Genomic DNA, 60000 nt, shown 5'->3' with positions numbered 1-60000 from the left:
TCCATCTCCTAAAACTTCCCAAGCTGCGGAACCGAAAAAGAGAGGAACTTTTCCTCTCCCTCCTCCCACTCTCCCACAGCAGGGCCAACAGTCAAGGCAGGGAAGCAGTACTCCGCCCCCTCATCCCAGTGTTCTGATGGTGTACAGTTCTCCACAAATCTCCTCATAGGATCCGGGAGAGAGGAAACAACCTCCTCCACCAGTCTAGTCAGCAGTCTGGAAGACCTGATCCTGGTCATCTGTCCCAAGACCTCCACAGATGTTTCCGTGGCCTTCAAGTGGCCCAGTTTCACGCAGCCTGCCTCCCGCAGGGCTGACCGCAGGCTTGCAGAGGATAAGGTCTGTGCGTCAAAGAAGCTGTTGTAGAATAGTGGCTCTTCAAAGAGCCACATTCCTGGTGTTTCCTCACGATCCCTGGTGGCCTCCAGGACCTGCCAAGCTTGAAGTACGGAGCTGTAAAACGGAGTTAGCCCGCTGAGATCTACCTCGTTAAGTCTCAATAGGAACAGCTGCTTACTGTACCCCAACCGGCCAGCTCTCCTTAGAAGCAGCTCAGCAGTCTCCAGCCATCTTGCTCCGCAGTGGTGAAGCAGCCTTTGAGCCGCCTCGAGTCTGAAGGCCAGTATCCTAGACTGAATGTCAATTAGACCTTGGCCCCCTTCCTCGACTGGGAGATATAAGGCCGCAGCACGTATCCAGTGTTGTCCGGACCTTCATCATCGTCAGTGTCAGTGTTTTTCTTTATAAGAAGAGACGACGCATTCTGGAGTTTGGACGCAAATTCTGCAGACGTGCAAATCCAGCTGACACCAAGGACAGGTACAGAAAGTTTCATGTTGGAATTGTATTTATTTTTATTTGTTTTATTTAATTATTCAGCACAGTATAAAAATCACACCTGTGTGAACTGAGTGGTGTAAGGTCTTATATAGCCTGTCTGACGTAATGAAATCATGTCTGACGTAATGAAATCACACCCGGGTGAACAGGGTGAACATAGCAACCATGCTCATTGTTTCTGCACAGAAAAAAAACCCTGTTCACCCGGGTGAACAGGGTGAACATAGCAACCATGCTCATTTTTTCTGCACGGACTAACAAAGCCAGTTGTAGGAGTGGTTTACACCACTCAAAAAAACAACACAGTGAACATATAAATATAAGAAGGGTAAAGTGCTAGGCTGAGGCAAAAAAAAAGCCCAAGGGGCTTATAGCGAGGCCTCTACCTATGTAAATCACAATGAAACATTGTACAAGAGATATAGAATATCCAGAAAACATGATATAACCATGCATAGTCCACTATAGATAGGTGAATGTGCTGTATCTGTCTGTGGGCAGGCATATGCTGTGCCTGTGTGTGTGCGGATGAGTGAGTAGAGGACTATATATATAGGCACTTTTGTTACACTGTGATACTGTTGTCTTTTAGCATCAGTGTATTTTGTAATGTATCTTTGAAATGCAATGTATTTCGTAATGTAATGTAATGTTTTAATTTATTCCTGACTGGACTCTTGGAAGATTAGCCGAAATTAAAAAAAGAAAAATAATAATAAAAATAATAATACTTAAAAAAAAATCAAATCGAAAAACAACCCAGGTCTGAAGGTCATTGATGGAGAGACAGACAGAGAGTATGAGGATGAGAGACACACGCATACACGCACGATGGTGGAAAATGTGTACAGTACGTCATAGCAGCCATTTCTTTAAGTCTTGCTGAATTGCAGCTATCCCATGTACAGTACTGTATAATGTATGTCACACCCAACATCTTGAACGTGCTAGTTTCCATTGATTCATATGCATTAATCATTAACATATTAAGTATACATTTCTACAGGTCTACATGGTTTAAGCTTCTCTGATTTCTAGAGTTGCTTCTGTCCTCTTATTTATTTTTGTGTTCCCTCCCAAAGGTCAGTACAGTATTTGAAGAAGAGACAGAAAATCACATTTTAAACAGCTTTATAGATGCAAACTATAATCAATGAGAAAATACATGATTAGGTGCTATGAATCTACATGTTTCATATACTGGAGAGAGAGAGGAGAGAGGAAGGGAAGCGTGTGTTCTGTCACGGAGCTCCTCCAAGGAAAACAAACAAATTAACGGAGCTGAACGTGAATCCCCCCCACCGCCCACCCCTTTTTTCCCCCTCACTGTATATGTTTCTTTTCCCTTTTTACCTCCTTTATGATGAATTCCTGTTCTGTCTATAGAAGTGTCTATTTGTACGTCTCTAAATGTTTTGATGATTTGAACATGGTGGACCCTATTGGAAACAAGTGTAATGCTTAATTGGGTCGTCCACTCACAGTTAACAGCCTTTGTATTGAGTTTGTGCTTGAAATGTACTGTAATTCTGCAAACTGTTAATAAATTCTTCAATCAATCAATCAATCAATAGAAAGTGGTTGTGGAGAGGAGTGTTATTATGAATGGGGTGAGTGGGAGTGTCCATGGAATGACTCAGACATTGTGCTACTGTATTGTACTGTACTGTATGTATTACTTAAGTGCCGTCTGTTATAGCAGGTGGAGTGTCACATATGTAAATACATAAAGCTCTCATAAAAAACTTTAAACAAGGGACACAAATACAGACAGATGGAGAAATGCATAGAACAAATTGCTAGAAAAGTGACAGCTGACACTACAGCATTTGAGTTCATAAAGTTACCATAAGTATAACTAAATGCATTTGAAATTAAATAAAAAATGTAACTTTTCAGGATTCCAATCTAAAAAATATATATATGAAGAAAAATAAATCTGGATTTCAATTCAAATATAGCAAAAAAATAGCAGATCTACAGGCTCAAAACGTGACGCGTTTTGAGCTTGTAGATCTGCTATTTTTGCTGCAACAATATATGCAATGTGGCCCTCTGGAGTGAATGTGGAAATATAGTGGCCCTCTCCATATTCAAAGTTTCCCACCCCATGGTGTGGACTGTAACTCGAGTGCTCAGAAATATCCAACCGGATCAAAGGGGTTAGAACTGCATGGGGTTGGAGTTGAACTGGGTGATATTCTGGTGGCAGCTAGGCCTGGGTGATTTATGACATGACATCCTGTTTATGTTTTTCACCTTCCCAAATGCCATGGTAACAGTCCAGTTACAGCACAGACAGATTAAAGACAATGATACACACGCACGCACGCACGCACGCACACACACACACACACACAGACCGTGACAATGGTGAGGAATGCAAAGCAGCCAACTTTCTCTTGTTGAAAGACGGAGGGCATAACAAATAGTTTTTATTGACTATTTGCACACTAACGCATCATATAATGACGTATTTTGCTACACTATAATGCTTTATTCCCTTACTGCATAAGAATAATAAGAACAATAACAATACAATATGTTTTAATGTAATCTTTTAAGAATAGAAAACCGTCACTAAAGGCTGTCTGAAATAACTCCTTGTTTAGGAACACTAATATTATGTATTGTATAGCCTAGTAAGCATAACATGTAATAGTTTAGCCTCATAAATCCCTACACTCAGAAGATACTTCCTGTTCCAATGAGTCAGCCACAATAGTGATGTAACCAAAAAAAAGAAAAAGAAACACGTGTTTGTTTTCTCCCTTACTTTCACAGTGGTACAGTTGTGGTCATGTGTGTGTGTTGCGTCAATGTGTACGTGAGAGAGAGAGGGAGAAGAGAGAGAGTGGGGGCAGGGGTGAGGTTGGTCAATAATTGCATTGTTTGAGCTGCAGTGATGTGCTGAGGTATACTGTATGTTACATGCGTATATATGGGACTGGCCGTGTCCTCAGGTGACCTGCTATAGCTTGCACAGTTGTCCCAGACGTAGTGTGGTGGAATGTCTGGTTTTGTCTGACTCTTATAAAGGGTGGTATGTTCAACAGGCCAGCACTGCAGAGGAGAGACAGCTATACTGTAGGTGACCCACGAATAACTTCACTTCCACACAGTGTCAATTAAAACCCTTTCAGCCCTTGTGTGTGTTTACTTTAAAATGTCACATACATACACATGTCTTTGATTTGGGCGTGTATGTGTGTAGGGCACGGGCTGCCCCGTGCCACTGTTCGTATAGCCGGGCCTTTAGCCTATATAAGTCGGGAAAACTTCCGTAATATAATGCATGTCTGAAAGCAGATGAGAAGACAGAGAAGGGGGACGGGGGACGACGACGACAAAACAACAATAATGACCCAATAATAACGCATATGTTTTATATGGGGTTAGGGTTGGAGTTAATCTGAGACCTGACATGAAAGAAATGCCTCCAACTTTCACTCCAGGCATGATTATTCATCCACTAACATACGGTATTAACCCTAGAACACTAAACATGGGTGATTTTCACCCGGGTGATTATATTTTTGCCATTTTCATACTTTTGCTGATGTCTGAGGTGGGCAGGTCTTTCAGTACCTTCATGATGCTCAGTGACATCATGATGTTGCTGATGTCTGAGGTGGGCGGGTCTTTCAGTACCTTCATGATGCTCAGTGACATCATGATGTTGCTGATGTCTGAGGTGGGCGGGTCTTTCTGTACCTTCATGATGCTCAGTGACATCATGATGTTGCTGATGTCTGAGGTGGGCGGGTCTTTCAGTACCTTCATGATGCTCAGTGACATCATAATGTTGCTGATGTCTGAGGTGGGCGGGTCTTTCAGTACCTTCAGTACCTTAGTGGCAGCGGTGGCCGAACGGATAGCGGAGCGGTCTTGATACCGGAAGGTCGCCAGTTCGAATCAGCGGTCCGACACGTTAAAATTACCACCGCTGAAGTGCCCTTGAACAAGGCATTGAACCACTACGATGAAATGTGTTCTATGAGCAGGGCCTGGCTGGAAACAAGTTCTTGAGCTTAGCCCAGATACCCTGGGTAAATATAGTAATCATTTCATTTCATTTCATGCTCAGTGACATCATAATGTTGCTGATGTCTGAGGTGGGTGGGTCTTTCAGTACCTTCATGATGCTCAGTGACATCATAATGTTGCTGATGTCTGGGGTGGGTGGGTCTTTCAGTACCTTCATGATGCTCAGTGACATCATAGAAGGTAGAAGAAGAGTACCTCAAGGTGCTATGTATTTGCTGTACTTCAATATATTTGGGTGAGAAATATTTGTTATGGAATATTTTACATTGGCTAAAATATACCGGTGTTTAGTGATGGTGTAACAAAAAATCAGACCCGTTTGAAGTGAGTGGTACTGTACTGTACTGTACTGTACTGTACAAACCCGCAAAACGGCCGACAGCCGCGCACGTCTTACGCTGGAAATTAAGCTCCACCTCCGCGGATGTCTTGCGCGGAGGAGAGCGTTTCCGGGAATCTGGCCGTCGCGCTAGTCGTCCGCGGAGGTGGAGCTTAATTTCCATCCACCAGCTGTCTAAAAACCCGGAAAAAGAAGCTGCGCACAGCCGAGAACGTGCGCGGCTCTTTAGATAGTCTGGCAGCACCTACACACACGGCCCAGACCCAGACAGACTATAGGCCTGCGGCCGTAACATGATATAAAACATAAATAATGGATGCGATTATTACCAGTATTGGAAAGTATAACTAAAGTAACTTTTAATGTAATATTATTACCTTTAGTAGGCCTACCTATAGTAATACCAGTAAGGCGCCCGAGTGTACTGGCCATATATGGAGCGTATCTTGAGTGTACATGCAGGGTGTGATGAGGTCAGATCAAGATATGGAATGTCAGAACAGGTCAGCTCCATATATGGAGATCTAAGGTTGGCAGCGGGGGTAGTGTATTGAATGTACAGGGTTTGATGAGGGCCCACGTAGGGCCGGGCCTTAATTTCCGGGCCTGTTGTTTAATGTTTTGATGTTTAATTTACGTCATATTTAGCGTAATTATCAGCTCTTATCATCATACATCATCATGCATCATCTCATACTGGCCAACATGGAATGAATTCTGTACTTCCCATATAAGGAGCATGTCTTGAGTGTGCAGGGTTTGATGAGGTCACATCAACATATGGAATGTCAGAAGAGGTCAGCTCCATACAGTATATGGAAATCTAAGGGTGGTAGCGGGGACATTCTCTTGAGTGTACAGGGTTTGATGAGGGCCCAGGTAGGGCCGGGCCTTCATTTTCGGGCAGACCCGTCTAGAGTTTAAATGGACAGGTATAAGTCAAAAGGGAGACATCGAAGAGGAAGGATGGATGAAGGATCAACATATTATGGAATGTCAGAAGAGGTCAGCTCCATATATGGAGATCTAAGGGTTTGAGGTTTTTAGGTGAGACGTAGAGTTGCTGGCCAATATTGATGACATCAGGGATCTCCATATATGGGCTTAATATTGATGACATGCATGAGTGATTGACATATCACTCAGTCACTTAGGCACATAGGCATTTAGCAGTGCCGGCCCCCTAGGTGCGTTCCTGGGGGTCTGGATGTTCCGGGGACCCCCCCGGAGACCACCACACAGAGTTGCACCACTCACTTCACACGGGTGTGATTTTCAATAACGTGTGGTTGTCTCAAAATCCCAAGTCACACCTGGACCAGTTTGACTTGAACACTTGACTTAATTTTCTGTGAAAGAAAACCTTTATGCAGAGAACTCTCGCTTCTCATGAATTATGTTTAGTGTTAATATACTTGACTTATGTTCATCCCTCGACTTTCTTTTCTTTATAATACTCCTGTGCAGTAGGCACTCAACTGGTCATTGGTCTGTTTGGCCGCTAGAGGGCAGTGTAAACCCATATAATGGTCCAAGTGTACTGGCGTGATGTAACAGGGATAATACTTGGCAGAATAGAATAGTCTTGTTTGTAATACAGCTATTATATTAGCTGAGAAGTATAGTGGCTCAATTCAACATGTCAGCTATGTAAACAATAATAAATAGATGGATGATACTACAAATATTATGTAAAGCTACCAACTGTCATTAAGACATGTGAATCCCTTGACTCCTTCAAAACCCTCTCAAAGGGCACCTACGGACGGCTGCAATTCGAAACTGGACCCAGTAAAATCTAAATCCCCCCCACCCCTTTTTCCCCCTCACTGTACAGCATATGTTTTTTTCCCATATTAACCTCATTTATGATGATTTCTTGGTTTTGACTATACAGTCATGTATTTTGTTCATCTCTAAATCTTATGATGAATTGAACATGGTGGACCCTCTTGTAAACAAGTGTAATGCTTTATGGTGTTGTCCACTTACAGTTAAGATTTTGTATTGAGTTGTGCTTGAAATGTACTGTAATTCTGCAAACTGTTAGTAAATACTTCAATCAATCAATCAAAAAAAGCATTGTGTTTTCTTTCTATTTGGAAAGAGTGGAAATGAAAGCCTACAGCCATCGTTGCCAACAGCAGAACCTTTGGTGAGCCAGCCCATTAATAAATGCCTTCTCAACCACATTCCACTATTTGAAAAATAGCAGCTCTACAAGCTCGTAGCGCGGCACCGAGTGCCGCGCTACGAGCTTTTAGAGCTGCTATTTTTCAATAGCTAAAGTATAACATAATGCCTTAAAACACCAAAAGGGGTTCCCGTCCTGAATGGGTTAATAACAGTCTGCACTGTGGCTCCCTTTATAGTTTGTGTTTCCTATACATTTAGTTTATTAATTATTATTACTTAAATTGTATTTTCAAAAAAGCTAAAATATTCATGAACTAATGATGAAATAAACGCAAAATCTAAGAAATCCCTTCAACTAGAAAACAAATGTTTAAGAAGTAGTGAAAATAGCCGATCTACAAGCTCACAACGTGGCGCAAAGCGACGCGTTGTGATCTTGTAGATCTTGTAGATCTAATTTCCCTTTTGGGTCTCGTCCTGAAAGGTTTGGGAACCACTGTGAGCTACAGCAGTGGTTCCCAAAGTGGGGTCCGGGGACCCCCAGGGGTCCTTGAGGGAGATCCAGGGGGTCCCCAGCTAAATGATAGCTAGGAACCAAATGGACCCTTATGGGTCTGGAACTCTGAGAGTGTACAAATGGAACCAAATGGACCCTTATGGGTCTGGAACTCTGAGAGTGTACAAATGGAACCAAATGGACCCTTATGGGTCTGGAACTCTGAGAGTGTACAAATGGAACCAAATGGACCCCTATGGGTCTGGAACTCTGAGAGTGTACAAATGGAACCAAATGGACCCTTATGGGTCTGGAACTCTGAGAGTGTACAAATGGAACCAAATGGACCCCTATATGGGTCTGGAGTGTACAAATGGAGTGTACAAATGGAACCAAATGGACCCGCTCTCTGAGTTAAATTGACATTAATTTTACAATATAAATTGGGGGTCACAGAGATAGAAATGCCTTTGGGCGGGAACCCCTTTTGGTAGATCTGCTATTGAAAAATAGCAGATCTACAAGCTCATAGCGCGGCACCGAGTGCCGCGCTACGAGCTTGTAGATCTGCTATTTTTGAAAAATCTCCAAAAACAAACAAACATTGTTCACCTTGTTAAATTATATTTTCATAAGCGACAAAATCAATAGTTTTTGATTAACTCTTTAATTCAATTTAGACATTGAGGAGTAATTACACCTGAGGACCACTGAAATCACCAGCTGCAGCCCACCACATTAATCACATTTGAACTGGAGACCCCACAAACTTTACTTACTTTTACTGCACTACAACTATTTGAAAACTTGAATTACTACTAGTTACTTTGTAGATTTAGATTATTATTACAAACCATACATTAACCACTTCAGCCCTACTGTATATACATTTGAATATATCCGATCTACAAGCTCACAATGAGGCATAAAAGGCTCCACAGCCTGACAGAGGGCTCTGTAGTAACATGAACAAGATAACAGACATACTGAATAACGATTGATCTGCAAAGAAATGCAATGAGCAGAACACAATCAATGGGTTGATTGATCATGATGGTGACACATCATTCTAACACATGCTTCATCTAGAAGGGAACAACTACAATCTAAATGAAGAAAACAAAGTGTTCAACTGAATATCCTCATCAGTATTCTTAACATGTCTACCATGTCTTACACAGCTCTGCTGTATCTCCATCATAGCCCCTAAGCCCTATCCCTGGATAGAGAGGTTGTGTGAACGTGGTTTGAACTGTGTGGAGGAGGGTCATTGTGTCAGAAACACTGTAGAAGGACAGAGTGCCTGCCTTGTGGTCCAGATACACCCCGACTCTGGAGGAGACAGGCCCTGACACTTTAGTGTCAACACTGTTGTGGCTGAACCAGTAGCCGTTACTATGGCACTCTAAAGACCAGGATTTATCATTGGATCCAAACCCGGCTCGTCTGTTGGTGTCTTTATAACAGACTGCTATACCAGCCCATCCAACAGTCCTCTCTACTTCCCAGTAACGACGTTCAGACAGACCCTCTGTACACAACACCTGACCGTACACATCAAATCTCTCTGCATTATCAGGGTAAGGTTGTTGTTGTCGTGTTCTAGTCACCTTCCTCTTCTCCTCTGACAGGGAGAGCTGTTTGTGTATTGTGTTGATGTCCAGAGACAGAGGACAGGAATCTGTGAGAACACACGACAAAAGAAAATCCAAACCTCATGAACCTCATTGTGTTTAGAGTTAATATTCTCTCAGATCAAACTCATTATTAGACTGAGCTTCAAATAACATTTCAGGTTGAAACGTCAACGTTCAGAAACAACACCAACATGGACTCACATTGTAAGAAGTCCTTTCTGGTCTGAGGCTCCGCTGGATCATCAACATCAACTGCACACACTGGAGACACAAGAAAACAGTAAACGTCATCATTCTGAAGGATGGATTCAACTGAAGGTCCAAAAAGTTAAAGCTATTATAGCTCGATAGTAATCATTGCTTTAGTAAATACATTTTGAGGTGGTTTACAACTTTCAACCAATCAGGAGAGAGAACTCCTGAAGATCATTAAATAACAAAAATATAATAATAACAACAATAATAATAATAATAATAATAATAATAATAGATGGTGCATTTATATAATGTACTGGGTGATATGAAACACAGGTAACACAGCACAGTCCCGCTCCTGCGAGGACACCAGGAAATAATTCCCCATTAATTTTCCCCATAGATGTTTCAAAAAGTATTTATTTAACCCATTTAGGCCCGACGTCGAAATTTTTAAAATGTCTTCAAAATCAGACAGTTTTCTGAAAAACCTTATGTTTCTGTATCAGTGGTGCTCAATATTTCATGTCAAGAACCCCACAAATTATATGTAATATGCCTCCGCCCCCCCATCTGAAAATATGTTCTTCCAGGGACCCCACAGAAGCAAAGATATGAGTTAAAATGTTCACTCTGTAAGTCTGTATATATATTGAAAGATTTGAGGCACATTTTCACAAATTTTCAAAAATAGCAGATCTACAAGTTCATAGCGCGGCACTCGGTGCCGCGCTATGAGCTTGAAGATCTGCTATTTTTCCATAGTTAAAACACCAAAAGGGGTTCCCACCCCAAAATGGGTTAAAGACCTTTAAAGCCTCGGACAAAGCCAACAGCCCAGTTGACAAATCATGACAATAAACACATTTTTTGGGCGGAACAGAACATTAGAAAGACGAAAAAAGGGCAGGGTACAACACTTTATTTGTTGTTTTTCTTCTTTCTAATTATTTGTTCGTCCCAAAAATATGTGTTTATTGTCATGATTTGTCAACTTGGCTGTTAGCTTTGTACGAGGCTTTTAAGGTTTTTAAATAAATACTTTTTGAAATGTCTATGGGGAAAATGAATGGGGAACTATTTCTGCGACGCTCTATAGACATACTTCCACCTTTATAAAATCCATTCAACCCTTAGAAATGTACTGTACAGTAGAGGGTGCTTAGAAACACTATAAACCCATTTCAATCTCATCTCTCCTTTGAGTAATATTCTTGCTTAATTCTTATTTGACTGTCCAATCTGACAGACAGCCTACTGTGTACCATCGGTCTGTTTCTAGTTCAAACATCTCCAGTTGCCTTCTGGCTTCATCCATCCATGTTTACTATGAAAAACAATAAACACTTTTAAATCTCACCTCGGTTTGATATCTGTGGCCAAGTTGTCGTCAGGAGGTTGTCTAGTTGGTCTCTCAGACCAGACATGACATCAGTCACATCTGTGAAGGACCTCAGAGGACAGACGACCACACTGGGTGAGACTGGAGATCCAGTGGAACTGGAGAGAGACTGGAAACTCTGGAGAGAGACAAGCAGAGAGACCAGTAAACCACTTTAGACAGGGATGATCAATGATGATCAATAGATCAGTGCATTGATCACAATATTGTAGAGTTGAGCTGAGCTTGTTGTTCAACCAGTTACTTAATGTACGGATTGCACGCACACACACACGCACGCACGCACGCACGCACGCACGCACGCACGCACGCACGCACGCACGCACGCACGCACAATAGTGGAAATAAGCTCACATGCTGATCATTTAGCAACTAAATGGAAAATAAAAGATGCAAGACTGGCTCAGATGCAATTTCTCATGTTTATTTGAGAACGCCGACACGTTTCGGCAGAGCCTTCTTCAGAGCAGACTAAAACGTGATGAAGAAGACTCTGCCGAAACGCGTCAGCGTTCTCAAATAAACATGAGAAATTGCATCAGTCTTGCATCTTTTATTTTGGGGTGCTGGTTTTTCCATTTAGTTGGTTTATGAGTTATAAGTTATTTTAAAACTGAGCTCCCACTGCCTTAAACAAAGGACAGTCTCCAGAGGAAGCACACGTGTTTTTTCTTTCTTTATGCTGATCATTTAGGTCTGCTAGTTTTGGAAAATAGTTTTTTTCAAAATGGAAACAATTATGCACTTATTGTGATTCTCATACATAAGAATAGTAATTAACAATATAATTTGACAAAAATTACATTTATGTTCTAATCTACGAACAACAATTGCTCAAAATTGCAATTATTTCATATAATTCTACAATGCTAACATATACAAATTTAAATGTCAATTACTGTATACTAGAACTATATTATTATTAGTAACCACCAGCATGAATAATGTAATGTTATGCCATGTCATGTAATCTACTATAATGTAATAAATTACATTACAACGTAATGTAATGGGATGAAATATGAAGCCGATTTGTTCTTTCAAAACCCAAGTGTCAAAAAGCCACGTGTGGAACCTGAATGAATGTGATGATGTCATCGGTGTTGGACAGCTCCTCCAGCTCAGCATGTCTCCTCTCCAGCTGATCCAGGGTCTGTTCCTGCTGTCTCAGGAGAGCCGCAGTCGCAGTCTTAGCACGCACGCACGCACACACACGCACGCACGCACACACGCACGCACACACACACACGCACGCACGCACACACGCACACACGCACATACACACACACACACACACACACACACACACACACACGCACACACACACACACACGCACACGCACACACACTACGTTGGATGTTTTGAAGTTCATATCATGTCACTTGGTGCCGCAATATGAGCTTGTAGATCTGCTATTTTTGAAACAATCTTGAAAATGTCTGTAAATCTTTGAATATATTTGTAAAGCAAGCTTCTGGAGGTCCCTGGAACAAAATACTTTGAAATGGGGGTCCGATCAGCGGATATAATGTAATAAATCTCATTTTAGGGTCCTTGACATTAAAGAGTTTTGAGAACCACTCACGTTCAGGGCCTCCAAGATCTGTCTCAGGTCTTTCAGCTCCTTCTTTTTCTCCTGGATCTTCTGCTGGACTTCCTCCTGACTTGTCACCAGCTGTTTCTGCAAGAAGCAGGAAGACAGACAGTTTGGTTGGAAACATTGTGGACTTTTTCATGTCGGGACACCAATTCTATCCAATCAGGAGAGAGGGAACTCATACAGGATACAGGGTAAAACGGGGTGCGTACGCTTTTCCGACATGTCAATAGTCTGACATGCGGAAAACGACCGGATTAAGGTTGGCGAACATGCGCTGCTCCGTGCTTGCAGATATGGTTAGGTTAGGGTTTGAGGTAGGTTGTCGTTGTCGGACCAATGACTATTGTGTAACCTCTCCAAAATACACTTTTGAAGGTCAAGATTAATGGACGTGAAATATGATTCTGTTTTTTAATTGGGTCCAAAATTAGTGTACTTCATCCTATAATTAAAACCGGGAAAGCATCTGTGCCATTTTAGATTTCATAACATACATCTTTTAGAAAACTCTGTTTTAGAACAGTGGTTTGGAACAAGTTGTTCTCAAGCAGATCTACAAGCTCACAGTGCGTCGCTTTGTGCCCTGCTGCGAGCTTGTTAATCTGCTACTTTAACATTTCTAAAAATATTTTATTTTGATTTACTTTCTTCTTTTCTGGGGGTCCCTGGCCCAAAACATTTTCAGATGGGGGTCCGTGGCGAAATATATCTGAATTTGGGAGTCGTTGGCACGGAAAAGTTTGAGAACTAACTACTGACACAGATATTATTATATTTAGTCTTGCTTCCATCTTTAAAACATGATCCATCTTATGATTTGTCTTCAAGTGATGGTGGTGCTACCTGTTTCTCTGCCTTCTCTGCAGCAGCTGACACCGTGTCATGGCCCTTGTGTTCATCCATGGTGCACAGATAGCAGATAGACTGTTGGTCTGTGCGACAGAACACCTCCATCAGCTTGTTATGACTGGAGCACATCTTCTCCTGCAGTTTGTCGGTGGCTGGGACCAGCTTGTGCTTCTTCAACACAGGAACATTGTAGTGAGGCTGGAGGTGAGTCTCACAGTAAGAGGCCAGACACGCCAGACAAGACATGAGAGCTTTGCGACGTCTGGCTCCGGTGCAGAAATCACAGGCCACGTCTGCTGGACCGGCGTACAGCGGAGCAGCGGAGGCAGCAGGAGACTGCTGAGCTGCTGTACTGCTCAGCTTCATCACCAGCTGGAAGTAAAGAGAAGGAGAGCTCACTCACTGAGGAGGAATACAACACAGCCATGTTGAGCTTCATGGTGATAAACGCATTGTAACATTATCTTATTTATTTTATTTGGCTTTTCTGCCTTTATTGATAGTATCAAGTGAACATAGACATGAAAGAGGGAGAGAGAGAAGGGGAGAGACACGCAGCAAAGATCGTCATGAATGGGACTCAAACACACAACACACTGTCAGGCCAGAGCCTACAGTATGTGTGGCATGCGCCTGCACCACTTGGCCAGCAGGCACCCACAACATTATCTTAACATCTAATTATCTTTTTCTGAACTTTGCATTTCATAAAGTTAGAGTTGCCTTGTTAAAAATGTAGCCTACAATGTAAGCATTTAGCAGACATTCTTAACCACTAGGGCTAGAACTTTCCTAAAATTAATGACAACCAAGAATAGGGGCACTTAGGCTGTTGTTGAGAGATTTCGATAGACAGGAACAGCCAGGTATACGGACTCAAGAACTCAGTTCTAAATGGTAGATCAGATTAGCTTAGTAGAGTTTATTGAAAAGCAATTACAGAGGATGAAGAGATGCAGCCTCCGGTCGCACTACCAAAAAGGAGCCCTGAGCTCTGTTTTTCTCAGAGCTTTTATACCATTCTGAACCACATCTTGCCTTTAACTTCACCGAAACCCTTACAACTTTATTAATAAATTGTATCCACTGTTCTTGGTCATTTGTTGGTCATTTTCCATTCTTTCCATTCTTTTGTGTTATTTTCATATCTGGCAACCTTGTGGTTGCACGATGGCTAGGAAAAAAACATGTCTCATTTTGCCCATCTGTCTCTGGGCTTTGTCCCAAACACTTCTCTATTAGTAGTATAATCTGTGCACTTCTTGAGAATTTATGCTTGTGGCCTCAAACTCATTTGGTTGTAGACAGATGAGTGATCGCCTCTCCCTAGCTGTGTATGAGAGATCCCTCACTGTACTAGTGAATCACAGTGCGCGTGCATGTGTTCTCATGTGTGGGACATGTGCATTATTTAGTGGTTGTCTTTCGGGTGTGCCTGGCCTGCTTTGGGAGGAGTTGATCATTTCTCTAGTACACGTATTGGTTGCCATCTTCAGAAGGGAGGAGTTTCAGACGGCCTTACGATGTAGGCCCAGATCATTCTTTTTCACCCCTACAAAGGCTTAATGATTAACCAGTGACTGACAAAGTCAAAGATCAGAGTAAATGACACTAGTCAACAAAATGACAGAATAAAGTACTAGAATACCATCAAACCTTATACCTAGCATCTGTTTAAACCAGTGGTTCTCAAATGAATATGCATTTGTCCACAGACTCCCCTCCCATCTGAAAATATGTTGTGCCACAGTGCCAGGGAGTAGGGACACAATATTGCATATCGTGTTTAGATGCATTGTGAGCTTGTAGATCTGCAATGTTCAAATAGCTGATGTATACTGTAGGTTTACAGTGGTTAAACAGACTGTGATGCTCTATAAACTATTTTTTATGGACCCCCTTTAACCGCCTCTTGGACCCCAGGCCCCACTTTGAGAACCTAACACATAATAAATAGTTATTCTTAATGGACAAACAATGTAGCCTATATCATTATCAACACAAACATACAATGTGAACAAATAACCATATAGCCTACAGCATGTGCATATAGTAGAACTGCTGTGGCAATGGCCGAACATGTAGTTACTAGTTTCATGTGTGGTATCTTGTAAGGTCATCTTACCTCAGCCAGCAATGTGTTTTTCCTCAAAACAGGTTTAGGACTGAAGCTCTCTCTGCACTGGGGACAGCAGTAGACTCCAGTGTCCTCATGGTCCCAGTAGCCCTCAATACAGCTGCTACAGTAACTGTGGCCACAGTGTAGAGTCACTGGTTCCTTCAGAATGTCCAGACAGATAGGACAGCAGAACTGGTCCTGGTCCAGCTCACATCCCTGTTGTTGTTCTGACATTTCACTGACAAGCACCACATTCACACCAAGAGAAAACACACAACACTTTGGTTTACTCCGAGAACAAACGGGGAGAGAGAAAACACAGCTATGAGTTGCGTTTCTTCTGAACTGGGCGAGGCTGACTTCCTGGATATTTGTAGGAGGCAGGGGTTTTAAAGAGACAGTGCATGAATGTGTAGCACAGATAAGTTCATAAACAGGTTCAGAGAGAGAGAGAGAGAGAGAGAGAGAGAGAGAGAGAGAGAGAGAGTTAATATATAACACAGCTCTGTTTACACGTTTATTGTATTGTTTTATCTTGATTGTTTTGTTCCACTTTTGCTTAGGCAATGTAAACGTATGTTTTCTCATGCCAATAAAGCTCTGTTGAATTGAACTGAGAGAGAGAGAGAGAGAGAGAGAGAGAGAGAGACAGAGAGAGAGGGAGGGAGGGAGGGAACGATAAAGAGGTAGAGAGAGAGAGGGAAGGAGAGAGAGAGAGAGGGAGGGAAAGCGAATGGGAAGCAGAGAGAGAGAGGGAGGGAATAAGAGCGTGCACTCTCTCTCACACGCGCGGCGCACACACACCACAATGGGGAGAAGAAAATGACTTTGTTTTTGTTCTCTTGACATAGAATGAGAGTCACATAGTTGTCAGAGACGGAGGGTGTTTTATAATGGTTTTTATTGACTATATTTCTTTTAAGAATAGAAAACCGTCACTAAATGCTGTCTGAAATAACTCCTTGTTTAGGAACACTAATATGTATTGTTTAGTAAGCATAAAATGTAATAGTTTAGCCTCATAAATCCCTACACTCAGAAGACTACTTCCTGTTCCAATGAGTCAGCCACAACAGTGATGTATGAAAAAAGAAAAAAAAGAAGAAACACACGTGTTTGTTTTCTCCCTTACTTTCACAGTAGACTTTAATGGTCCAGTTGTGGTCATGTGTGTGTGTTGTGTCAATGTGTACGTGAGAGAGAGAGGGAGAAGAGAGGGGGCAGGGGTGAGGTTGGTCAATAATTGCATATTTGAGTTGCAGTGATATGCTATACTGTGTGTGTGTGTGTGTGTGTGTTTTGTATATATATATATATATATATATATATATATATATATATAGGTCCAGTCCTATTTTAAGTGTGCGTTTTAGGGTAAACGCGCACAAAACAGCGCGAAAAGCCTGGTGTAGCCCGGCCGACAGATGTAATATGTGATGGAATGCCTGGTTTTGTCTGACTATTATAAAGGATGGTATGTTCAACAGGTTACATTTGACTCCCGGTATTTATACTTACAGCTTGTGTTGTCACGGACGGACGGACGGACGGACGGACGGACGGACGGACGGACGGACGGACGGACGGACGGACGGACGGACGGACGGACGGACGGACGGACGGACGGACGGACGGACGGACGGACGGACGGACGGACAGACAGACAGACAGACAGACAGACAGACAGACAGACAGACAGACAGACAGACAGACAGACAGACAGACAGACAGACAGACAGACAGACAGACCATATCACACGATCAGTAAGTGGTATTGGGAGATTAATCGGCAAACACATCCGTATCGGCCGATTCTAGTTGTTTTTAGATGAATCGGCATCGGTTCGATTAATCAATCAGCCCGATTAATGAATCGGTCCGATTAATCGGTCTGTCTTTACAGATAAACAAGCCCAGCTTGAACAGATCTACAAGCTCACAATATTAAATATAAAGGTATTTAAATTAAATCTGACTTGCCTAAGCCTGCAGTGCAGATACCCTGTTACATGTATTTTTCAGAATGGACAACATTATTATAATTTTTTCAATACAGGATGAGATCATATCGACATCGTTAATCGGTTATCGGCCATAACACCAATTAATTATATCGGATATCGATATCGGCCAAAATGTCTCATCATCCCTGACAACTGTCACACTGCCCATATAGGTTAAAAGATTTTGTGTTAAATATTTTATATGCATTTTTCATTTTGGACATTTTATGTCCAAAGTAAGATAGATGGAGTAACAAGAATTACATCACTTGAGTGGATGAATATTTCTCTCAATTGAACTTATTCATGGGAAGGTGAGGACAAAAGGTCTTAATCGTTTCAATATACACAGCTGGATTAGAGATTGTATTTGTATTGTGTTATCTGTGTAGTCCAAATTAAATGAATGATCTAGCATATTATAGTAATAGCCCATTGAGACAAAGAGTCATTGTTTTGCCTTCATCTCTTATTTATATTTGTGTTTTGTTTTAACTTGTATGTACACATGTCCTCTAGGCCGGAGAAAACATGGTAGGCTACAGTAATGGACTGGTCTATCAACTGTACATTATAATGTTGTAATCACTGTAGCCTACTAGGGCATGTATAGCTACTGTAGGCCTATATGTGGTATGTGGAGAAAACATGGTAGGCTACAGTAATGGACTGGTCTATCAACTGTACATTATAATGTTGTAATCACTGTAGCCTACTAGGGCATGTATAGCTACTGTAGGCCTATATGTGGTATGTGGAGAAAACATGGTAGGCTACAGTATTGGACTGGTCTATACAAGACCATGATGGTAAGAATACATATTAGGCAAAATGTACATTTGTATGTTGTAATCACTGTATGTAGCCTATACCCTTGTTGTAAATACAGCACCCTTAGAGAGAGACAGTTGTTTTTATATACTGTATGTTTTTGTATTAAAAGACGGTGGATTGAGGCTGATATAAGAATGCTGAACAAAGGTCTGTAGATGTAAATATTAATGTGTTTAATAAAGCTGCAAATCAATCAGTATCCTCTCTGCTCCTACTCTCATTATTATATCTCAATGACAAGGGCTCCCCCTGCTGGACTGCACGTGTCAAGTCCTAGCTGGTCATTCAGTATTCGGTTCCATGTGTGTCCCCATATAACCTAATAGTATTAGGTTATATGGGGACACACATGGAACCGAATCAGTGTTTTTGCTTATTTTACACAAGAGATGCTGTATTAGGCTAATACAGCATCTCTTGTGTAAAATAAGCAAAAACACTCATTCCAAAAAAGCTTATCTTATAGCTTATCCACCATAGAAAACAATGATTTGTATCTCAGGGTGAAATACATACTACTTTTAGTAGAGGTATGCTAACATGCCAAGTCTCCCATCATGTTTATACAGCTTCCAAATATAACTAATCAAAGTCAAACAAAATAAAAAATGTTGAATTCTTGCAAAAGTGCAAAGTGGGCCTCCAAAAACAAACATTGTTCACCTTGTTAAATTATATTTTCATAAGCGACAAAAGCAATTATTTTGATTAACTGTTTAATTCGATTTAGACATTGAGGAGTAATTACACCTGAGAACCACTGTAATCACCAGCTGCAGCCCACCACATTAATCACATTTGAACCGGGGACCCCCCAAAATAAGATTGAACTGGAGATGAATCTCCCAAAATAATCACATTTGAACTGGAGACCGCCCCAAAATAAAGTGTTTAGTTACGTTTAGTTTGAATAAAAAAAATATTGTGAGAATCTGTTGATCTTTTTTTGTAAACACTTTATTTGTATTGATGCAGCAATGAATAAACATGTAAATTTTGCTGTATCCGACATGTAAATATCCCCCCCAATCAAGGTCAGAACAAGACAAATAAAACAAACACAGACAGACAGTACAAGACAGTAAAAGTAATCTGTTGATTACTTTTGATGCAGAAATGTTTTTGTTTTTGATTATTATTACAAACCTATACATTAACCACTTCAGCCTTACTGTATATACAGGTACACACATTTGAAAATAGAGGATCTACAAGCTCACAATGAGGCAAAAAGGCTCCACAGCCTGACAGAGGGCTCTGTAGTAACATGAACAAGATAACAGACATACTGAATAACGATTGATCTTCAAAGAAATGCAATGAGCAGAACACAATCAATGGGTTGATTGATCATGATGATGACACATCATTCTAACACATGCTTCATCTAGAAGGGAACAACTACAATCTAAATGAAGAAAACAAAGTGTTCAACTGAATATCCTCATCAGTATTCTTAACATGTCTACCATGTCTTACACAGCTCTGCTGTATCTCCAGATTGCCAAAGCCATATCCCTGGATAGAGAGGTTGTGTGAACGTGGTTTGAACTGTGTGGAGGAGGGTCATTGTGTCAGAAACACTGTAGAAGGACAGAGTGCCTGCGTTGTGATCCAGGTACACCCCCAATCTGGAGGAGACAGGCCCTGACACTTTAGTGTCAACACTGTTGTGTCTGAACCAGTAGTCGTTACCATAGCACAATAAACACCAGGATTTATCATTGTATCCAAAGCGGGTTCGTCTGTCGGTGTCCTTATAACAGACTGCTATACCAACATCTCTACCACTCCTCTCTACTTCCCAGTAACTACGTTCAGACAGACCCTCTGTACACAACACCTGACTGTACTCATCAAATCTCTCTGCATTATCAGGGTAAGGTTGTTGTTGTTGTTGTCGTGTTCTAGTCACCTTCCTCTTCTCCTCTGACAGGGAGAGCTGTTTGTGTATTGTGTTCATGTCCAGAGACAGAGGACAGGAATCTGTGAGAACACACGACAAAAGAAAATCCAAACCTCATGAACCTCATTGTGTTTAGAGTTAATATTCTCTCAGATCAAACTCATTAGACTGAGCTTCAAATAACATTTCAGGTTGAAACGTCAACGTTCAGAAACAACACCAACATGGACTCACATTGTAAGAAGTCCTTTCTGGTCTGAGGCTCCGCTGGATCATCAACATCAACTGCACACACTGGAGACACAAGAAAACAGTAAACGTCATCATACTGAAGAATGGATTCAACTGAAGTTTTTTGTCAAAAAGTTTAAGCTAAACAGAAACAGAAAATACATTTTCAGGTGGATACAACTTTCAACACCAGCTCAGTGGCCTTGTGGTTATAGTGTCCGCCCTGAGACTGGGAGGTCGGGGTTCAATTCCCGGCCCGGTCATACCAAAGACTATAAAAATGGGACCCAGTGCCTCCCTGCTTGACACTCAGCATCAAGGGTTGGATTGGGGGTAAGTCCCTGCGACATACTAGTGTCATGTCCAGGGGGTATACTTGTGCATCAAGCTGCCTCACGCTACAGAAACAGGAGATAGGCTCCTGCCCTATGGGCCCCATAGGTCCGACCTGTTCTCTGCTGTAGGAAAGAGGCGTGCTACTGAGCCTCGCCAGACCGTAATCCGCTGGTAGGCAACTTTTTTTTGCCAACGGCTGATTCGGTCTGGTTTATTAACCAGGCTACCATGGCTCGGCATGGCTACTTACTTTACAACTTTCAACAAATCAGGAGAGAGAACTCCTCAAGATAACAAAAATATAATAATAATAATAATAATAACTAGAACTGCACTTTGTCGAGTGCCTACTTGCGTGTAGCACGCGCAAGCAGAGCGCGCAAGTACTGTCGACCGCTACGAACTTTCAAATCTCAGCCTCTCCGTGAAGTAACGGTTTCAATATTGAATTATTAGGTTTAGCTATGTGCTACGTACCTAGTTTTTGGAGGTAAAAAAAATAGTATTTCAATAGTATCCAGTAGTCCTCCTGGATCTTCCGATCCAGGAGGACTTCAACTATTTCCTGGGAGCATGACGTCGATTTCTCGCCACGAAAGTCTGCTATATTGAGTCTATATTCGAACTCAGGAAATTCTCTTCTACATTTCTCACAGCGGTAATTTCCATTCTTAAGGTCAACAATCTTGTCCTTGCAGTCCTCATGGGGACATTCCTGGTATATGCACCTTTCCTTACGAATGTCCATGATTGTTGCCACGCTCCTAGAATAACCCACCCCATCTGCTTTGATTGTCACTATGGGCTGATCAGAGTCACACTGCACTGTTTGAACGTCCTGTATGTTATTGTAGGCCATCTTCCTATTAGATTCTATTATATTTAAGTATCTTCTTTGGGTTTATCTGTTAGACTGAAAGAAAGTATTCATTATTTGACAACTCTTGAATGAACCTTGAACCTTTTGAACCTTGTAAATGAGCGTAATTAAGGTCGTTTTATGCGTATGCCGTGGCTGCGTATGACATGATGAAGATATGTACCAATGCCAGGGTATAACTGGCTCTCAATGGTGACGTAATAAAGATATGTTTCAGTGTCGGGTGGATTAAAGGAAATGCCTCTATGTATATACAGTATGTATATGTAATTTGTAAGTTGATTAGCAGTATACTGTGGTTACTTGGGTCGTTTGATGCGTATGTCCCGTAGCAGCATATGACGTGATGAAGATATGTAACCAATGCCAGGGTATAACTGGCTCTCGATGGTGACGTAATAATATGTTTTAGTGTCTGGTGGATCAAAGATAATGCCCCTATGTATACATGTATGTAATCTGACACCAATGCCATATCAAGCACAAATTAATCATTACGTCATACGCTGCCACGGGACATACGCATCGGAGCACCGGACAAAACACATTACTTGCACGCTCTGCACCATCGATTAATAATAATCGATGGTGCATTTATATACTGTACTTGTGTGATGTGAAACACAGGTAACACAGCACAGTATAGACATACTCCCACCTGTATAAAATCCATTCAACACATAGAAATGTACTGTACAGTAGAGGGTGCTTAGAAGAACTATAAAACCCATTTAAATCTCATCTCTCCTTTGAGTAATATTCTTGCTTAATTCTTATTTTACTGTCCAATCTGACAGACAGCCTACTGTGTACCATCGGTCTGTTTCTAGTTCAAACATCTCCAGTTGCCTTCTGGCTTCATCCATCCATGTTTACTATGAAAAACAATAAACACTTTTAAATCTCACCTCCATCCTGAAGACAAGTTGTCGTCAGGATGTTGTCTAGTTGGTCTCTCAGACCAGACACGACATCAGTCACATCTGTGAAGGACCTCAGAGGACAGACGACCACACTGTGTGAGACTGGAGATTCAGTGTAACTGGAGAGAGACTGGAAACTCTGGAGAGAGACAAGCAGAGAGACCAGTAAACCACTTTAGACAGGGATGATCAATGATGATCAATAGATCAGTGCATTGATCACAATATTGTAGAGTTGAGCTGATGTCCTTGTTGTTCAACCAGTTACTTAATGTACGGATTGCACGCGCGCACGCACGCGCGCACGCGCGCACGCACGTTACAAGACTTAATGAGTCTTGTAACCCGTTTTACGCAGTCAGTCAAACTATCAGTAAATTATGTTCTCTGTAATAAATGATGAATTGAATTTGTCTTTCATTCTCATACATAAGAATAGTAATTAACAATATCATTTTACAAAAAATACATTTATGTTCTAATCTACGAACAACAATTGCTCAAAATTATTTCATAATTCTACAATGCTAACATATACAAATTTAAATGTATAGTGGAAATAATAAGCTCACATGCTGATCATTTAGGTCTGCTATTTTTGGAAAATGTTTGATTTTTTGTGTCAAAAAGCCACGTGTGGAACCTGAATGAATGTGATGATGTCCTCAGTGTTGGACAGCTCCTCCAGCTCAGCATGTCTCCTCTCCAGCTGCTCCAGGGTCTGTTCCAGCGGTCTCAGGAGAGCCTCAGTCTGAGACACTGCATTCTGCTGCTGATCTCTGATCAGTTGTTTGAGCTCACCACATCTTCTCTCAATGGAGACCATCATCTCACTGAAGATCCTGTCACTGGCCTCCACTGCTGCTTCTGCAGAGCTCTGCTTAGCGCACACACACGCGCACACGCACACCATATTTTATACGTTGGCTGTTTTCAAGCTCATATCATGTCACTTGGTGCCGCAATATGAGCTTGTAGATCTGATATTTTCGAAACAATCTTGAAAATGTCTGTAAATATTTGATTTGTTTATAAAATGAATGAAATTTTAAGTGACAACATTTTTTAATCTTTGAATATATTTGTAAAGCAAACATTTTGAACTCAAATCTTTGCTTCTGGAGGTCCCTGGAACAAAACACTTTGAAATGGGGGTCCGGTCAGCAGCCAAATACATCTCATTTTAGGGTCCGTGACATTAAAGAGTTTTGAGAACCACTCACGTTCAGGGCCTCCAAGACCTGTCTCAGGTCTTCCAGCTCCTTCTTTTTCTCCTGGATCTTCTGCTGGACTTCCTCCTGACTTGTCACCAGCTGTTTCTGCAAGAAGCAGGAAGAGAGACAGTTTGGTTTGTAAACATTGTGGACTTTTTCATGTCGGGACACCAATTCTATCCAATCAGGAGAGAGAGAATACAGGATACAGGGTAAAAACAAGTGAAATTGGACTTTACACTTTTGAAGGGCAAGATAAATGGACATGAAATATGATCCTGTTTTGGGTCCAAAATTAGTGTACTTCATCCTACAATTAAAACCGTGAAAACATCTGTGCCATTTTAGATTTTATAACATACATCTTTTAGAAAACTCTGTTTTAGAACAGTGGTTTGGAAGTTGTTCTCAAGCAGATCTACAAGCTCACAGTGCGTCGCTTTGTGCCCTGCTCCGAGCTCCAAAAATATTTTATTTTGATTTACTTTCTTCTTTTCTGGGGGTGCCTGGCCCAAAACATTTTCAGATGGGGGTCCATGTGTTTGAGAACTAACTAACTTAAGACTATATTTAGTCTTGCTTCCATCTTTAAAACATGATCCATCTTATGATTTGTCTTCAAGTGATGGTGGTTCTACCTGTTTCTCTGCCTTCTCTGCAGCAGCTGACACCGTGTCATGGCCCTTGTGTTCTTCCATGGTGCACAGATAGCAGATACACTGTTGGTCTGTGCGACAGAACACCTCCATCAGCTTGTCATGACTGGAGCACAACTTCTCCTGCAGTTTGTCGGTGGCTGGGACCAGCTTGTGCTTCTTCAACACAGGAACATTGTAGTGAGGCTGGAGGTGAGTCTCACAGTAAGAGGCCAGACATGTCAGACAAGACATGAGAGCTTTGCGACGTTTGGCTCCGGTGCAGAAATCACAGGCCACGTCTGCTGGACCGGCGTACAGCGGAGCAGCGGAGGCAGCAGGAGACTGCTGAGCTGCTGTACTGCTCAGCTTCATCACCAGCTGGAAGTAAAGGAGAGCTCACTCACTGAGGAGAAATACAACACAGTCATTGTGAGCTTCATGGTGATAAATGCATTGCAACATTAACAACACTGACAGGTTCTGAACTTTGCATTTTCATAAAGTTAGAGTTGCCTTGTTAAAAATGTAGCCTACAATGTAAGCATTTAGCAGACACTCTTAACCACTAGGACCATTATGTTTGCCCTAAATGACTGACAAGCTGGGCGACAGTGGCTCAGGGGTAGAGTGACCGAATGGGAACCGCAAGGTTCCTGGCTCGAACCCGGGCTCCCCCAGAGTGTCGAAGTGTCCTTGAGCAAGACACAAGACTCAAGACTTTGAACCCCAAATTGCTCCCGATTTTTTATTGTTTATTTAACCTTTATTTAACCAGTAAAAACACATTGAGACTGCGTCTCTTTTACAAGTGGGAACTGGCCAAGAGGCAGAAATAAAATTACACTTCAATACCACATCATCAATGTTACATTTTGGACCAGCAAATACAACATCCGATGTGCAGGTTGGTGCCCTGCACGGTGTGTGAATGTGTTTAAATGGGTGAATGTAATGCACAATCTCTGTAAAGCGCCTTGGATAAAGGTGCGCCGCTATATAAATGCATCATTTACAAGCCAAGAATAGGGGCACTACGTTTTAATGATTAACCAGTGACTAACAAAGTCAAACATCAGAGTAAATTACCCTAGTCAACAAAATGACAGAATAAAGTACGTACCATCAAACCTTAACTAGCATCTGTTTAAACCAGTGGTTTTCAAATGAATATGCATTTGTCCACGGACTCCCCTCCCATCTCAAAATAATTTTGCCAGGGACCCCCATACAAGATTTATGTTGTTAAAATGTTTCAACAAAGATATTGCATATCGTGTTCAGATATGCGTTGTGAGCTTGTAGATCTGCAATGTTCAAATAGCTGATGTATACTGTAGGTTTACAGTGGTTAAACAGACTGTGATGCTCTATAAACTATTTTTATGGACCCCCTTTAACCGCCTCATGGACCTCTGGGGGTCCCCAGGCCCCACTTTGAGAACACGTAATAAATAGTTATTCTTAATGGTACAAACAATGTAGCCTATATCATTATCAATATAAACATACAATGTGAACAAATAACCATATAGCCATATATAGTCTGCTGTGGCAGCAAATGTAGTTTCATGTGTGGTTGTAACTTGTAAGGTCATCTTACCTCAGCCAGCAAGGTGTTAATTCTTGCTCAAAACAGGTCTAGGACTGAAGCTCTCTCTGCACTGGGGACAGCAGTAGACTCCAGTGTCCTCATACTGGTCCACAGTTTAGAGTCACTGGTTCCTTTAGAATGTCCAGACAGATAGGACAGTGTAGTCTCGTGGGTGTGAATAATATAGCAGTAGACCAAGCAATTCATTAGGAAGAGAGAGTCCAAGGCGTCGTCCTTATTTCGAATTTAGTGTTTATTTAAGGACGATCAAAGATTACCAAATTTTGACCAACAGCAGTAGATCCTCTGAAAAGCAAAGTACAGAGAAGACATGGCAGCCTATATACAGTACAGCTGCCTATGCACAGATGCACGAGGTAAAATGCACGAGGTTTGTGTTCTGCTGAGCAGTGTGCCCAAATTTGATCCAGTTCCTTAGAGTGTGTGTGCATTTGTGCATGTGCGTGTGTGTGTGTGTGTGTGTGTGTGTGTGTGTGTGTGTGTGTGTGTTCGTCAACATGTAGGCCATGCGTTGTGTGTAGAGTCATGGGGTAGAGTGTGTGTGTGTGTGTGTGTGTGTGTGTGTGTGTGTGTGTGTGTGTGTGTGTGTGTGTGTGTGTGTGTGTGTTCGTCAACATGTAGGCCATGCGTTGTGTGTAGAGTCATGGGGTAGAGTGTGTGTGTGTGTGTGTGTGTGTGTGTGTGTGTGTGTGTGTGTGTGTGTGTGTGTGTGTGTGTTCGTCAACATGTAGGCCATGCGTTGTGTGTAGAGTCATGGGGTAGAGTGTGTGTGTGTGTGTGTCTTATTAGTCAACGTATGGCCAGGCCTTCTATTGATAGACTTTCAAAGTTAGCCTGTGACCTGAACTGCATGACCTGTATGGCCTATATAACCGGTGTGTACCTTAGCCTAAAAAACATGTATGGCACTATTTGCATGGAGTATGTAAACAACATTACAATACATACATCACAGTATAGCATTATATCACCAGGGGGGAGGGAGAAGGGGTGATTCCTAGCCTTGCTCAGGCTGTCTGGAGTTACCATCGTACCAGTTCCACATGATATAGGCTACAATCTAAGTCTTAAGGTTAGGTTTAGGCTCAGGTTATTGAGGTTAACTCCTTTGCTGCCCCTAGTGTTAGCATGCTGGTACTGCACCAGGGGCCGCCCGTCCAGGCCAAGGGGCCAGTGAGGCTATTCAACGTTGAAGCACTGGGCCCTAGTGGTAGGAGGAGGGACTACAAGCGGACCCGTGGATTCATGACCGGGAAACCCCGTGCAGCTGGGCTTTAACATTGAGCGCTCGGTTGCACTTCCGCATTTGACCACCAAAATTTGGTGGTCAAATGCGGAAGTAGACGTTCTGAGACGGTACTTCCGGCAGTCTTCCGGGTGCTTCAAAACGCCACTGAGCAACTTCCACTGACATGAATAGCTGGGGGGGGCGGAGCTTCGCGCCAGTTCAGTCTCTATCCTTTTATATACTCTATGGTCCAGGCCCTGCACCATAGAGACGTTGATCCGTACAGTAGTGGTTTTTCCCCGCCCAGCGATTCGCCAACGTCCTCCGTTGTCCAGATTAGCATACGGGAGTGGCCAAGGTGTCCAGATTAGCATATGGGAGTGTCCAAGGTCGCCAGAGTTGCATACCTGTGTTCCAATTTACATCTCATTTAATCTGACATCCCCGAGAGGTCCAGGGTTCGCGCCTGGGATTGTGCAAAGCTCCAACTCCGTGAACCAAGTATTACATGTTGCAATTACAATTAGTTTGTCCATTCGGGTACTATTCTGACTTGTGATAACATTTCATGTAATAAACACACAAGCAGGACACGTGTAAAACATTAAGCCTTCCATCACTGAAGGGACTTGAACCCCATTTCAGAAACCTGAAAGTACCTTCTACCAGTGATTGTTTAGGCCATGCTAACACGTCCTTACTTGCATGATAAAGTAAAACATCTGCAATTTACAATTTTACAATTTAGGCATTTAGCAGACGCTCTTAATCCAGAGCGATTTACATTAGGCAAGAACAAAAGTATGGGAATACATCACATATATAAAATGCATTTATCAAGAAACATGCGTAAGCTAAGAACGTAACATATCTATATAATGACGCTATACATATTAACTATACATATATACTATACTATGCTATTATGTTCTATGATGTGCTATGACTACATACAATGCAATTATTGTGCCATCTACATGACATGCTATAAGTCTGTTTCAAATGCTATCTAAGTCTAAAAAGTGCTATCTGCTGATGCACAAACCTGGAATCATTGGATGTTTCTGCGTCTCGCAACAGACACCGTTCTCCAGGCGACCCGTCCAGGCGTCCACGGCCGATGAGACCCTTGCTTGTGTCCAAGTGGATGCTCCAGGCGCTGCGGGTGAAAAGGTATAAAATATGATAAGAATAGCGTGCTTTGATTAAGCACCAACACAGCTTTCCTTCATTGTTTACTGATTATTATTAATTAATAGCATATTGTAGATCTTATATTTCTGAATTCACATGCAAGTACAGACATGGTGTTGCAAAGCAAAATAAAGCGCTGGTAGTGTACTATCCGAGCTTCTGCCTGGATATAGGGTTCGAAGCCCTACAGCGCTGTAACCTGCTGATAGCGGGGCAGATAGCGGAAATAATCGTTCACTTGCGGATACAAGCACCAAAATTGGCACACATACTCCTTAGGGGTTGCTCTTTTGAGAAAACCACTGTGCCAAAAAATTATTCAAGATGGCGGCCATTTTTCAAGATGGCTGCCATTGAATATACAGTAATATTGCATTTCGCAATAAAATCCCATAGACTTGTCCTATTTGAATGATCTTGGTGTCAAATCATACATTTTTCACTATGTAGAATCCAAATTTGGACCCATGGACTTACTCACTAGTTTCCTTGTACCATATAACAGTCCCGGAATCCTAATATTCTGCTAAATTAGAGGTTTGTGTTATGTCTGACTCGGGTAAAATGGATGGTAGTCTATATCTTAGTAGAGGTTTAGTATGTGTGTGTGTGTGTGTGTAAGTGTGTGTGGGGGGAGGGGGGGGGGGGGGGGGGGGGGTACCGCTCGCACCGTTCAGTATCAGCTGAGTAATTTGTTTGGTGTAGCTAAATAAACCGTTGCCCAGGTGGAGCCTGCAGAACCATTGCGGCTCAAGAAACCACCACTCCTGAATGAAGTGTCTGGTGCTGGGACTCTGGTGCAACGCACAGGTCCTGGCGGTACTCCTGGTGAGAGCAGGAGTGGACCTGGTGAGACATAGGAGCCCGGACAGGAGTCAACCCACAGAGCCTAGTCCCTCCACATGCCAGAATCATGTGCCTCCCAGTCCCGGCAGAGTAGTTCCAACGGATTGTGTGGCCCTGGTCTTTCCCTAGTGGGTCTGATCGTGGGTAGCTACTGAGACGTAAGCTGGGTCACCCGAGGGGTATGATGTTCGTGAGACCCGAAACCTTGATGACCGTGGGATACATCACTGAGGATACGTCCCGGTGCATCCAAGTATTTTTGTTCTTTATGACTCCCAAATGTTGTCTAATAAGCCCTGCATCTTTTAGCTAGTGTAGATTACACTAGCTAATATTAATATCTAATATTAGATTATTAGATGTAGTTTACCATGTATGATGTTCAGTTAGACAACCGCGCCTGAATTGACAGGGTATGCCAGCAGGGGAGAGCCGAGCCAATGGTAAGGGGGCTATACATGACTTATTCATGGACTTACCAACATGGTGTACAGATCACACTGGACTTAAATGATACTGGATGAACGATCAGGCTAGGTGTAGATTTTATTGTCGAACCTAGTTGTATCCCATACCTTATTGTGCATGATGGCGGTAAAAGGATAACCCCTCTGCCTTGATTCACTGAATACAGATAATGATCATATTGTGATACCTTGATTACCATTCACCAAGATGTCTAATATAGACCCAGGACCGCCTAAATTCAAGACTGACTGGAGCAAGTGTTGTCTTTGCAAAGACAAGAATAGTATGAGCTCTCATCACCACATGCAAGACAATCACAACAACAACTAATATTCCCCTGGTGGTGGCATTGAATAAACTCTGAGGAGGAACAAGGCGCAATATCATGAAGGTTGTCGCATTATGTTCAACAACACGAAACTGGAGAGAGTGAGAACCACAAAATGAAAAGCAGAGAGTGGAGTAGAACCAGCATTCAAAGCAGAGAGTGGAGTAGAACCAGCATTCAAAGCAGAGAGTGGAGTAGAACCAGCATTCAAAGCAGAGAGTGGAGTAGAACCAGCATTCAAAGCCAACCATGTTTCAGATGTGACAAAGATGCTGCATACTCTGAACTCACAGGGTATGCGTCGTCATAGAAAGCTATGACGGTGAATCTCAATAAGAGTTATAATGAATGTGCCGAAACTTTAAATGACGGAAAACTTCTTGCAAGACTCAGTGGTGGAGATGTTATTGCACAGGAGCTCCATGTTGCATGCTTGGCAGACCTTTACAATAGAGAGGTTGTACCTCACAACCACAAAGAGACTGGAAAAGGAACATTCAACCGAAGAGGATGCCCAGTTGCCCACCTACAGGAAATCTCAGAGCTAGTCACATATCTAGTGGAGACCACCAGATCTGGTGAGGGTCCTTCAGTCCTTCGACTTGCAGACATATAGTTCACCTGTACGTGCTATTCCAGTGCCTGGAACAGCTGGGTGTTGATGGACCAGCTGTCAACTCCACATGACTGAATGAAAAACTGCTGTAAGAAATACCTGCTTTGGAGGGACTTGTGGTCCAGCATATATGTCGTTGCAAGATGTTAGCTGCTTTGCTAAGGACAATAGCTTCACTATAAGAGTCAGAGGCTTCTGACAAGCCAAAGCCTACATCTTTCTGGAAAGCCAAATGAACATCCCTTCCCTGCTTGTGAGCCTCCAACTCAGGTATTTCTGACAGCAGTTTCTCCTTCAGTCTTGTGGAGTTGACAGCAGATGCATCAACACCCAGCTGCATTCCACTGGCTGAGCGCACTCTGCTTTTCGTTTTGTGATTCTCACTCTCCAGTTTCGTAATGCGACAACTTTTGTGATATTGCGCCTTGTTCCTCCTCAGATTTTCTTCAATGCCACCACGATCATCAAGTCTGTCTGGATCCATTTTATTAATATGCATCTCATTCTTTGTGTGAAAGAGGGGAATATTAGTTGCAATCATAGTGTAGCCATCATGTTGTGATTGTCTTGCATGTGGTGACGAGAGCTCTTTACTATTCTTGTCTTTGCAAAGACAACACTTGCTCCAGTCAGTCTTGAATTTAGGCGGTCCTGGGTCTATATTAGACATCTTGGTGAATGGTAATCAAGGTATCACAGTATGACCATTATCTGTATTCAGTGAATCAAGGCAGAGGGGTTATCCTTTTACCGCCATCATGCACAATAAGGTATGGGATATGACTAGGTTCGACAATAAAATATATGATCTACACCTAGCCCGATCGTTCATCCAGTATCATTTAAATCCAGTGTGATCTATACACCATGTTGGTAAGTCCATGAATAAGTCATGTATAGCCCTTACCATTGGCTCGGCTCTCCCCTGCTGGCATACCCTGTCAATTCAGGCGCGGCTGTCTAACTGATCATACATGGTAAACTACATGTAATCTACACTAGCTAAAAGATGCAGGGCTTATTAGACCCCCCCCACACACACACACACACATACTAAACATCTAATTATACTAAGATATAAACTGCCATCCATTTTACCGGAGTCAGACATAACACAAACCTCTAATTTAGCAGAATATTAGGGTTCCGGGACTGATATATGGTACAAGGAAGCCAGTGAGTAAGTCCATGGGTCCAAATTTGGAATCTACATAGTGGAAAATGTATGATTTGACACCAAGATCATTCAAATAGGACAAGTCTATGGGATTTTATTGCGAAATGCAATATTACTGTATATTCAATGGCAGCCATCTTGAAATATGGCCGCCATCTTGAAATTTCTTTTGGCACAGTGGTTTTCTCAAAAGAGCAACCCCTAAGGAGTATGTGTGCCAATTTTGGTGCTTGTATCCGCAAGTGAACGATTCTCCTGTAATTTGCAAGTTATCTGCCCTACTATGACTGCCTCACCTTAGTCCTGTTTGTTTACATTAAATATGAAATGCACTATTTCAACAGTGTTAAGATGCTTGAGTTGAGTTTAGATTACCCCACCTGAAACCCACTTTTAATGTTTTCCATCATATACATGTCCATCTCATTTAAAAACTATCTCTGCCGTTTCTCTGAACATAGTTGGTTGGATGTAACTTTTTCTGAATGGCTGTGTATTAATTGCAGCTTTAATGCAATACTTAACTGAGGGTAATGATATAATTAATGTCAATTTGAGTTGCTATACAAATGCTCATTTAACCCATTCTGAACCCCTTTTGTTTTTTTAAGCATTATGTTATACTTCAGCTATTGCAAAATAGCAGATCTACAAGCTCATAGCATGGCACCGAGTGCCACGCTACGAGCTTGTAGATCTGCTATTTTTGAAAACTGGGGGGTGCCTGGAACAACATATTTTCAGATGGGGGTCCACGGCCAAATAGAGATAATTCTGGGGGTCCTGGACATAAAGGGTTTAGCACCACTGACATAGAAACATGGGTTTGATGATGATTTAGAAGACATTTTTTTTAGAATCGGCCTCAGGTCTAAATGGGTCAAAAATGATATCAGCTGTTTGTGTCAGAGTTACAGAAATCAAATGAGTGATTGACTGTTTCAGAAACAAAAAACAGCTATTACTGTATCTGAGATGTGAATTAATACCTAGTCCTCTGGGTTCCTCGGGTGTTTAGTTGAGGTATTTAATTTAGTTTTTTATATATATTTATACGTAGTGAAAACAGCAGATCTACAAGCTCACATTTGCGAGGCGTTGTGAGCTTGTAGATCAGCTGTTTTCACTACTTCAGAGTTGAGGGGGTACAAATAAAACATTTGAGAACCACTAGTACTACTTGGACTCCTAATGAGCTTATTTCTTAGCTTTTTCTTTTATGTATTCATGAAGTTACTGCCAAAAAAGATCACTGCATTTTGGTTTGATTAATTTTTTGGAAAATGTTTTGAAATAATAAAAGCTAATTTAGGAAACAACCATAACAGACGCAGTGTTTGGGAACCAGTGCTTTAGGGGATATGAGAATTATGTCATACAGTGCAGATCATCTCTTTTGGGATAACCCTAATGTTATATTAATGTCAATTTGTGTTGCTATACAAATACTAATTTAACCCATTCTGGACCCCTTTTGGTGTTTTAAGCATTATATTATACTTTAGCTATTGAAAAATAGCAGATCTACAAGCTCATAGTAGATCTGCTGTTTTTGAAAACTGGGGGGTGCCTGGAACAACATATTTTCAGATGGGGGCCCAAGGCCAAATAGAGGTAATTCTGGGGGTCCTGGACATGAAAAGGGTTGAGCACCACTGACATAGAAACATGTTTTTTTCAGAAAACTGTCAGGATTTAGAAGACATTTTTTTTTAGAATCGGCCTCAGGTCTAAATGTGTCAGAGTTACAGAAATGTTGACCCCCAGAAATCAAATGAGTGATTGACTGTTTCAAAAAACAGCTATTAATGTATCTGAGATGTTAATTAATACCTAGTCCTCTGGGTTCCTCAGGCGTTGACACTAAGGGGTGCCCACCTGCCCCTGGCAGCTAAATAAAACACTAAGGGGTGCCCACTTGCCCCTGGCAGCTAAATAACACTTTGGGGCAGGTGGAGTCTGCTTTCAGGTTGCCTGACCGGGCGAGTGCTCTTTTGAGAGGGGACGCAACCATATATGAACAACACAAAATATAAAACACCTGAATGTGGGAGAAATTGAGGTTATTTTTTTTTATCGTACAGCCTATAGTGCAGTGGTTCTCAACCTTTTCAGGCTTGGACCCCCAAAATAATCACATTTAAACTGGGGACGGTGGGGACCCCCACCCTGAGAAGCACTTGGAATTGTAGGAGTTAAGTTGAGGTATTTCATTTAGTTTTTTATATATATTATTTACATAGTGAAAACAGCAGATCTACAAGCTCACATTTGCGAGGCGTTGTGAGCTTGTAGATCGGCCATCTTATACTATGGTCACTTCAGTCACCATCACCTGGGCCCCCCCCCAAAATATGTTCAAATGTGACCTATCATTTTACAATGGACATTTTATTTTTTTATTTTACTTTTCAGGCAAGTGGGCATGACCTTTGGGCAAGTAGGACATGACCTGTACTTGGCCCACCGGGCAAGTGCCCCTGAGACCTTAGTAGGACAGTGGTTCCCAGAGGTTTTAGCTTGTGACTCAAAATATAAATTAGACATTCTCCTGGGACCAGGGGTCATCAACATGTTGGCTTGTGGTGGACATTGTTTCAATTTTTGCCACAGACACACACAATGAGTGGACAACAACAATAACAATATTAGCTGAGGGTGTTCAAATGAAACTAAATGGACCCATAAGCGTCCATGTGGTTCCATGTGTAAACATTTGAGAACCACTAGTACTAGCTTGGACTCCTATGAGCTTATTTCTTAGCTTTTTCTTTCATGTATTCATGAAGTTATTGCAAAAAAAAAGCACTGCATTTTGGTTTAATTCATGAAAGGTTTAGCTATTTTTTGAAAAACGTTTTAAAATAATTTAGGAAACAAAACCATAGCGAATATGATAATTATGTCACAGTGCAGATTGCAGATCAGCTCTTTTGGGATGAAGATAGCCCCATATGTGCCCTCTCCCTACGCTCATTCTGTAGCTCCGAGATGAGGTCACAGACAGAAACCCCTCCCACCCCGTTCAGAAACGGCGCATGTTTCCACAATTCCCCATTGCTTACCCTTTTCTTAACAATGCACCAAAACCTTGAAGTGACGTTCCGGGTTTACACTAATTTACCGTCAACAACGCCAAAGAAAATCCAACTTTAAACGGTTACACGAGCGTTACAGCGGTTGTTTAGCATGTTTTTCAAGGAAGTTGAAAAGCTTTAGCGCCTCCCCGGCGCCTCCCCTGGTCGAAAATGTCCAACTGACTTCAGTTCACTCGACATGCCCGCGCACACGCACCAATCCCTTGATAAACACGGAAGCGACTGACAAAATTCGCTTCGTAAAGGCTCGGTTCAAATCGCTAGTTGGATTTTCTTTGGCGTTGTTGACGGTAAATTAGTGTAAACCCGGAACGTCACTTCAAGGTTTTGGTGCATTGTTAAGAAAAGGGTAAGCAATGGGGAATTGTGGAAACATGCGCCGTTTCTGAACGGGGTGGGAGGGGTTTCTGTCTGTGACCTCATCTCGGAGCTACAGAATGAGCGTAGGGAGAGGGCACATATGGGGCTAGGATGAAGACAGATAGTCACTTACAGTGATGTAGGCCTACTACAGACACTGATGAAAAAAATATATACATCTCAAATACAGACAAGAGCTGTCAATCTCTCCATTTCAGCATAAAGAATATAAAATCCATGTTACACTGAGCACTTTACACAACTCAGACACCCAGATGGACCTAGCCCGTCTCCGGACCCCCCGGGTTGAGCTCCTTTGGACCGCTACCGCGTAGGGTCCGGTCTCACCGGCTTCAAGCGACATGGGAATGATGGGATGCAATCTGATTTACCGTGACTTAGCCCTGTGCTGCGGTGTGGGTGTCACGCTGACATATTCCAAAAGAACCATATGAACGCTATAGGAGACAACGAACCTTCTGACCCCCCCCGCGAACGGCTCAGAAGCCGTTAAGTATTTTTAATGTTTGTACGACCGTTTTGGCAGCTCTGAAATTCTCTCTTGTTGACATCCCATTGTACCGCCTCCAGCAGCTCGGTTGGCTAGCTGCGCCTCCCTACGCGCCTCGTAGGCGCAGCTAGCCAACCGAGATGTCAACAAGGAGGGACCGAAGAGAGAATTTCAGAGCTGCCAAACGGTCGTACAAACATTAAAAATACTTAACGGCTTCTGTGCCGTTCGGGGGGGGGGTGAGAGGGTTCGTTGTATCCTATAGCGTTCATATGCTTCTTTTGGAATATGTCAGCGTGACACCCACACCGCAGCACAGGGGTAAGTCAGGGGAAATCAGATTGCATCCCATGTCGCTTGAATCCGGTGAGAAGGAACCCTACATAAAGTCATCAAAATGTCAGAAACTTTAACGTAGGGTTCCGAAAGGAGCTAAGATGGACCCAACATGTATTGACAGCATCAAACGTTTTGCCACATTAAAGCCTTCCTTCTTCATCTGGTCAGAAAAAGGCAACCTACAAGCTTGCAGATCGGCTATTTTCAACAAATCAAACCTTTTCATGTTTAACAACTGTAGTTATGATGATGATGTTGATAAAGTTGACAAAAACGGAGCTAACAGCTCATGCCCTCCCTCAATCTGCTACATAATAAACCAAGCTAAATATATTTAAAATAATGTCGAGTCATTTGGGGGTTCTAATGAGTATAATGATCAGTGATTATGATCATCACTGATCTTATCTATGGAACATTATATTTGGCTTGACATACTGTTGTATGGTCTACTCTGTCTGTGTTGTTGTGACCATGCTAAAGCGCTAATTCCGTTAGCATCAGTCCCTTGGTCAAATATAAGCAAATAAAAAAATATGGCAGTTTAAACACGCAATGTTACATGTTTTTAGAGGCGTTTTGTTGCTTTTCTGTGGTCATTAAATACCTGTTGTTGTTACTGTCCGGACGGACGGTAGACATACTCCACACTGGTGTGTTGTGACAAGGCAGTGAGGCAGATGTAGAAATCCCGTCCATGAAATGAAATGAAATGAAATGAAATGAAATTAAATCTATATTTACCCAGGGTATCTGGGCTAAGCTCAAGAACTTGTTTCCAGCCAGGCCCTGCTCATAGAACACATTTCATCGTAGTGGTTCAATGCCTTGTTCAAGGGCACTTCAGCGGTGGTAATTTTTAACCGTGTCGGACGGCTGATTCGAACTAGGAACCTTCCGGTATCAAGACCGCGCCGCTATCCGTTCGGCCACCGCTGCCACTATATACACATAATTTCGTCCAAACTTATAAAACATAAAAATCGGGATGTTGTTGGGACCCCACCGACACATCGATACCGTAATTATTTTATCAAAATGCCTGTAAATTAATTCCCAAAGTGTTGTTCTTCTCATCTCACCGCAGCTCCTCCCGGCCGGGCAGCAATGGCTGCCGTGACAGTTTCTGGGAGCTGGGGAGGGGGGCGGGGACCCGCTCTCCTCGCATAATGAGAAGACGGGTGAGGAGTGGGCGAACGGAGACTCGGAATGCATTGGAGTGGACGAGAGCGGCGAACGAAGACTCGAGGGGGCGGGCCCGGCGAGCGGAGACTGAACGGAGAGACACCGTCTCCACACTTTAGCGCAAAACGGTCTTAAGCTGCGCACTTCTTAAGCTGCGCGCAGCTTAAATTCTGAGTTTTTAGACAGCTGGTGGATGGAAAAGAAGCTCCACCTCCGCGGACTTTTTGGGCGGAGGAGAGCGTTTCCGGGAATCTGGCCGTCGCGCAAGTATTCCGCGGAGGTGGAGCTTAATTTCCATCCACCAGCTGTCTAAAAACTCAAGCTTTAAGCTGGGCGCAGCCGAGAACTTGCGCAGCTCTTTCGACAGTGTGGCAACAGCTAGACACCGTCCAGGTGCTGCCACACGGTCAAAAGGTGCTGCCACACGGTCAAAAGAGCTGCGCACGTTCTCGGCTGCGCGCAGCTTAAAGCTTGAGTTTTTAGACAGCTGGTGGATGGAAATTAAGCTCCACCTCCGCTGAATTCTTGTGCGACGGCCAGATTCCCGGAAACGCTCTCCTCCGCTCAAGTCTTCCGCGGAGGTGGAGCTTCTTTTCCATCCACCAGCTGTCTAAAAACTCAGAATTTAAGCTGCGCGCAGCTTAAGAAGTGCGCAGCTTAAGACCGTTTTGCGGTATGGTGTGGAGACGGTGTCCCCACACCTTAGCGCAAAACGGTCTTAAAGGGATAGTTCAGATTTTTTGAACTTAAGTTGTATGAAATACTTGCCATTAATATAGTGGTTGCAACTGTATTAATTGATTGCCCGAGTCCTGTGGTGGGAGTTCTGCTCTGGTTTTGGTGAAATATCAAGTAGTTCCGGTCATTTTGTGGGGGGCACTGGGGGCCACGCAGTAAAAGTAAATTAATCCACAAAACTAACGTAATTTGTATTGTTGACCTATTTCTAAAATATGAGTGCAACTTCCGTTCTTTGTTTACCCCTCTATCACACAGAACTATGTTTTTTGTGTCCATATCATTACGCCCAAAAAATAGTTCCATGTGATAGAGGGGTCAAAGTTGAACGAAAGTTGCGCTAATATTTCAGAAATAGGTCAACAATACAAATTACGTTCGTTTTGTGGATTCATTTACTTTTACTGCGTGGCCCCAGTGCCCCCCACAAAATGACCGGAACTACTTAATATTGACCAAAACCAGAGCAGATCTCCCACCATGGGACTCGGGCAATCAATTAATACAGTTGCAACCACTATATTAATGGCAAGTATTTCATACAATTTAAGTTCAAAAAATCTGAACTATCCCTTTAAGCTGTGCACTGCTTAAGCTGTGCGCAGCTTAAATTCCGAGTTTTTAGACAGCTGGTGGATGGAAAAGAAGCTCCACCTCCGCGGACTTTTTGCGAGGAGGAGAGCGTTTCCGGGAATCTGGCCGTCGCGCAAAAAGTCCGCGGAGGTGGAGCTTCTTTTCCATCCACCAGCTGTCTAAAAACTCAGAATTTAAGCTGCGCACAGCCGAGAACGTGCGCAGCTCTTCCGATAGTGTGGCAGCACCTACAGGGGCTTTAGAATGGGACTCTACGGGGCCGAGCGGAGACTGTGGGCGTGGTCCCGTAGACTCCAGCTCTGCGAGCGACAAATTCCATCCATCAGCTGTCTAAAAAAACGGAAATGACGCAAAACTCAGCTTCTTCTGTCCTTGCATGGAATCTAAAGTGTGCCCAGGCTGACAGTGTTTCCACATCTGAGCCGACAGCCGCGGACAGAAGAAGCTGTGTTTTACTAATGTAAATCGCTCTGGATTAAGAGCGTCTGCTAAATGCCTAAATTGTTATTGTAAATTGTACGTAATTTCCGAGTTTTTAGACAGCTGGTGGATGGAAAAGAAGCTCCAGTGCCTCTGCGGCTGACTGCCGCGACGGACAGATTCCCGGAAATGCTCTCCTCCGCGGCAGTCAGCGAGCCGCGGGGGTGGAGCTTAATTTCCATCCATCAGCTGTCTAAAAAAACGGAAAAGAAGCCAAAAAAAAGAAGGAGACAGCCAAAAACGTCCGCTGCTCCTTGGTAGATGTGGCCATAGATATATATAAACTCTAGATGGCTCAAGATGGAGTTTCTGATGTCGTTCACCCGGCAGCCATCTTACTTCGGGGCTATAGTACAGTATGTTCAATGGCAGCTCAAACAGAAACAGGCATAACTCGCTCAAATCTTGACGGATTTACAAACGGGTTGGTTTATTACAAACGTTGTCAACGTGGCTATGATTCAGGATCTGCTTATTTTTTTTTATATGAACCTCGTATAAAAGCATATAAGTATGCGGACGTCTCTGACGTTTATAACAAACCAAACCGTTTGAAAATCGGTTGAAAATTGAGCAAGTTATGGTCATTTAAGAGTACATGCCCCATAGACACAATGTTATGTGGCCCGAGGTAAGATGGCCGCCACGTAACGACGTCGCTCTCCATTGGCCAACAGTGCGGGTGAGCTATCTAGAGTTTATATATATCTATGGATGTGGCTACAGCTTGAGGCGCTCGGCTTACCACTTACTAGTGGTAAGAGCAGGCGGACCCGTGGAGTTATGACGAGGAAACGTGCAGCTGGGGTTTAACGTTGAGCGCTCGTTGCACTTCCGGAAGTAGACGGCTCTTCCGGGTGCTTCAAAACGCCCACTGAGCAACTTCCACTGAAATGAGATACCATGGGAGCATTTTAAACGCTCCTTGCAGGTCTGTAGCTTTTGGTTCCTCCTCATGGAGGAAGTTAAGTTAGCCTGGCTCCAGCCCTGAATCGGCTACACCATTAAACAAAATATGTCCTGAATAATGAAATGAAACGAAATGAAAATTCAGACTGAGTGTCAGGCTATAGGAGGAAGTGGTTTGGACTGCCAACCCCCAGATTGCCGTCTCTCTGGCCATCATCTGTCACCCTTCGTGGTCGTCAAAGTAGAATTGGTGTAAAAAAGTACAGGTGCAACTCTGGTCTGTTTGTCTTAGAATAGAGGGTTTAAGTATCTGTTCCCTATGCATTTCAGTGGCAAATGTACATGTTATTACACTTACACATTTGCTATTTGAATTGAAAGACTATTTCAAACAGTCTGTTCACGAAGGAGTGAATTGGTAATGAATTAATACAAAAATGACAAAATCAAGGATCTTTCATTGAGGTTTATTTTGTGTTTTAATAGGGCTCCAAACACATTGATTTCACACGATTCTCCTCCTGAATCACTGCAGAAACACAGAAAAACAAAACTCGCAGAGATTCCGTTTGGGTTTACATATTACACACTGTAGGCTATCATGAGACTGAATGGATGACTGACTCTTCTTCCTCCTGCACAGCACACACACACGCACGCACGCACGCACACATTGCTGTAAATCTGTATTGATTAGAATTTTCACTGTTGAGTCAGGACTGTGGAATCAGGTTAACCATTATAGTAGCCCACTGTAATGAGACCTATACCAGCGTGCCACACACACACACACACACACGCACACACACACACACACACACACACACACACACACACACACACACACACACACACACACACACACACACACACACACACACACACACGCACACACACACACACGCACGCACGCACGCACACGCACACACAGAGAGAACATCAGGGCAGGGAGTGCTACAAACTACGAAGGGGACGAAAAAGTTGAGCTGGGTTCGTTGTCTTCAGCGCAGTGAGTTCAATGTAAAAGTCATGTTTGTCTTTTTATTGCTTTTATCATTTTGTTTATTGTTGTAGGAGTTGTGTATATTATTGTTTTGACCCCCCTAGAACGTTTTTCTATGTTGGATTCAAATTGAACATAATTATACTAATTGATCCCCAGACCGTCATGGTTTAACAGCCATCCTTTAGTTTAAAATGCACAGCAGAATGTTCTTATTGAGATAGCATGTTTTTTATTTTCTGAAAGATGTTACATTCATTGTTTAACTGGCATCCTACATTTTGATTTTGTTTTATTCAGTCTTTTGAATAAATTCCTTCAGCTTTAGTCATATTTCTCATCATCTCTCATTTCTAGTCATCTGAAATGTTTTAGTGTTTAGTTTTTAGTCTACTAAATAGCCTACCACAACTTCACAAGATTTTAGTGAACTAAATCTATCGTTGATTTTGTCGTAATGACTGATTTGTTTGGTTGCATGCTGAAAATAGCTGATCTACAAACTCACAACGTGTCGAAGCGTGACCACAACCGAGCGCAACCAAACATACAATGACTTGTCTTTTAGCTCTACTGGATCTCTTCTCCACTAGCCCCTCCCTAACATTTTAGTCTAGCTTTTATTTGTTATAGTGTTAGTTTTCGTCATCATATATTAGTTTTTCTTTTGTTATCGTCAGTGAAAAAAGGTAGGTGACGAACATTTTTCCGTTTGTACTCACCCATTAAATAATTCCAAAAACGTGGAGGGAAATATGGTCCTCTAGTTTTATATCCATGTGAAAGTTCTGGCACAAAACGTGTATTTAGTAAATTATCTCCACTTTTTCAAGAGATGCACACGGACGTCTTTCTCTCCGGGCGAGGGGGGACTGGAATGATCGATGAACTGATTTTAGACGTCATCACCAATTGACAAGGGAAACACAAAAGTTTGGGTCACACAATTGGCAGGTGCCTTGCGATATGTGCTGGGTAATTAATCACACCACCTGCCAATTGTGTGACCCAAACTTTTGTGTTTCCCTTGTCAATTGGTGATGACGTCTAAAATCAGTTCATCGATCATTCCAGTCCCCCCTCGCCCGGAGAGAAAGACGTCCGTGTGCATCTCTTGAAAAAGTGGAGATAATTTACTAAATACACGTTTTGTGCCAGAACTTTCACATGGATATAAAACTAGAGGACCATATTTCCCTCCACGTTTTTGGAATTATTTAATGGGTGAGTACAAACGGAGCATTTATCACATTCAGGCCGCACACAATTGAATTCAACCAGGGACAGTAGCGACCGTTCTATGCCTATGATACATGAAAATTTACGAAGTTAATTCAATGATCACAGGCATTCTAGGTCTAACCTGTAAGTAGCTCAGGATAAGAGGCGTCTGCCACAAATGCCTATAAATTGTAAATGATCATATTGTAATTACGTTTATTGTTTGCAGCTGTGTTTGCAATGGGCAGGCGGTGGGCCGTGCCGTGGTGTCTGTGGATGACACTGGGGGTGGTGGCAGCTCAGACCTCAGGTATGCATAAAACTCAACACATTACATGTTAAACTTATTATTGTTATTATTAATAACACCATGACCCTTCAGTATTACACGTTAAACTGTCACTTATTATTTATTTTAGAGCACATCTTTGTTTCTGATAAAAAAAAACATGACACACATATCACCAGTCACTGTATGTCTTGTCTGTAGTTTAAACTTTAGATGACTGAGACTTTTCTTGAGCGTTGTTTTATTCAAGTTGAGGTGTGTGTGCGTGCTTGCATATCTGGACGTGTGTGTGTGTGTGTGTGTGTGTGTGTGTGTGTGTGTGTGTGTGTGTGTGTGTGTGTGTGTGTGTGTGTGTGTGTGTGTGTGTGTGTGTGTGTGTGTGTGTGTGTGTGTGTGTGTGTGTGTGTGTGTGTGTGTGTGCGTGCTCAGAGCGTGCTCTTCCTCAGTGGTTGACAGGGATCATAGCTGTTGCTGGGTTTCTCTTCATGGTGTTCCTGGTTTTCCTGATAAACAAGGCCTGGTGTGAGGACTCAGGGTGAGAACCTCACTGTCACTGTCACTGAACGCACGCACGCACGCACGCACGCACGCACGCACGCACGCACGCACGCACGCGCGCACACACAGTACTATTAGGGATGCATGGGCATTTGGACCTTGTTTTGGTTTAACCTTTGGTCTGGCCGGGTTAACTTAAATGTCTATGATGTCATATCAATAAATAAAGTTGCAGTGTAGGGCCTAAAACATGATGATATGCAGAAACCCCTCGGTCTGGCTCTAACCCTATAGAGCGTCGCAGTCCCGCCCTCTTTCATGACGACGCCAGGCCCAGGAAATGATTCCCAATGCATTTTTCCCATAGACATTTCAAAAAGTATTTATTTGAAGACGGTTACACCGCGGACAAAGCCAACTCGAGTTGTGACAACTCATGACAACAAACACAATATTTTGGACCAAACAAATAATTACAAAGAAGAAAAACAACAAAAAAGTGTTGTAACCTGCCATTTTTTTCTTCTTTCTAATTATTTGTTCGGCCCAAAAAATTGTGTTTGTTGTCATGATTTGTCACGACTCGAGTTGGCTTTGTCCGCGGCGTAAACGTCTTTAAATAAATACTTTTTGAAATGTCTATGAGGAAAATGAACAGAGAATCATTTCCTGGGCCCTGGTAGGGGGCGGGACTGCGACGCCCTATAGGCTGGGTGTTGTGTGACAATTCAATTGAACTATTCCTTAGGTAAGCCGTAAAGTTCGGGAGAACAAGAACGCGACAATATCACGCTACAAGTTCACAAAATGTATCGCGACCGCTGTTCACATTTACTATTAAATCCAGCTTTTCCCGTCAATGTGTTGTTTGGTTGGTTGATCACCCCAGGCATGACCATATATGGTCATCTCGTGACATCACATGACATTAATATTGGCCAGCAACTCTACATCTGACCTCAAACCTCAAACCTTTAGATCTCCATGTATGGAGCTGACCTGTTCTGACATTCTGTTGATCCTTCCCCATCTGTCCTTCCTCTTCAATGTCTCCCTTTTGACTGATACCTGTCCATTTAAAAATCTAGACGGGCCTGCCCCAAAGTTATTAGTGCAGCCGCGCCCGGCAACCGAGTTCTCAACAGGCCCCACAATTTAGGCCCGGCCCTATACCTGGTCCCTCATCAAACCCTGTACACTCAAGACACTGCCCCCGCTGCCACCCTTAGATCTCCATATTTGGAGCTGACCCTGTACACTCAAGACACGCTCCATATATGGCCAGTACAGAATTCATTCCATATGTTGATCTGACCCCCCCCCATAAAGTGCATGCGCTCGCCCAGCAGTCTGCTGTCACCCAGACGGATGTATGCATGCGACCCGCTTCTCGCCCTCAGGCGTCTTATGGGTTATACAGACAGAGAATACATCTAGTGTTGGATAAGTGACGTGACACATTTTGACAATAAGATATGAGACATAGAAACGTGACATGATTTGAACAAGGCTGACCTCACTGGCGACATCTAACAGATGCCTCTCGTATCTAAAGAACAGGCAAGCTGTACTATCACGTATCAAGTACATAAACCCACTGTAGTCAATGAGAGTCAACCTCTCTTTCCCCTCACTGTATATATTTATTTTCCCTTTTTACCTCCTTTTATGATGAATTCCTGTTCTGTTCTTTGGCTAAATAGAAGTGTATATTTGTACGTCTCTAAATGTTTTGATGAATTGAACAAGGTGGACCCTCTTGTAAACAAGTGTAATGCTCTATTCAGTGTCATGTCATGGTTGGGGCACGGTGGCACAGTTGGTAGTGCTGTCGCCTAACAGCTAGAAGGTCCTGGGTTCGATTCCCGCTCGGGACGCTGTGGGTGCTGGCGGCGTGTTTCCTCCTCCGCGTCATCAGTGCCCATACCCGAGGCGGGGTTGGCGAAAGGGCCTTTCTGTGTGGAGTTTGCATGTTCTCCCTGTGTCCCCTAGGGTAGGTACCCTCACAAAAAACATGCAGTAATCCTGGTCTCTAAACTGCCTCCCCCTGGCCAGCCGGGGCACCTGATGGAGGGGAAAGGAACTGGTTGGAATAACGTGTTCCTTCCACGCGCTACGTCCAACCAGGGAAACTCCCCCCTGTCAGGTGTAAAGGAGCAACTTGAACACTCAGGCATGAAGGAAGCATGAGTTCAAGTCCGTTGCTCTCCCCATGTCCCCCATATATGGGGACTAGGCTGGCGGAGGGTGTGTAGAGCCTAGGATCACATTAGATAATTGACACAGGGGTGAAAAATGGGTTACACAATCGTGGGATAAAAAAATTATAAAAAAAAAGAAAGCCTCATGGCGGTACCATGACGTCAGCGGCGCCTCTTCCGCCTGTAACGTTCCTTGCTGAAGTTTGGCTCCCAAATTTCGACGAATCTGCCGTCTGGAATTGCGCGATAGCGAAAATTACATTTGTGTTCCTCATACCTAATTTTGAATATACCTTGGTTTTGTGGTTTTGTGCAGGAAGGGGTTAAAGGAGGAGGAGTCAGTGGGCGTTGGTGTCTTCACCAAGACCAATGGGAACTCCTATGACATCACTGTGGACACGCCCATTAGGTATGACATTGGACGCTTTCTTGACCAACCACACATGCACCTTTCCCAACATTCTGACACTAAAATGTCTGTGTGTGTGTGTGTGTGTGTGCGTGCGTGCGTGCGTGCGTGCGTGCGTGCGTGCGTGCGTGCGTGCGTGCGTGCGTGCGTGTATGTATACATGTGTGTGTCACGTGTGTGATTGTCCAATAGAAGTGGAGCTGAGCATTGTCATGACAACCTGGGATTGGAAACAGAAGAAGAAAGAATCACTGTGACTACCATGTGACCATCCTCGATCAATACTATTGGCTGCTGGGACATCTCTGGCTTGCGCGCACGCACATAAGCACGCACGCACGCACGCATGCACACGCACGCACGCACGCACGCACGCACGCACGCACGCACGCACGCACATACACCGTCACGCACTAAGGCTGTCCCCGAAGATTCGGGGTTCAAACCTTTGCTCGTTAGGGTTGGCACTCGAATCTTAATTAATGGGTTTGAACCATTGTTTTTTGTTTTTTTTTTAACTGATGCGCCAGTGCGCATACGTCGTCAAAATGTTTTCTGCGCGTAGATCAAAGGCATGCAAGGCGCATTTGCGCACCAACAGCTGAGACAGTTATGTAGAGAAATCTGACAGGCATTCAAAAGGAACTGAAATGTGATGTTAATGTCCTGTAAGTAGACTTAGAAATAAAACTAGTGTTGACTAATCATTACATGTGGCTCTTATTTTGAAGAGGAAGTTATGCACAGGAAGTCCGTTTCAGTTGTAAACAAGCCCTACTATTCGGAGCTCGAAGGTTATTTTTCAAATTAATTAGAAACGAATGGTTCGAAGGTTCGCTCGAAAATTCCTGCCGAAGGTTCGAGTCCTAAAAACAGGGCTAGGGTACAGCCTTAACACGCACACACACACGCACACACAGCTGTATGTGCACAATACTGTACAAGGTCCTGTAAAAAGGTGTATATGTACCTGTAGAAATAAAGCCTTTGAATTATAGGTATCACTACTGATTTATAGAAAGTGTATACAGTGCCTTTATACTGTACACTCACTCACGCGAGTGCACGTATAATTATGTATGCACATATGTGCACACGTATGCACACACTTTATATGCACATTGCTTTTGCACACACATCATTCTGATACAGTATAAGCTGACAGTCGACGCTCAACACTCCAACACTCAACTGTGGAAACACTAACAGTTTGTTTGCACATCTTTGAGCAGTTTTTACCACATCACTACAATAGGATACAAACGTCAGACACTTCATTATATTATGACCCTAGAACACTAAACATACATTTTGTCACACCAGATAAACAGGTATATTTTACCCAATGTCAAACATTCCATAAAATAATATATTTCTCTTCGGAAGTAGGCCTACAGCAATACATGGCAACTTGAGATACTCTTCTTTAATATTTCATCAAGACTTGTGGGTACAATAAATACTCACATAACTCTTTAAACTGAAAATAGCTGGCCTACAAGCTCACAGCCAATTGAATTGCCTATAATCAGTGAAGACATTTGGTCTAGAAAGTTTAAAAATGGACCACACAGCTTTACCAAGCAGAACATAAGGCCAGACATTGATTTCAGTCTTCAATGGATGTGTTTCTGATGCATCCATGTGCGTTTGTGTCTGTGTTTCAGTAGACTGTTTGTATTCTGTCCTACTTTTTAGTATAGGCTACATCCTTCGTTATTCTGTATATACGGCACTGCCATCTAGCGGCCAAACCTTATAATTGTCACCATGTGAAGTTAAATATTATTAAACAGACTTCAACTTGAATGTTGTGTCTTGTTAACTTGAACCTGATGTTTTGAAACTCCTCTATCGATGTTTATTTATCGACAACATGCATAAGATTAAACATGTACATTTTGTTGTAGGCCTACATCTGTCTACTCAACAATAATACAATCTTGAGAGCTTAGGCCAATTTCCTTTTTTATATAATTATTTTGTATTGGGTGATTTCAGTGCATACACACATTCTTGATAATTAAATCCCGTAAACAATAACATAATCAACCAAAATCGATATCAAGGAGGAACAATGGAATGGTTTCTCAATAATTGGGGTAGGGGGGGGGGGGCATTAAAAAATCACCTAAACTGCTGACTCACTGACTGAGTAGATTTAAAATTATAATTAGCCTATGTTAATAGTACAAAATGGTATAATTTTAGTGATGATTAGCCTACCCTACCCAGAGTTGCACACACCGTCTACAAGGAAAAGGGGCACTTTTGTAGTTTATTTAGTAGTGTAGTTTTTTGTTTTACGTGACGTGCTGTACGCGTACGTGCGGCACGCAGCTGCGGCGTGACGTCAGGACAGGAAGACGTCAGCACAGAGACGAGACGAAAATCTCGGCGCGAAAGTGACTGGTGCGCGAGCGGTGTGTGCCTAATTATTACTGAAGAAAATGACGGTAGGCTATGTGTCTGTACTATATGAAGTTAAATTAACCAAAAATAATAAATAGTTTAATTTAACTCAGTCCTGCTCGAAGTTAAATAACAATAGAAATACTGAAGAGAGAAACTAATGCTCCAGCTGGACTTAATTAGACTAATGAAAGGAGGATTATCAACAAGGTAGGAATTACAATCATGTTCATTCTCATGTGTAACAACAGCTGTGCAGTGCTTTTGTACATACTAGTAGGCTACCTTAACCACTCTGATGTGTAGCCTACCTTCTCATTGTAATGCCTTCCATTTATCACCACCAGGTGTCACTGTTGTCATATATAATATATACAGGGCATAGTGACACAACAGCTGACTCGTGTGAGTCAGCTTCCAATCAATGACTGACTAACTGACTGATTGATTATTGATTAAAAACATTGATTAAATATTGTTTAAAAACAAGAAAGCCTATGGCTTGTTTCTATTGCCAGGGGTCCTTAAAACTCAGTCTACTCTGCCAACCAAAGACAATCATTGTGTAACATGTCTGTCTGTCTGTCTGTCTGTCTGTCTGTCTGTCTGTCTGTCTGTCTGTCTGTCTGTCTGTCTGTCTGTCTGTCTGTCTGTCTGTCTGTCTGTCTGTCTGTCTGTCTGAGCAGTGATGTCATACAGTGGGTGACCTCGTCATGATGCCATCCATGACATAGATAGCAGGCTTTTAACAGAACAGTGTGAAATGAAAAGTATGCTTTGAAAGCAGCCTATCTGTATTGTTGAGTGTCTCACACCTTCCTCTTGACAATACAACCTAGATTATCCATGATTCACAAACTTTTCAGGTCGAGACCCAAAAGAGAGATTAGACGTTTGCCCGGAACCCGGTCCCAAACTAGTTAAAATAGCAGATCTGCAAGTTCACAACGCGTCGCTTTGCGTATTTTCACTACTTCTTAAACATGTGTTTTCTAATTTATGGAATTTCTTGGATTTTTTTTACATTTTATTTTGAAAGAAATCATTGAATTTGTTTTTTAATTCATGATTTCATTCTTATGATGGAAATGTTGGTAATGACATGTAAAATGACATGTAAAACAATGTAGGAAACAAAACATAAAGGGACATATAAAAACTTAATTCACAACCCACAAATGGGTCTCCTGTGTGTGTGTGTGTGTGTTTGTGTGTGTGTGTGTGTGTGTGTGTGTGCGTGCGTGCGTGCGTGCGTGCGTGTGCGTGTGTCATGGCATACAAACTCACAACTGGGTTGAACTGGCCAATAAAAATAAGGTTCTGTTCAGAATGTATTGTCTCCCAGCTTTCCACAAAAAAAATAGCAAATGCTCGATAGTGGGCTCGATAAGGATCCGGCTCGAAGCCTGCTTATTGAAGCCTGCTGGTGATCATTATCATTAACGAGCTCCATCCCTACTCCTGACCCACTGTTAGTTTGGGAATGCTCTACTATGCCATAGAGTCTTTCAGGCCAGTTGGCTGGTCAGTCCAGCACAGTAATACAATGGTCAGTACACCAATTGGTAGTTCGGCCACCACTGTGGGCACTGGGCAGGTGCCAAGTCCTACTGGAAAAGGAAATACCGTAAGCATCTCTCCATGAAGCGTGTCAACGTACGGAAGCACAAAGTGCTCTAAAGTCCTGCTGTGTCGACCCTGGACTAGATCAAACACTAGCAGCTATGACACTGCCAGCCATGATGACACCTTCAGGCAACTTGGATTCTGCATTTAACCCATTTAGGCCTGACCTCGAAATTGAAAAATAAACTTCTAAATCCTCCAGTTTTCTGAAATAAATGTTTTCACAATTTTTCAAAAATAGCAGACCTACAAGCTCGTAGCGTGCCACTCGGTGGCGTGCTATGAGCTTGTAGATCTGCTGACAGACATTAAGCTGACAGGAAATGGGGAGAGAGATGGGGGGGGGGGGGGTGACAAGCAGTAAGGGCCGCCGGGATCGGGAGTTGAACCCGCGGCACACTGCCAGTCTGGATGATCAGCCATGGTGCCTGGACCGCTGAGCCACGACCCAGGCCAGGGAAAGTGTGTTTGAGGGGAAGCAACCGTCTTCATTAAATGTTATTGGTTATTGATGAAAGAAAGAAAAACAATGCTACCGTTTTACAAACTGTAGCAGTTGTGATCGTTCAGATTTTCGCCCCTCTGCAGTTATCGATTCGATACATTAATTTATCCCATTCTGGACGGGAACCCCTTTTGGTGTTTTAAGCATTATGTTATACTTTAGCTATTGAAAAATAGCAGATCTACAAGCTCATAGCACGGAATCTTTGAATATATTCTTTTACAGCGAACGTTTTTAACTCAAATCTTTGCTTCTTTGGGGGGTCCCTGGAACTACATATTTTGAGATTTGGATGATTTTCAAAATGAACTATATACTAAAAGGTAAATTTAACTGGTGTAATCCACAGGTCCATGGATAGTACACATAGTCCAGCCTGATGACAGACGGTAGCTGGGTGGAAGCTGGTGGCCCTTGATGCTATGGTAGGTCTCCTATCATTGACTGTGGTCATTTTAACTATATCCTTCTTGTTTCTCAAACATTTTCATGTTAAAGGGGCATTCCACTCATTTTCAACATTTTACTATGTCATTAATATACCTTAGAGCTGTTGTGTGGAAATAGTAAAAAAGTCCCCCCCATTCTGTGTTTCCTAGAACTAGAGGTCTGAAAAAAATCATTAACATGGTGAAACACATCTTGATGATGTCATCAAGATGTGTTTCACCATGTTAATGATTTTTTTCATAATTACAGTTCTAGGAAACACTATTTCCACACAAGAGCTCTAAGGTATATTAATGACATAGTCAAATGTTGAAAATGATTGGAATACCCCTTTAAGGGGATATTTCACTTTCAAAAACCTTTTTTGTTTTTGTCATTTCATCGTCTACTTTTGTTTTTATCAATGTACTGATTATTAGTCTTTTTTTTATTATTAGTTTTTCTACTGTTTAGAGTTTTAGACCAGTGGTTTTCAACCCTTTTCATACCATATATTCAGCATTTGAGCCACAGACCACCATTTGATGACATTTAACCTCTCAGACCCAAAACTAAAGGACATTCTGTTGTCGGTGACGAATATTTTGTCCACAACACGGTCTATCATGCTGTATTGATGTTGGTACCATTAGGAGAGGCAACAGGCAAACGTTGATCAAAATAACAATTCTTCTACATTGTCTAATCATGTAGACTTCTTGTAAATTAAGCAATGCAGATGTTTAGCAATAATTTTACTCTTGAGAGTGTAAAATGTTTCATTTGACACTCTCAGGAGTTAAAGGGTCCATTTGGTTACCAACTCTTCATCAGTTCATTGCATAGGGACCACCTCAAGGACCACTGGTGGTCCTCGGACCACTGGTTGAGAAAGCCACTGGTTTAGACTTCATATTGTTCATATTGTTGACCTGTGATCCTATAGTTTACTGAGACGCTACACTGTCTCTCTGCATTCTGTGATCCTATAGTTTACTGAGACGCTACACTGTCTCTCTGCATTCTATGATCCTATAGTTTACTGAGACGCTACACTGTCTCTCTGCATTCTGTGATCCTATAGTTTACTGAGACGCTACACTGTCTCTCTGCATATTATGATCCTATAGTTTACTGAGACGCTACACTGTCTCTCTGCATTCTATGATCCTATAGTTTACTGAGACGCTACACTGTCTCTCTGCATTCTATGATCCTATAGTTTACTGAGACGCTACACTGTCTCTCTGCATTCTATGATCCTATAGTTTACTGAGACGCTACACTGTCTCTCTGCATTCTATGATCCTATAGTTTACTGAGACGCTACACTGTCTCTCTGCATTCTGTGATCCTATAGTTTACTGAGACGCTACACTGTCTCTCTGCATTCTGTGATCTTATAGTTTACTGAGACGCTACACTGTCTCTCTGCATTCTGTGATCCTATAGTTTACTGAGACACTACACTGTCTCTCTGCATTCTGTGATCCTATAGTTTACTGAGACACTACACTGTCTCTCTGCATTCTATGATCCTATAGTTTACTGAGACGCTACACTGTCTCTCTGCATTCTGTGATCCTATAGTTTACTGAGACGCTACAAAGTCTCTCTGCATTCTGTGATCCTATAGTTTACTGAGGCGCTACACTGTCTCTCTGCATATTATGATCCTATAGTTTACTGAGACGCTACACTGTCTCTCTGCATTCTATGATCCTATAGTTTACTGAGACGCTACAGTGTCTCTCTGCATTCTGTGATCCTATAGTTTACTGAGACGCTACACTGTCTCTCTGCATTCTGTGATCCTATAGTTTACTGAGACGCTACACTGTCTCTGAATTCTGTGATCCTATAGTTTACTGAGACGCTACACTGTCTCTCTGCATTCTATGATGCTATAGTTTACTGAGACGCTACACTGTCTCTCTGCATTCTATGATCCTATAGTTTACTGAGACGCTACACTGTCTCTCTGCATTCTATGATCCTATAGTTTACTGAGACGCTACACTGTCTCTCTGCATTCTATGATCCTATAGTTTACTGAGACGCTACACTGTCTCTCTGCATTATGTGATCATATAGTTTACTGAGACACTACACTGTCTATGACGTTGACCCTGCTACTGTAAGGCGCGATTCATACTCCTATTTTAGAGCTGAATAAAAGTCGGTTCGAGTCTACAATGTGACGTCATTTGAGGTTCGGGGGGGGGGGGGGGGGGGGGGGGGGGGGGGCGAGGTACAGTCCTAAAGTCGGCTCTTCGGTGCTACTGAAAATTTCTGATGAGCCGAAATCATTTCGGCACTACAACGGTAAAATAGGAGTATGAATCGGCCCTTAGTCACTCTGGATAAAGAGCGTCTGCTAAATGCATTTTCCAAAGTGATTCAAATCACTGATTCAATTTTTGAATCACTTTAAAAATAGGTTTTGTGTGTGTGTGCGCGCGCGCGCGCGTGCGTGCGTGCGTGCGTGCGTGTGTGTGTGTGTGTGTGTGTGTGTGTGTGTGTGTGTGTGTGTGTGTGTGTGTGTGTGTGTGTGTGTGTGTGTGTGTGTGTGTGTGACTCACACGGGGTGATGTCATAATGCAGATCATAGCATCAGCACATGACTGAAACGTTTTTTTTTTTCATCATGTGACGTGTGTGACACACACACACACACGCGCGCACGCACACACACATGCACACACACGCACACACGCGCACACACACAGATGCATTGTCTGCTGGTCACAAGCCTTACAGTAAGTCAGCCAAAGCTGCACTGTTTTCCCTGAGTAAGACACTTAACCCCTAACTGCCCTGCCTCCCGTCGTCCCACATACGTTTAACACACACGCACGCACGCACGCACACACACACACACACGCAGGCACGAACACACACGCGTCGACGTACACGCACACACATGGTCCTTTGTGGGCAGCTGAGCACTCAGCTGGGTGAAGCTATAAACTGAATTTCCCCTGTGGTGTATGAATAAATGTATGAATGAATGAATGGACCGATTGTAGAGCGCTTTGAGTAAGCATGTGTGTAGTGCATAGAAAAGCGCTATATAAAAATGCAATTCATTATCATAATTGTTATCGTGGTGTGAAATGGATCAAATATGTGAATGGTGAGGGGAGGGGGGGGAGGGGTGTGTTTGTCCCAAAGGTTTAATTCAAAGACAATGCAAAAGAGTGAAATACTGCTGTTTATTTGTTTGTTTGTTTGTTTCTAAAGTATCTGTACCAAGCTGACCATTCCTATGATGTAAAATAACTATATTTCTGAACTCTTTAGTTTCTGTAAGATTGATTTCTGTCTAGGAGCAATGTAACACAGCTCTGTTTAACACTCCCATTTAATTGTGCACACATTGTTCTTCTTTCAATTGTTTTGTTCTACTTGTTGAATTGACAGACACAGACAGGCAGGCAGGCAGACAGGCAGGCAGGCAGGCAGGCAGGCAGGCAGGCAGGCAGGCAGGCAGACAGACAGACAGGCAGGCAGGCAGGCAGGCAGGCAGGCAGGCAGGCAGGCAGGCAGGCAGACAGACAGACAGACAGACAGACAGACAGACAGACAGACAGACAGACAGACAGACAGACAGACAGACAGACAGACAGGTGAAACACTTTTCTTCTGACAAAATAGTTGAAGTAGATTTTTTTTTTGGTGCAACCACTCCAAGGAACAGCAATGTCTCTATGTCCCTATGTTTAGAGTACCGACAGGGGGCGCTGTTGCACCACTCACTTCAGACTGGTCTGTTTTTTTTGTTTCTTAAATAAAAGATTTTTGTTTACAGGAAAATTGGAAAATATAGAAACATTTCCCCGGTCGGATATGGGATGCCAGGCAGGATTTAACGTGGTCAAATGTTTTTTAATCCAGTTAATGGATGACTAATCTCTCAGGAACAGATTCCAGCGTTGTGCTAAAGAAGGCGCTGTTTTTCCCTATTTCTTTTGCCACTGGGTTCCCAGATTGATGGATGACTTCAGACTGACCCATTTCCACTACTTTGAACATTTACCAGTAAGATGGAAAGTACTTAAAAAGGGACACTTCACCCTTTTTGCAAAAAAATATAGGCCTATGTTATTGACGTTTAAAGATAAAGATAAAGATAAAGAAAACTTTATTGTCCATTAAATTTACATAAAATGGAAATTTGTCTTTGGCACACCGGCAGTCAGTTACAACAATAAAACATTACAAAAAATACACAGGTGCATTAAGATACTATATAAAAATGCATTCACATTAACATAACAACAGTGATCATGAGCAGTGGCGATTAGACTATTTAAACATTTTCTTATTTAAAATGTCCACAGCAGTTGGCACAAACAAAGTTTTGTAACCCTTCTTTTTTGCTAATTTTGCCCTAAGCCTCCTGCCCGATGGCAACAAGTCAAATTCAGAGTGAAGAGGGTGGGTAGAATCATTGTAAATCTGAATTGCTTTTTTGGTTATGGAGCGGTTGTATATGTCCTGAAGTTGCAATTGTTTATCTCCAATGATCTTACTTGCCTGGTTGAGTACCTGGGTGAGCAGGTAGGAAGATTTAGAACACTTTCCTGTGGGGTCTTTATGTGTGTAATATGTGGTTTATAGATATTTTAGATTTTAGCAGTGAGCCCAGTGTCTCTGCTGCGTGATTTCTTTCTACGTATGCTTTAAGACATAGACCCTCCCTTGGTGACGCCCCTCGTCTGCATCTCAAGAAAAGCAGTGCAATCAAAGCTTCTGCAGCAACACACACACTACAGAAAATCATATCATGAGCACACTTACATAAACACACACTTTTGCCTACACAGGACGTAAACGTAAGCCATAGTTCACCGTCATGAATCGTGTCATGATTATGATTATGTCATGCGGCGACAGATACATGTTGGCGTTTTAATATTATTATCGCTAAATCGCTTTTCGTTCTGTGCAAACTACAACAAAAAGAAGTGTTCACGAGACAATTACAGTTACAAGGCTTACCTTTTATCGGGGACGGCGACAGATAAATGTTGGCGTTTTAATATTATTATCGCTAAATCGCTAACGTTTTAATATTATTATCGCTAAGCTTCTCCCTACTTCCTCTACTCTTCTTCTGACAGCAGCAGCATAGCTAGCCAATCAGAGGCAGGCGGGCCGCGCGGGCCGTCACCAAGGGCGGGTCTATGTCTTAAAGCGTACGTAGAAAGAAATCACGCGTCTCTGCTGTCATGGACACTGGGCTCACTTACTTCCTGGACTACATGTTGTCTCAGTACAGACAGCCCTCCCCCTATCCACAAGGAGGAGCAGTGCACCAAAGCATTATGGGAATACTTTGAACACATTTTGAATACCAGACTTTTACTGCAGGCATTGGTACTTTTACTGGAGTTAAGCATGTGAGTAGGCCTATACTTCTTCCCTGACTATACAAGTAAGACGCGTGAACGCGGGAAGCGAACGCAGCTCGTAAATTGCAATAACAACAATTAGAATAAATTACGTACTTTTTTAAGGGTTTTTTTTAAGATTTTTTTTTTAAGTTATTTTTTAGTGTGTGTGCATTTGTGTTTTTTTAAAGTTGTTTCTTTTTAAGTTTTTTTTTAAGCCGATCTACAAGCTCACAACGCGTCGCAGTGTGATTTTCAGCGGCTATTTTCAGCACCATGCAACCAAGTGTAAAATGACTGGTGTCTTACTTATACTGGATCTCTTGTCCACCAGTCCCTTGCAAACATTTTAGTCTAGTTTTTATTTGTTGACAAAATTGTCCATGTATTTAGTCTCAGTTTTCGCTTCGTTTTCATTTAGTTTCCAATTATTTTTCGTCATAGTATTAGTCGACGAAATCAACACAGGGCCTATACCTTAACTGACTGAGAGGGTCATGAACTGGTCATGTTTGTGTAGGCCTACTACCAGTAACTGTCGTGGAATTTACTGGTAGTACTGTAGCTTATCGGCTATCAGACGGAACATTGTGTTGCACCAATCAAACTGCTTGAGTGAAAAAATAGACAGCGTGTGCACACAAAACAGGATAAAACTGTTTCTTACCATCACTGGTTACTTATTAAGTGTACTGATAGGACTGTAGAGAACGCACGCACGCACGCACGCACGCACACACGCACACACGCACACACACACACACACACACACACACACACACACACACACACACACACACACACACACACACATGTGCTCGGTTGGCATATTCTGACAGCGGCTTTCCCAGAAGCCCCCTTGGCCTGTGTTCTTCCAACAAGGAACAACTGTGTAAACAGTGTAGTTGTGTGTGTATATGTGGGGGGGGGGGTTGTCAAAGAGGAGAGATACTGTTTCAATAGTTTTACATCATCATGGAAACCCCATATGAATTATTAATTATCATGCGCCTACAGCTTGGGCTTATGTTTCCGGGTTGTCCGTCCGTCCGTCCGTCCATCCGTCCCAACCTTAAAAGCAAGATGAGTGAGTGTCGCACCTGTCACAGAACATGCGCAGCAGAGCAAGTTCAGTCAGGAAACTCAGTGCTGCATGCCAGCGGCCGTTCATTGGGCCGCGTCAGCATCACGTTCTCATTCACATGATTCACTTCATCCAATCACACACTCATTCCATCTTCATACCGGCTATTTAAACTGGAGGTTTGCACTGCTCATCCTGCTTGCTTGCTGCTGCATGTCTGCTCACCCTCCTCCACCCGTCGTCGTTTTGGATCTGCTGTTTAGGTACGGGGGATTCGGAGTCCCTATGGCCGGGACTGATGCGCTTGATCTGAGTACCTAAAAAGCAGATCCAATTAATCGCCAAACCATAATAAATATATATTGCACATTTTATATCCAATAAATATATATTCCATCCATTCATGAGTTGTCCTGACTGAAAGTAGTTAATGTAGCATCACAATCATTTTAACCACTTTATCCATTTATACGTTGGCTGTTCAAAAGGAAAAGAAAAAAAAACCTAGCAAATCTACGAGCAGCCACACTGCCAACTGGAACATCTGCTATTTTTGAGAGTTTTTTTTTTTTTTGCAAAAATATTGAAAACATTTGGAACATTTGGAATGTTTTTAACACAAATCTTCTCTTCCATGGGGCGTGTGGGGGTCAGATGGGTGTCCACGGCCAAATATATATATCAATTTGTTTTGGGGGTCCTTGGCTTGAAAACGTATAAGTCTCACAGGTCTGTTTTGTGCAATGCTTCCTGTGTCCTCTCTCTCTCTCTCTCTCTCTCTCTCTCTCTCTCTCTCTCTCTCTCTCTCTCTCTCTCTCCCCCCCCTTCTCTCTCTGTGACACATTGTTGTCAGTACCAGGCATTATTTACAGGTTGCACCAACAGCTGACCGTAAACGCCTGCCAGCGGTGTTTTTCGGGCACACAGAGGAACGGAGCCAAACCTCCGATCAATAATACCGATTGATGCTGATGATGAGCCGATGAAAAATAAACATGTTTGTCTTGGACCAGCGCAGCGTACTGTTCGTACTGAGAGAGCGAGAGAGAACAGTGCAGAGTGATTTATCTATGCATGCGTAACTCTGAGAGAGTACAAATGTGGGTCCATTTGGTTCATTATTTTGTATTTTGTTTCACCTTTTATTTTATTGTCTCCACCAGGCCGAAGGCATGGGGAGAGAGTATGTTTTGCACTCCGTACCTTTGACCTGCATTTTCCGCATCTGCCTTTTATAGCGCCACCAGGAGGCCGACTTTTGTAAAACACATTTTTTTATATTACTCCTCCAGATTCTGTCTCACAAATCGTTACACAGTATCTCTATGGTCATGTGCTCAAGTCGGATCTGTCCGATATTTCATATTCCATCCTAATTGGCTATAATTGGCTTTCACAGTTTGCAAGATTGCCCCGTTTTGAACATAGCCTCAAATCATGAACGCAGCATGCAATTTACGTGAAATCTTTCACACATTTTCTTACTAGGCTGAGGAATATATCCCACCCTTTTCACATTGGCCTGTTATAGCGCCACCAACAGGTTGAGTTTTGCAAAACACATTTTTGGAACCAAATGCCTCAAATCATCCAATTGCCATCAAAGGCAAACATGTGTTTATATTACTCCTAAACATTTTGCCAAACATCTCACACAGTCCTATCCTCCTGGTGGAGACCTGTGCCCAGAAGGGCACTTTTTCTATAGTTTATTCATGTTTTATCATCCTTATTATGTTTTTGCTTCTTTTTTTTAAAACAGTCTTTCGGCCCAATTTTGTCGGCCCCCATTTTGGGCGGGAACCCCTTTTGGTGTTAGCATTATGTTATGCTTTAGCTATTGAAAAATAGCAGACCTACAAGCTCATAGCACGCTACTCAGTGGCGCGCTATGAGCTTGTAGGTCTGGAGCTTGTAGGTCTGCTATTTTTGCAAAACCGAAGAACGACTGACATATAGAAACATAGCTTTTTCAGAAAACTGTCAGGATGTATAAGACATTTTGTAGAATCTGATCTCAGGTCAAAATGGGTTCATCCCCATGCACACATTTCTGAGTCCTCACTGCTGTTGTATGCTGACCCAGTGAGGAGCCCCCACCGAGAGGACGTAATAGAGCCTTCGTCGACTGAGGAAATATAGCCTACTGTGGTGGAACAAGTAAAAAGTGTAGAAATGTCTCTAGGTCGTCCTCAGACGAGCCTTCCATCTTTGCTTCCAGTCATCCATGGTTGTCCGTACATCTGGCCAGCTCGTTGGTGGTTTGTGCTCCTGCGTCGTTCTTGCAGAGTACATCCATATATGTTAAAGTATAGCTATAAGCAAAACAATTAGTCTCTGTGACACATCATAGGGGCCGCAGTCTGCATTCAAAGAATTGTCTTTAAGAAACTTTGCCAATTGGTCGATTTGCCTGTCTACACTTCCTGATTGGTTAGTCATTTTCTGCAGGGTTTTTTTTCCCCCTGACTTATAATTTTTTTTTTAAAACACATTTTATTCAAAGAGTATGACATCATATTATCCAAGTTTCACAGAAAGAAAATACAACTCTTTGTTTTGATATTTTCTCCCACAACTCCTTTCCCAATCCTCCCCACCCACCCACCATCTTTCC

The 60000-nt window shown here is 42.5% G+C and overlaps 1 protein-coding gene across 1 annotated transcript; it reads right to left on the bottom strand.

The window, feature by feature from the left end:
* Positions 1–8524: 8524 nt before the first annotated feature.
* On the bottom strand, positions 8525–41480 carry LOC306919610 (uncharacterized protein; the record flags this gene model as incomplete). The annotated part of the gene is given in 19 exon segments (XM_079532368.1): positions 8525–9540; positions 9698–9757; positions 11052–11211; positions 12169–12282; positions 12680–12775; positions 13538–13915; positions 15669–16025; positions 18014–18017; positions 19969–20485; positions 20640–20699; positions 22761–22914; positions 23419–23652; positions 23999–24094; positions 24628–25005; positions 26228–26251; positions 26253–26321; positions 34071–34087; positions 37487–37676; positions 41475–41480. Coding segments are annotated over 19 exon segments (3432 nt in total). The 3' UTR covers positions 8525–9022.
* Positions 41481–60000: the final 18520 nt, after the last annotated feature.

The sequence above is a fragment of the Electrona antarctica genome, assembly GCF_951216825.1.
Source record: "Electrona antarctica genome assembly, contig: scaffold_203, whole genome shotgun sequence".
NCBI classification, from domain to species: Eukaryota; Metazoa; Chordata; class Actinopteri; order Myctophiformes; family Myctophidae; genus Electrona; species Electrona antarctica.
Note: the sequence above shows the minus strand (reverse complement) of the source record. Positions and strands in the feature narration are given on the sequence as shown.